The 72,089-nt window shown below is 42.6% G+C and overlaps 1 protein-coding gene across 2 annotated transcripts; it reads right to left on the reverse strand.

Moving 5' to 3' along the window:
- Nucleotides 1-1,255: 1,255 nt before the first annotated feature.
- On the reverse strand, nt 1,256-60,380 carry LOC106582688 (SRSF protein kinase 1). Of its 2 annotated transcripts, XM_014165989.3 has the most exons (16): nt 60,121-60,380; nt 59,417-59,471; nt 32,072-32,193; nt 31,179-31,287; nt 27,781-27,956; nt 18,552-18,658; nt 18,130-18,295; nt 9,423-9,448; nt 9,003-9,210; nt 8,276-8,650; nt 7,725-7,825; nt 7,168-7,275; nt 6,227-6,296; nt 5,941-6,033; nt 3,979-4,204; nt 1,256-3,544 (listed from the first exon to the last, which is right to left on the reverse strand). In XM_014165989.3, the coding sequence occupies exons 1-15, from the start codon at nt 60,131-60,133 to the stop codon at nt 4,020-4,022; spliced, it is 1,914 nt and encodes a 637-aa protein (XP_014021464.2). In that variant the 5' UTR covers nt 60,134-60,380; the 3' UTR covers nt 1,256-3,544; nt 3,979-4,019. The 2 variants fall into 2 exon arrangements, with proteins under 2 accessions (XP_014021464.2, XP_045561768.1); XM_045705812.2 differs by lacking the exons at nt 59,417-59,471; nt 60,121-60,380 and adding an exon at nt 41,787-41,901 and having other exon boundaries at nt 1,256-4,204.
- Between the last annotated feature and the right edge of the window lie 11,709 nt (nt 60,381-72,089).

The following is a 72,089-nucleotide window of genomic DNA, read 5'->3' on the forward strand; positions in this document are numbered from 1 at the left end:
AATATAGTAAGATTAGTGAGGTAAGGCAATAAATAGGCAATAGTGGCAAAATAATTACAATTTAGCTATTAAACACTGGAGTGATGTGTAGAAGATGCATGTGCAAGTAGAGATACTGGTGTGCAAAGGAGCAAAAAAATAAATAACATTATGGGGATGAGGTAGTTGGGTGGGCTATTTACAGATGGGCTGTGTACAAGTGCAATGATCGGTAAGCTGCTCTGACAGCTGGTGCTTAAAGCTAGTGAGGGAGATACGAGTCTCCAGCTTCAGTGATTTTTGCAATTCGTTCCAGTCATTGGCAGCAGAGAACTGGAAGGAAAGGCGGCCAAAGGAGGAGTTGGCTTTGGGGATGACCAGTGAAATATACCTGCTGGAGCGCGTGCTACGGGTGGGTGTTGCGATGGTGAACTGTGAGCTGAGATAAGGCGGGGCTTTACCTAGTAAAGACTTATAGATGACCTGGAGCCAGTGGGTTTGACAACAAATGAAGTGAGGGCCAGCCAATGAGAGCACACAGGTTGCAGTGATGGGTAGTATATGGGGATTTGGTGACAAAACAGATGGCACTGTGATAGACTACCTCAAATTTGCTGAGTAGAATGTTGGAGGCTATTTTGTAAATGACATCGCCAAAGTCAAGGATTGGTAGGATAGTCAGTTTTACGAGGGTATGTTTGGCGGCATGAGTGAAGGAGGCTTTGTTGTGAAATAGGAAGCCGATTCTAGATATAATTTTGGATTGGAGATGCTTAATGTGAGTCTGGAAGGTGAGTTTACAGTCTAGCCAGACACCTAGGTATTTGTAGTTGTCCACATATTCTAAGTCAGAACCAGCCAGAGTAGTGATGCTAGACAGGCGGGCGGGTGCGGGCAGCGATCGGTTGAAGGGCATCCATTTAGTTTGGATAAGTAGGAGTGGCGCCATCTGTTGGAAAATAATGCTCCAATAGTACAACAAGAGTCTTACCTCTTTCTCTCTCTGTTTCAGAGGAAGCCTGAGCTCATTATCAACCACAGAAGACAGACGTACTTCATACAACACGACAGAAGGACCTGTGAGGTGGTGGTGTTGTGGAAATAAAGCCCAGCTAGTTAAAAGGCAATATCAACTCCACTTTAGTGCATCACTTTACAATAATACATGAACGCTGATAATAAGTGATAATAAATGTTCCATATGAATATACCCTGACCTTGCTTTACTGGAGTATAGAATATACTGCACAGCCTCCCAACAAGTACAAGTCAGCCATTTTCAAAATCTAAATGTTTATTCAACTACAGAAAATGCTTAGTTTAGCAGTGGACAATCAAATGCAGAGAGGGAGGTCAGGAGAGGGGGAGGCAGATGAGGATGAAAGGCAAGGAGAGGTCAGGGAAAGAGCGCATTGAGAACGAAGGAGGGAGGAGAGGGGCTTGTAGAAAAAGAGCAACCAATGGGATCGGGGAGGGCACCCTTTCAAAGCATTATAACAGCGGCATCATTCTTTATTACAATCCACGATTATACATTTCTCTCTCTTTGATGCATTTAAAACAGTCGTACCCTGCAAGGGGGGCAATGTCAGTATGAAAATAAGCTTTAAAAACGCAGCAAAAAAACTAGCAAATGCATCTCAAGGCATCAATCGATCTCATAACGACTCATTCAAACATTTGCACCTTAGCAGAGTGTGTATTCCAAAAGGCACCCTATTCCCTATATAGTGCATTACTTTTGACCAGAGCCTAAATGGGCTCTAGTCATAAATAGGGCACTAAATACATAATAGGGTGCCATTTGGGACACAGGCAGAGCTTCCCCTCCTTCATAATATACACAGTTCAAACAGAAGCTCCAAACAGAAGTTCAGAGAGACAAGGCCAACTCTTTGGTACAGATATGTACAAGATAGGGGTTCAGATATGGTGTGCGCCTAAAATGGCACCCTGTTCCAACGCCCTTTTTTTCTAAATCTGTTCTGGAATCAAATACAGAATTATTCTGATTCTGATCATTTTTCTGAAACGGGAAAATTCTCACGATCTTGTATCACACCATCTAGCAAAAAAAAAGAGCATTCTTTTCTCAGAGGCAAACCTTATCTAGAACCTTAAACACCACAGGAGAGGTATGAAACTAGCCAGCAGATTCTGACCCTGTTACGCTTGTTTACACTGAGCTGCACCGGGATCGGAACACAACCATGGTTAGATTAAGACAACAGAGCCGCAGCGAGATATGGGCTGGAAAACTTCTCAATGCAGGGATGGGATGTTCCCAATGATTTATATATACACACACACACTAGATGACTTACAGGGGGCACTGTTTTGAAGCCACCGTGTCATCATCTTAGCCTTCCCTCACCATTGTAAAAAATATTTTGGAAGCTATAAAAATGCCTTTATTAATGTCTACATTGACGTCTGCTTTTACCAAGTTTATTCTGCTAGACACCTTAATGCATACTTTTAAATTGTTACTGTCCCCACTACAAAAATATTTAAATACAGGTCATTTTGTCCTTTAATTTAATTGAAATACTGTGGAAATCCATTAATTCCTATGAAGGACTGCCTCTTCTAGGGAGTGCCAATATGGTCGACCGGTTGCTTCAAAGCCACTCATTGGCCAATACATAGCATCAGCAATCCAGGTTTTATATACACATCCTTGGATGTAACACTGTACTGAAAAGTTTACCTATATCCAAACTGATACAACAAGATTGAAATACTGCTAGTTTTACTAGAAAAATGCCTTTTCATCCTCATGCTAGCGAGCAGTAGCCACCGCCACCATTTTGGAATGGCAGTGTCAGCCAATCAGCCTCTTTGTTGTTCAACGCAACGTGCCATTCCATAATGGCTGCTGTGCCTACTGCTAGCTCGGATGAGGAAGGAAAAGGGCAGTTTGAATTGAAGTACAATTTGGAGTACAGTGGCACATCCCATCGCTGCATTGAGGAACGTTTTAGACGGCGCGCCGGCTCCGCGGTGTCTAAATCTAACCGTGATTGCATTCCGACCCCAGTGCAGCTTAGTGTAAACAAGCGTAATGGTAAGGTCGGAATCTGCTGGCTAGTTTGAAACATGGTTATTCAGTAGCATTGGTCTAGTCATGGTCTGTGGATCAATGCAGGTAACAGAAGGTAATAAATGAAACGCGGGACAGAGTATGATGGTACTATCTCCACACTGTGGTAAGTGCCATTCCAAAACTGCCGCTTGGAATGAGACAAGGAAGGATAGGACAGGGATGATGACACAGAACAAGTTCCATTGCATTCCGTCAGTTCAGGAATACTTCCATGGAGAATCCTTAGAATCTTTTCATTACTTTCTAGGTAGCTACTCTTCCCCACAATCCTACACACATTGTAAATATGCTTTGTTATTGAAGGAAAAGACTCAAACTAACCTCTATCAATACTGTATATAAAATAACAACCATTCGGATGTGCTAGTATAGTGGTACAGTGGGTGTTTTGTAGATATGATTGGATTGGTCTTGAAATTGTCCACTGGAAGTCTGAGGTTTGATCTTAACTCTGCACATCTGCCAAACAAAGAAACAAAAACAAAAGAGAAACTCTGAATGAAACTTGTTAGAGGCGTCATCATTGGCACAGAGAAAAACATGAGTAAATAAAGAAAAAGAGATCAGATACTCAAGTCATATCCAGTCAGTACCAAAAAGAAACAAAGTAAAAGAGAGAGACATAAATAGATATAGTGCTGCTGGATCGGGCTTCCTTGTGTTTATTTATCTGGAACCAGTGTTTTCTATGAAGGCCACCAGTAGGGCTTCAGTAGCCAGTCTAGTGTGGTTTGTGCGTGTGTTGAGCAACTAGGGAGGCAACGCAGGCATGGTGCTGGCAACGGCTTCCTCTTAGTGTGTATTTATATGTGTGTGTGTGAATGCTTGCGAGTACATATGTATGTTTGTGTGTGTATATGTACATATGTTCATGTATGTATGCATGTGTGTACTGTATGAGCTGCTTGTTGTCTGTAGTAGTGCTGTGGCTCCTCTAGGGGGCGATCCATGCGTGTCGGAGGCACTCTGCAGCCGTAGCTCTCTTCTCTGGTACCAGGTCCAACATTGGGAAAAGGAAGCTAGCAAAGGTAGCTGCCTCCTCTTTAGACCACTCATACTTCTCCACCAGCACCTCCAACAGACCCCACGGTTTCAGCTTGGTAATGTGCCTCAGGTCACCTAGGGAGGGAGGGAGGGAGAAAGTTAACTACACACACATTCCCAAGACAGTTTAGTTTACATGTGAAAAAAAAAAAAAAAACACCCACACTTTTAGACAAGGCTCAACTTTAACCTTTTCACACGTGAGTAACAAAAATCTCCAACGGTCACCCCCAGCGTGAGTTGTTTTATGCACGTAATGTCAGAATGCACTCACTTTTCCAAAATGTGATTGTTGCGCAACAAGACAGTTAACGCGTGCTGCCTGCTAAATATCTATAGGCTATGTTTCAACTTGCCAATTTCAAATGATTTTCTAACAGTCTGAATGTAGGTGTGTTCCGCCTCATTAATTCACATAGCCCATTTCAGCATTGCAGACAATTTATGTTTGAGGCTTTACTGAGCCGGACAAACTTCTCTCTTCGAGGAGAGCCCAAGCACTTCCAATGTTTCCGCAGATCAGTATGCAGATATTTGTGCAGTCTTGCACGAATTGGCACATTCAGACTTTGGATATGTGTGCGTTCCCATCAAAGTACTTGCCTTTTTTTCTGTATAGCGTGTTGGCATTTCTAGTGTGGCATGTATGTATGAAACAATGTATTTACAGTTTTACTTGCGTTTTCAAGTACTGGTGACAAATAATGCATTCCGATTATTGCATATATTGTAATGGACACCTATGACGTGTGTAAAATACTTTTTGGAAGGTTGTACTGATTTTAATGAGCTAATGCTAAACTATTTGCCAGCTATGTGTGGCGCCATGTTTGTTGACATTATACAATGCATTCTGGGTGTCACGTTAACACCTGTCAGACCAAAGATGTTATAATGAGGTGAAAGGTAAAATTCCGGAAGTGAATGGTCGTTGACAACACACCCCCTTCAACATGCCTACTGCAAACGGACCAAACTCATCTTGTCTCTTTGATTGAAAAAAAACAAAACATTGCGGCGAGCACAAACTACCCATCTTCGGATTACATTCGATTTCTAGAAAGTGTTTTACTCAAATATGTAGATCAATGATCAGCTCACCCGTGATGACATATAAATAGTAATTGCTATTAGCTAATTCATAGTGTTTTCTGACAGCCGAGAGTTATCTAAATATAACCGCTTGTATTACGTTAGTTAGCGCTAGGACTAATGTAGCCTACATTTTCCGATTTGGATGATTGTGTTATGATGTCTCTACTTCTGTGAATGTCTGAACATTGCATCCAAAAATAAAACTTCACATCCGGGAACTTCACATCATTTCGCAAGGACTTTGTTTGTGCAAAATGTTGGTGAGAAAACAGCGTGGCTAGCTTACAATGCTGACTGTTGTGTCAATAGCAACTGGACGTTCTAAATGAGCTTTCTAATCGCACCGGGTTTGAGCGTACGCTGCAGGGACCACTGTAGAATGATCACAGTTGTTTGTTGGTACGCGTGAAAAGGTTAAACCTGCTATGACACGCACACGAAAACTATGATAACTATGAAAACACACACACAGCAGAGGGATAAACTACAAAGCAGAATCAATGCGTTAGCCAGCTAACTTTGATAAACAACCAGAAATAACTGTTGATTTTGTCATTTATTAACAAAGCTAAACGCTGATATGTTTTTGTTTGTTGAGTTCATTTGACCATTCCCATTTCAAGTATACCCTTCTAAAAAATAAAAAATAAAAAGTTTGCTGGCTAACTTATTGATCCTGGTTTGTAGTATACCACTCTAGTGTGGTGTTTGTTTACCTTTCTTGGTGAAGAACTCCTTGGAGTATTTTCCGGCCAGGATCAGCTTCTTAGGAACTTTACCCAACAACTCAATGATCAACGCTATGTGGTCTACGCAAGAGAGGAAGACGACAAACAAATTAGACGGTGCCAATCTCATTTGTGATGAAGGTCTGCAGAATCCTCACAGACACAGCAGCAGGATCTACACAATAGGATGTGAGTGAGTGTGTCTTGAGGTCTAACATATTTGAGATACTATAAAAAAGGCACAATCTTGTGCCTTACAGGGAGGGGAACATACCTTCATCTCTAGAGTAGTCTTCCCCAGAGTGAGGCTCAAACAGGTAGTCTCCCGTAGCCAGCTCAAAAGCCTAGAAGGGACAGTCACATTTACAGTACCAGACAAACGTTTGGACACAACTAATCATTCAAGGGTTTTTCTTTATTATAACTATTTTCTACATTGTAGAATAATAGTGAAGACATCAAAACTATGAAATAACACATATGGAATCATGTTGTAACCAAAAAAAAGGGTTAAATCAAAATATATTTTATATTTGAGATTCTTGAAAGTAGCCACCCTTTGCCTTGATGACAGCTTTGCACACTCTTGGCACATATGCTGAGCACTTGTTGGCTGCCTTTCCTTCACGCTGCGGTCTAACTCATCCCAAACCATCTCAATTTGAGAAAAAAAAAACAGCGTGGGCAGCTCAATTGAAACTAGACCTTCCAAATAAGCGTTCTAATCGCACCGGGTTTGAGCGTACGCTCCAGGGACCACTGTAGAATGATCACACCCGTTTGTTTGTACGTGTGAAATGCAGAGTTGTACCAGACAGGGGATAGACTGATGACTAGTAAGCCCCGCAGCTTAATACAAATACATATCAGAGCATTGTCTGCTGGGCTAGTTAGTTCAAGATTTTCTGAGGCTAGTTATACATTGACTAAGGTGTTTCACATTCTTGGGGGACCTCCTTGGGAAACTAAACTATTTATTAAACGTGGTTGTACTTGTGAGATGTAACCCACATTTTTCTTTACATGACCAAGTCAACATACAGCCAGACCTGTGGTAGTCGGTAAGTGCAGAGACGTTCCTTGCGTGTTCCTACTGACAGAAACACGGAGGCAGACCGGCGAGGCCATGTTTTGGGTTGATCTGACAAGCGTGAGGAGTGTGTGTCGGGGTGTGTGTGTGTGTGAGAGAGTGTCCTCTATCCTATCTCTACCCACCATTGCGGCAGTGCTCCAGATATCAGCAGGCGTCCCGTAACCGGCTCCCATCAGCACCTCCAGAGAACGGTACTGACGAGTTTGGATGTCATCTGTAAAGTGCTTGTGCTGAGGAGGAGAGGAGGGATGGAGAGAGAGGGATAGAGGGGGGGGTCGAGAGAGAAAGAAAGAGGGAGAAAGAGTGGGATAGATGGAGAGAGAAAGAGAAGGCATCACTGATCTGACATGACTCGTATTGGTGTAAGCCTTTAAGTCAAATCACATTTTATTGGTCACATAGACATGGTTAGCAGAGGTTATTGCGAGTGTAGCGAAATGCTTGTGCTTCTAGTTCCCGACAGTGCAGCAATATCTAACAGACTGTAGTAAAACCCTTGCTGGCTGTCGCATATCTGGTCATATTTATTTAATAATCTGGTCATTTCGAGTCGACGGGATGAGAAGTGGGTCTTCCACAACATCCGGTCCTGATTAACGATCAAGCTAGCGAGCAAGGAAGGATGATTTGGGCCCAAATAAGATTTTCAAAAATTCAAAAATGGCTGTACTATACTCACCACCCAGCAGGCATTCCCCAGGTCAGCTATTTTGATCTGGATCTTGTCTGCATTGAGAGGTTCCAGAGGGTTGACCAACAGACTACCTGCTGCTATTTTATCTAAACAGAGAGAAGAGGGTGGAAAGTGGAGAGAAAAAGAAGAGGAACAAAACAATATTTATCTATAAATGTGAGCGTTGTGTGATGCTGCACCATCCGGAAAAAGTCAGTTCTGCCGAGTCAACTGGAAGAGAAAGAAGACGGAAAAGATTGAAAGAGAAGTACCGAGTTGGTGATATTATAAGGAGCCCTCAGAAAGAGTAGAGAAAGAGAGACATTACAGCTATTTACAAATAACACTTACGCCATCAACGCGAGTGTCTTCAGTGAGGTGAACCGTTCAGAACATTGCAACTAGAAATGTGAGCAATAGAGCTGAAATGATAGTTGAATCTACATTTCAAAGAGACATGTCTGAACTCCGTGATCTTTATTCTATCCAAATATTCGATAAGGTTTCCCCTCCTGATGAAGTGCGCAGCAAAGTGCCACCTCTCCCCCTCCACTAACCGTTCCTCTCGCCCTCCTCCTCTTCATCCTCTCTTACAGGCACCACATCCGTCTCCATCTCCTCGTCTTTTCTCTCCTCCTCATCCTCCTCTGGTTGTTTACACTCCTCAGTCTCGCCCTCCTTTCCTCTCCCTTCTTTATCGTGTGTTCCAGGGTCGCCGGGCCCTCTGCCGTTGCATTCTGGGTAAACTGCGTCGGCCGGCGAGTCCCGTCCCTGGGTACTGGCGCTGTCAGGGGCTACGGCGTCAAGTTTGTTGGAGTTCTGTCGGTCCTCCTCTTCGTTGGTCCTCTGTACCTCATGGCTCTCCGAGAGGGCGTGGCCATTGCAGTTCACCTCCATCCTGCTCTCCTCCTCCGTTTTATCTGGAGCTGGGTCTAGGGGACAGAGGTTAAGTGATGATAGGACAGTCAGTCACATAAACATATGTCAACACACTACTGATCAGCAACCCTGGTCCAATGACATTTGGTCCAAATATTGTTTTAAATCCACTACATGGTAGCCGGGATGCCAGAATCACTGATCTACAAATCACCTTGCATGCCATTATGTAAATCAAGATTAGCGATTCTGCGCCTCCAATTGATCTCCCCAAACACGTGTTTTGCCTTTCCGTTTCTTTTAAAAGGTGAAAAGGAACAAAATCTAAATGGTGGTCCGTAATTTAACACAGGATCATTTTAATCTGGATTAAATGTGTTCTGTAAAACCATGGTGTTTGTTGACCTGCTGTGACACCATTAGCGATGCCCTGTAGCGTGACGGAGGTGGGCGGGGGGGCGTCTGTGGTGGCCCCTTCAGTCTCCTCTTCGCCCTCCTCCTCGCCTCCCTCCGGCGCTCCCTCCATCTCCTGAATCCTCTTCTCTAACATCTCTGCCTGCTTCCGCTGTTTCTTCTTCATCTTCTTCTTCTTGTTCTTTGACATCTTCGCCGTCTGAGGGGAGGGGTAAGGAGAGGGGGGATGAAGAGAGGAGTGAAGAAGGGAAGAGAGTTCAAGGCTTAGACTACTATACCATTTGTAAAACTGCTTTTCCATTGATAAGTGTGAACAGAGAGCCACCCACTCCCCATACAATACCTGGTAGCAGCAACCACATTCAAAAAAAGACATCATGCTTTTATAAATGCATAAAAACAGAGACTTACTGGTTTGGGCGCAGGGGCTGTGCTCACTAGGCAGAGAGAAGAGAAAGAACATTCGACTGTCATATCCTCAGCTAGATAATGACTAAACCAGCATAGGATTATGTCAAATCTGCCTCAGTAATTAGCATACAGTAGCAGTAGCACAGTGTCTGTCTATGGTATTATCCCTAGAACTTCTAAGCAAACAGCTGTATGCAGGGCTTTATAGATCTACATTTTTATGGAATGGTCTGCCTATCCATGTGAGACGCAGACTCTGGCTCAACCTTTAGGTCTTTACTGAAGACTCATCTCTTCAGTAGGTCCTACAATTGAGTGTAGTCTGGCACAAATCAAATTTTATTTGCCACATGCGCCGAATACAACAGGTGTAGACTTTACAGTGAAATGCTTACTTACAAGCCCTTAACCAACAGAGCAGTTAAAAAAAAAGAAAATAAATAAAAGTAACAAATAATTAAAGAGCAGCAGTAAAATAACAAGTGCGAGCCTATATACAGGGGGTACCAGTACAGAGTCAATGTGCGGGGGCACCGGTTAGTCGAGGTAAGATGTACATGTAGGTAGAATTATTAAGGTGACTATACATAGATAACAGAGCAGCAGCAGCATAAAATAGGGGGGCAATGCAAATAGAATGGGTAGCCATTTGATTAGAGGTTCAGGAATCTTATGGCTTGGGGGTAGAAGCTGTTTAGAAGCCTCTTGGACCTAGACTTGGAGCTCCGGTACCGCTTGCCATGCGGTAGCAGAGAGAACAGTCTATGACTAGGGTGGCTGGAGTCCTTGACAATTTTTAGGGCCTTCCTCTGACACCGCCTGGTATAGAGGTCCTGGATGACAGGAAGCTTGGCGCCAGTGACGTACTGGGCCGTACACACTACCCTCTGTGGTGCCTTGCGGTTGGAGGCCAAGCAGTTGCCATACCAGGCATTGATGCAACCAGTCAGGATGCTCTCGATGGTGCAGCTGTAGAACCTTTTGAGGATCTGAGGACCCATGCTAAATCTTTTCAGCCTCCTGAGGGGGAATAGGTTTTGTCGTGCCCTCTTCCCGACTGTCTTGGTGTGCTTGGACCATGTTCATTTGTTGGTGATGCGGACGCCAAGGAACTTGAAGCTCCCACTACAGCCCCGTCGAAGAGAACGGGGGAGTGCTCGGTCCTGCTTTTCCTGTAGTCCACAATAATCTACTTTGTCTTGATCACGTTGAGGGAGAGGTTGTTATCCTGGCACCACATGGTCAGGTCTCTGACCTCCTCCCTATAGGCTGTCTCATCGTTGTTGGTGAACAGGCCTAACACTGTTGTGTCGTCGGCATACTAAATGTTGTTGGAGTCGTGCCTGGCCGTGCAGTCATGACTGAAGAGGGAGTACAGGCGGGGACTGAGCACACACCCGAGGGGCCCCTGTGTTGGATGTGTTGTTACCTACCCTTACCACCTGGGGGTGGTCCGTCAGGAAGTCCAGGATCCAGTTGCAGAGGGAGGTGTTTAGTCCCAGGGTCCTTAGCTTAGTGATGAGATTTGAGGGCACTATGGTCCTCTTCTGTCTCTGCTGCTAAAGCCACTTTCTACCACTCTAAATTCCAAGCATCTGCCTCTAACCCTAGGAAGCTCTTTGCTACCTTCTCCTCCCTCCTAAATCCTCCCCCCCCCCCCCCTCCTCCCTCTCTGCGGATGACTTCGTCAACCATTTTGAAAAGAAGGTTGACGATATCCGATCCTCGTTTGCTAAGTCAAACGACACCGCTGGTCCTGCTCACACTGCCCTACCCTGTGCTTTGACCTCTTTCTCCCCTCTCTCTCCAGATGAAATCTCGCGTCTTGTGACGGCCGGCCGCCCAACAACCTGCCCACTTGACCCTATCCCCTCCTCTCTTCTCCAGACCATTTCCGGAGACCTTCTCCCCTTCCTCACCTCGCTCATCAACTCATCCTTGACCGCTGGCTATGTCCCTTCCGTCTTCAAGAGAGCGAGAGTTGCACCCCTTCTGAAAAAACCTACACTCGATCCCTCCGATGTCAACAACTACAGACCAGTATCCCTTCTTTCTTTTCTCTCCAAAACTCTTGAACGTGCCGTCCTTGGCCAGCTCTCCTGCTATCTCTCTCAGAATGACCTTCTTGATCCTAATCAGTCAGGTTTCAAGACTGGGCATTCAACTGAGACTGCTCTTCTCTGTGTCACGGAGGCTCTCCGCACTGCTAAAGCTAACTCTCTCTCCTCTGCTCTCATCCTTCTAGACCTATCTGCTGCCTTTGATACTGTGAACCATCAGATCCTCCTCTCCACCCTCTCCGAGTTGGGCATCTCCGGCGCGGCCCACGCTTGGATTGCGTCCTACCTGACAGGTCGCTCCTACCAGGTGGCGTGGCGAGAATCTGTCTCCGCACCATGCGCTCTCACCACTGGTGTCCCCCAGGGCTCTGTTCTAGGCCCTCTCCTATTCTCGCTATACACCAAGTCACTTGGCTCTGTCATATCCTCACATGGCCTCTCCTATCATTGCTATGCAGACGACACACAATTAATCTTCTCCTTTCCCCCTTCTGATAACCAGGCGGCTCTGCATGTCTGTCAGACATATCAGTGTGGATGACGGATCACCAGCTCAAGCTGAACCTCGGCAAGACGGAGCTGCTCTTCCTCCCGGGGAAGGACTGCCCGTTCCATGATCTCGCCATCAGGGTTGACAACTCCCTTGTGTCCTCCTCCCAGAGTGCTAAGAACCTTGGCGTGATCCTGGACAACACCCTGTCGTTCTCCACTAACATCAAGGCGGTGACCCGATTATGTAGGTTCATGCTCTACAACATTCGCAGAGTACGACCCTGCCTCACACAGGAAGCGGCGCAGGTCCTAATCCAGGCACTTGTCATCTCCCGTCTGGATTACTGCAACTCGCTGTTGGCTGGGCTCCCTGCCTGTGCCATTAAATCCCTACAACTCATCCAGAACGCCGCAGCCCGTCTGGTGTTCAACCTTCCCAAGTTCTCTCACGTCACCCCGCTCCTCCGCTCTCTCCACTGGCTTCCAGTTGAAGCTCGCATCCGCTACAAGACCATGGTGATTGCCTACGGAGCTGTGAAGGGAACGGCACCTCCATACCTTCAGGCTCTGATCAGGCCCTACACCCAAACAAGGGCACTGCGTTCATCCACCTCTGGCCTGCTGGCCCCCCTACCTCTGAGGAAGCACAGTTCCCGCTCAGCCCAGTCAAAACTGTTCGCTGCTCAGGCACCCCAATGGTGGAACAAGCTCCCTCACGACGCCAGGACAGCGGAGTCAATCACCACCTTCCGGAGACACCTGAAACCCCACCTCTTTAAGGAATACCTAGGATAGGATAAAGTAATCCTTCTAACCCCCCCCCCCCCTTAAAAGATTTAGATGCACTATTGTAAAGTGGTTGTTCCACTGGATATCATAAGGTGAATGCACCAATTTGTAAGTCGCTCTGGATAAGAGCGTCTGCTAAATGACTTAAATGTAATGTAAATGTGTAGAACGCTGAGCTGTAGTCAATGAATAGCATTCTCACATAAGTGTTCCTTTTATCCAGGTGGGAAAGGGCAGTGTGGGGTGCAATAGAGATGGCATCATCTGTGGATCTGTTGGGGTGGTATGCAAATTGGGTGGGTCTAGGGTTTCTGGGATAATGGTGTTGATGTGAGCCACGACCAGCCTTTCAAAGCACTTCATGGCTACAGACGTGAGTGCTACGGGTCAGTAGTGATTCAGGCAGGTTACCTTAGTGTTCTTGGGCACAGGGACTATGGTGGTCTGCTTGAAACATGTTTGTAATTCAGACTCAGACAGGGAAAGGTTGAAAATGTCAGTGAAGTTGGTCAGCGCATGCTCGGAGTACACGTCCTGGTAAACCGTCTGAATGTATTCTGAATGTTGACCTGTTTAAAGGTCTTACTCACATCAGCTGCAGAGAGCGTGATCACACAGTCGTCCGGAACAGCTTAAGCTCTCATGCATGCTTCAGTGTTGCTAGCCTCGAAGCGAGCATAGAAGTAATTTAGCTCGTCTGGTAGACTCGAGTCACTGAGCAGCTCTCGGCTGTGCTTCCCTTTGTAGTCTGTAATGGTTTGCAAGCCCTGCCACATCCGACAAGCGTCGGAGCCGGTGTATTACGATTCGATCTTAGTCCTGTATTGACACTTTGCCTGTTTGATGGTTCGTTGGAGGGCATAGCAGGATGTATTATAAGCGTCCGAAAGTCCCGCTCCTTGAAAGTGTCAGCTCTACCCTTTAGCTCAGTGCGGATGTTGCATGTAATCCATGGCTTCTGGTTGGGGTATGTACGTACAGTCACTGTGGGGACGACGTCATTGATGCACTTGATGTACTCCTCAATGCCATCGGAAGAATCCCGGAACATATTCCAGTCTGTGCAGGCAAAACAGTCCTGTAGCTTAGCATCTGCTTCATCTGACCACGTCAATGGTGCTTCCCGCTTTAGTTTTTGTTTGTAAGCAGGAATCAGGATAGAATTGTAGTCAAATTTGCCAAATGGAGGGCGAGGGAGAGCTTTGTACGCATCTCTGTGTCTGGAGTAAAGGTGGTCTAGAGTTTGTTACCCTCTGGTCACACATTTAACATGCAGGTAGAAATTAGGTAAAACAGATTTAAGTTTGCCTGCATTAAAGTCTCCGGCCACTAAGAGCGCTGCTTCTGGATGAGCGTTTTCCTGTTTGCTTATGGCCGTATACAGCTCACTGAGTGTGGTCTTAGTGCCAGCATCGGTTTGTGGCGGTAAATAGACATCTACGAAGAATATAAACTCTCTTGATAGATAGTGTGGTCTACAGCTTGTCATGAGATACTCTACCTCAGGTGAGCAAAACCTTGAGACATCCTTAGATATCGTGCACCAGTTGTTTGCAGATACACATAGACTGACACCCCTTGTCTTACCAGAGGGCCAGCTGTATGTTATTCATGTCGTCGTTCAGCCACAACTCGGTGAAACATAAGATATTACAGTATTTATTGTCCCGTTGGTAGGATATACGTGCTTGTAGTTCGTCCACTTTATTATCCAACAATGAAACGTTGGCCAATAATACCGATGGCAAAGGCAGATTAGCCACTCGTCGCCGGATCCTTACAAGGCACCTTGATATCTCCGTCTTTCTCCTGCGAATGACGGGGATGAGGGCCTCGTCGGGTGTCTGGACTAAATCCCTCTCGTCCAACTCATTAAAGAAAAATTATTCGTCCCGTTCAAGGTGAGTAACCGCTGTTCTGATTTCCAGAAGCTGTTTTCGGGTCTTAAGAGACAGTAGCAGCAACATTATGTACAAAATAAGTTACAAAAAATGCAAACAAAAACAAAATAGCACGGTTGGTTAAGAGCCCATAAAACGGCAGCCATCCCCTCTGGCGCCATTACTATCGCCCAGGGGTGCGAAGGTGAACAGCAAGGCACTGGAGTGAAGAACCACCATTGCTGTCGCTGCCTGGCCGGCTCCCCTCTCTACTAGGATTCTCTGCCTCTGACCCTATTACGTGGGCTGAGTCACTGTCTTACTAGTGCTCTCCCACGGGCATTAATATTGATTTGGTGCCACCTTTGCTGCTATAACAGCCTCCAATCTTCTGGGACACTTTCCACTAGATATTGGAATATTCCTGCGGGGACCTTCCATTCAGCCACAAGAGCATTTCTGAGGTCGGGTACTGATGTTGGGCAATTAGGCCTGGCTCGCAGTCGGTGTTCCAATTGATCCCAAAGGTGTTCGATGGGGTTGAGCCCAGGTTGAAAGTCACTGAGCTCTTCAGTTTCTGTACAGCACTATGAGATATCAGCTGATGTACGAAGGGCTATATAAATACATTTCATTTGATTCAGTTAGGCCATTCTAATGCCAATGTTTGTCTATGGAGATCGCATGGCTGTGTGCTCGATATTATACACCTGCCAACAATGGGTGTGGCTGAAATAGCCGAATCCACTAATTTGAAGGGGTGTCCAGATACTTTTGTATATAGTGTTAATGTTTGTTTTTGACTTTGTTACACATTTGTTGTTATTTTTGAGGATCCACATGTCATGGAAAATTTTTATTTGAACAACTAATGAGCAACTCCGTTGTAAATCCAGCGCATATTGAATGTTGAGATTGCCGAAAGGCCAGTCTTTTGCAATGACAAGGAGTGGCAAGGAGTGGAATGTTAGCTAAAGAGACTGGTACTCAGACTAGAAGGCAGACGGGAGGAGACAAGATCCAGTGGGACCATTCTAACCAAGGAGAAGGCAGACTCGTTTGTGAACAGGTACAACTCCCGATATACAGTGCATTCGGAAAGGTATCAGACTCCTTGACTTTTTCCACATTGTGTTACATTACAGCCTTATTCTAAAATAGATTAAATATCGTTTTTTTTCTCCACAGCAATCTACACACAATACCCCATAATGACAAAGTGAAAACACGTTTTTTGAATTTTTGCAAATGTATTATAAATAAAAAAAACATACCTTATTTACATAAGTACATAAGTACTTTACATAAGAAATTGAGCTCAGGTGCATCCAACTCCATTGGTCATCCTTGAGATGTTTCTACAACTTGGAGTCCACCTGTGGTAAATTCAATTGATTGGACATGATTTGGTAAGGCTGTCTATATAAAAAGGTCCCCCAGTTGACAGTGCACGTCAGAGCAAAAACCAAGCCATGAGATTGAAGGAATTGTCCATAGAGCTCCGAGACAGGATTGTGTCACAGATCTGGGGGAGGGCACCAAAAAATGTCTGCAACATTGAAGGTTCCCAAGAACACAGTGGCCTCCATCACTCTTAAATGGAAGAAATTTGGAACCACCAAGACTCTTCCTAGAGCTGGCCGCACAGGCCAAAAGGAGCAAACGAGGGAGAAGGGTCTTGATCAGAGAGGTGACCAAGAACCCAATGGTCACTCTGACAGCGCTCCAGAGTTCCTCTGTGGAGATGGGAGAACGTTCCAGAAGGACAACCATCTCTGAAGCCACTCCTCAGTAAAAGGCACATGACTGCCCGCTTGGAGTTTGCCAAAAGGCACTTAAAGACGCTCAGACCATGAGAAAGAAGATTCTCTGGTCTGATAAAACCAAGATCAAACTCTTTGGCCTGAATGCCAAGCATCACATCGGGAGGAAACCTGGTACCATCCCTACAGTGAAGCATGGTGGTGGCAGCATCATACTGTGGGGATGTTTTTCAGCTGCAGAATGCTTATGTAAATAAGGTATCAGTTATTTTTAATACATTAAAGAAATGTCCAAAAACCTGTTTTTGCTTTGTCATTATGGGGTATTGTGTGTAGATTGATGAGGAAATAAACTTAATAACTTAAGGCTGTAATGGAAGGGGTCTGAATATTTTCCGAATTAACTGTATACCCACTGATTGTTGAAGAATATAACTTATGAAAGCCTCATGCGCTTAGTTCAACTGTCGTACTTCATCAGAACTGAAAATGCAAGATCGTTTACAAACATTGGAGTAGAATCATGTAAATTTAAACAAACACTTACATGATTATAATTTTGATATAATGGATAGTCAGTCCTTTAATCCATAGCTGTCTATTAATTTGAGAGTCTACATTTCTCCAGGCCCATCCCTCTGCTTTTTACCAAACACTAACCTAACATGCTGACCAAACAGCCTCTACACGTGTTTGCGTGCAGGTGTTGATTTTGTCTATCCCCACCAGACACGTTCATGACAAGCAGGCTAAAATACTTAAACCAACTGAACCAACTATATTCATTTGGGGACGGGTGGAAAAACACATGAAACATTCATGAACATTTAGCTAGCTTGTTGTTGCTAGCTAATTTGTCCTGGGTTGATATTTACCTGAAATGCATATGGTCCCTCTATTTTTGCTGGATCTTTGTAGAATGTTTGGCCCATGTTGAGTCATGCAAAATCGTGTGTTCTCTACTCTGACAATTAATCCACAGATAAAAAACGGGAAACCTAGTTCGTTTTTCTCCTTGTTCATTCTTCTTCTGTGGAATTTATATGAAAGTTAGAAACTAACTTTAAGGCGCATTACCACCACCAACTGGACTGGAGTGTGGCCCTCGTTTATCTTTCAAATCACCCACGTGGGTATATGCTCCAAAAAAACAAGTTCTATTTTAGCGCCTGGCTACACAGACGTTCGTTGATGCCCGCAAACATTTCTGTATGAATGATTGATGCATGTGCAAATATGTATGTGGCAATGTATTTTTGCAACGCTGGCGCACGCAACGCGAGCGGTATGGTCAGCATGTAACGTAGCAGGCGTAAAAGAAACGTCTGTGCGGGGTTAAAAGAAACCGGAAGCATCTGGTTCAGGCTTTGCCTCATCTGTCTTTTCCCTGAAAACCACATGCCTCGGGTTCTTCCGACCCTCTGAGGGTGCCAAAACAGAGGCAGGGTGACTGCTTTATTGCTTAAAATGAAGGATTCTAGCTTTACAATCCCATTATTCACCATCCCAAGCCCGGATGGTAACGTTATGTTCATGTTGATAAAACCTTCCTTAAACTGTTCACTATGTTAATTCAGTTTGCCAATTGGTTGAGAGAAGTGTCAGTCATCTGTGGATACAAAGGAGGCTGGCACTCCTGTCCTCTGTCACTCTGTAGCCTCATCAGCCATCTTCCTATCGTAGGATGTATACATGTGTCTACTTCTTTGTGGTGTGTATGTACCTGCAGATCCAGAGGGGGGTGGAGCTCCTGTCCTCTGCCACTCTGTAGCTTCAGCAGCCATATTCCTAATGTAGGGCTCGTTAACAGTCAACAAGATATTCTCTGGCTTGATGTCCGTGTGGATGATCTTACACTTTGAGTGGAGGTAGTCCAGCCCCTGGAGAACCTATAGGAGGGTAGAGCATCAGTAAGAACACTGCTGCATAGGGTTTCAACATTAAGGAGAATTCCAGTTGGAGGATTCCAAGAATCAGGGAAACTTTTGGGATAGTGTCCAGAATTTTCAACCCTCTGAAATCCCCCCCCAAAAAACAATTACTGTTTCGACGTAAAAGTTACGTAGAATGTTTGTTTTTGCTAAAAAGAATGCACCCAACCTGGAACACACCCAATGTTGTGTGAGGAATAAGGTGTTGTTTTACCTGTCGAATGATGCTCTTGACACAGGGCAGAGGAAGGCCCTGGTAGTTAGACTTGATGATCCACTTCAGCAGATGATGACCCAGAACCTCAAACACCATACAGACATCTGATGGGGAGCTGGGTCAAGGACTCAAAAAACACAAACATGCCCCCTTGTCATTCACACCTAAGCATTTGGTATACACCTATCCAATATGGAAGTGGGCCAACGAACCCAGAAATCATTACGACCTCTTCAAGAAGCTGGCCATGCTGGGATGGAGGAAGTCTGGGCGCATTGCCCAGACACCCAGCTGTGACGGACAGACAAACTGTCACTACATCTGTGGCGCTGTGCGTGTCATGTAGCTGGAGTGTATTGTGCTGCCAACAGCTGTACAACACCGGCCAAACATCAGTGCAACATCTGTGAACCACTGATAGATAGTGCCAGGACTAGGGCAATAAAGATTTTAAGACTCATCATTTTGACTAATACTAACGCACTGATCTTAGGGAGTACTGAGTAGATGGAATATGCCTGCGTCCTTTGTCTGTTTCAGGGTTATTATAGTGAACTACAACTGAAACTAAAAAACTATTATGTAAACTTTCAGCAAAAAAATAAATCAAATGGGACTTAAGCTTTTTTTTTTTTCTTCTAATGGGGGTTTCAAGCTTCCGAGTCTGGCAGGTAAATGCTGAGAGGAGATAGTGATGTTTCTAATTGGCCTAGCTTGTGCATCATGATAACTAGTTATCAATGTTGAATTGCTGTGGGAGCATCGAGCACTCTTTAAAAAGACCAGCGCAGTCAGAAATTGGATTGTCCTTTACACAGTGTGTGTGTGTGTGTGTGTGTGTGTGTGTGTGTGTGTATGTATGTATGTATGTATGTATGTATATATACACACACATATACATACATATACATATACACACATACTTACATACATACACATACACACAAAAGTATGTGGACACCAATTCAAATTAGTGGATTCGGCTATTTCAGCAGGTTTCCACATATTTTTGGCCATGTAGTATATTTCCACATTGTTTTTACACTGCTGCTACTCGCTGTTTATTATCTATGCATTGTCACTTTACCCCTAACTACATGTACAAATTACCTCGACTAACCTGTACCCCCGCACATTAACTCAGTACCGGTACCCCCTGTAAACAGCCTTGTTATTTTATTGTGTAACTTTTTCTCTCTCGTTTATTTAGCAAATATTTGTCTTTATTTCTTGAACTGCATTGTTGGTTAAGGGCTTGTAAGTGTAAGGTCCGCACCTGTTGTAGTCGGCGTATGTGACAAATAAAATTTGATTTGAGGTTGGAATAATACCGTGAAATGGTGAAATTATGATAATGCCATTTTAATGTAAGAGCTGTTTGAAAGACCACTTGAAATTTCAGCCTGTTTTGGTTGGATGGAGTTTTGGCCTTCCATGGTGACATCACCATGTGGTAAATTAGTTAATTGACCAATAACAGAGTTCCAAACATCTCTGCCAATAACAGCACATTTTCATTTTTCCCCTTCCCACCCAGACCACTTCCATACACTCAGACCAAAATTATTGCTTGAGAAAATGCACTTTGCAAGAATACATTTTTGTTTATTTTTGACCATTTTAATCGAAAACCAGAGTAACACTTCAGCTCCGCTATATGCATCGCGTTGCTTTTCGACCAGCGTTGCGTCAATGTGACATTTTAACTGCTACAGAGCGTGTAGTTTTGACAGCAGAGGGGAAGAGGGTCTTTATTCTATTTTCCTCTACTGTACCATATTCATAAACTACGCGCAAGTACAATAGCGTTGGTCCTGTTTTTCCTAAGAACTCATTAGAATTGTTAGTGGTTGTACTAAACTCATTAGAATTGCTAGTGGTTGAACTCATTAGAATTGCTAGTGGTTGTACTAAATGATCCTCTGATTACAATGTACACACTTTGCTTTTGTGTAAACATAGTCAATGTAGCTAGCTAGAGTTTCTGCTAGCTAGTAGCTTCTTGACTTTAGAAATCTTAGTCAAATAACCAGCGGTGTATAGTCGAGGCCATATGCAACCGAAAAACTCTCATTATTTCAAATTCACAAGACAGAATCAATATGCGCGTCAGCCATCAACAATAGAACCACAGCGACTCTTGAGCTTGTATGCTGCCATTGGACGTGACGCAATGCGAGTGCAACACGGGGAGTATAGTAGCTTGCATTCATTTCAAAGGAAGCATTCCCTCAATGGCTGATGGCAATGCAAGACACTCGATTGCCGTAGTGTAGCAGGGCAGTTAAGTACTTAATTGTTATCCAGAAATGAATTGATAGAGACAAAAATCGGCTTCATCAGACCTTTAAAAGAGACAGGATTCAACCCAACCACAGGAGTTCCACGATTATCTCAAGCAACATTTCAGAATCGGCAACAGAGGTCGTGGAAAGCATATCACCTCCCATAGAAATGGTAGTACGGTCCATGTAAGTAGCCTAATTTGTTCCTCTAACTCCTCTTAATACTTCTATCAAACCAACAGCTATTGTCAGCAGTAATCCTGTGCCTATACAGCTGAATTACATTTAGCACAGACAGTTTTCCCTAGTAGGAAGCCCACTCAACAGTTCGCCATGCAGCTCAAATGTAAATATCACTGTCTACCTCTGATAAACTAAAGCACTAAAAACAAAACGAGCAACCCAGAGAGGTCAAAATAGCCCACAATAACAAATGTAGCCTGAGAAACAAAGCTCATGAAATCGATAACTTTATACAATCAGATAACATTCATATACAGGCCATCTCTGAAACTCACCTAGATAATTCCTTTGATGATACAGATACATGGTCATAACATCTACATAAGAGACAGGAATGCCAATGGGAGATGTGTTGCTGTATATATTCAGTCATATTCCTGTAAAAAGCTTAGAGAGGATCTCATGCCAAATGCTGTTGAAGTAATATTTCTACAGGTTCACAGGCCTCACTCATCAAGCTTTGATTATTTTAAATCAGCTGTGTAGTGCTAGGGCAACAAAAAAAAAGGGGTAGCACCAGGACCGAGTTTGGGAATCCCTGCTATAGACCACCGAGTGTTAACAGTGAGTATTTTGATATGTGCGAAATGCTTAATTGTGTATTTTCTGGTGACCTAAAAATTGACTTGTTTTCATCAAGCTGTTCAGTCAATAAAAAGCTTTGAACTGTAACCAGTGCTTGCAATCTAGTTCAGGTAATCAGTCAACCTACCAGGCTATATACAAACAGCACAGGAAATAAATCAGTGATCACATCTTTACTAATGGTGCAGCAATCTGCATCCACACCCCTCAGATCATAACATAAATCAATTCAATTTTAGTTGTTACGTGTGCCAAATACAAAAAAGGGGTAGACTTTACCGTGAAATGCTTACTTACAAGCCCTTAACCAACAAAGCAGTCCAAGAAAGAGTTAAGAAAATATTCACTAAATAAACTAAAGTAAAAAATAAATCGAAAACGAACAAGAAAACTACATAACAATAACGAGGCTATATACAGGGGGTACCGGGTACCGAGTCAGTGTGCGGGGGAACAGGTTAGTCGAGGTAATTTGTACACGTAGGTAGGGGTAAAGTGACTATGCATAGATAATAAGCAGCGAGAAGCAGCAGTGTAAAAACAAAGGGGCGTCGGGGGTGCAACCAGGTCAGGATGCTCATACCAGGAGGTGGTGATGGTTGTGTAGTCAGCGAATTTAATGACGGTGTTGGAGTGGTACTTGGGTGAACAGGGAGTATAGGAAGGGAACAAGCACGCACACCTGAGGGAACCCAGCGTTGAGGTTCAGCGTGGCAGATGTGTTTTTGCCTACCCTTACTACCTGGGGGCAGCCCGTCAGGAAATCCAGGATCCAGTTGCAGAGGGAGGTGTTTAGACCCAGGGTCCTCAGCTTAGGGATGAGCTTTGAGGGCACTATGGTGCTGAACGCTAAGCTGTAGTCAATGAACAGCATTCTCACATAGGTGTTCCTTTTGTCCAGATGGGAAAGGGCAGTGTGGAGCGCAATATCATCTTTAAAAAAAATGTTTAACCTTTATTTAACTAGGCAAGTCGGTTAAGAACAAATTCTTATTTTCAATGACGGCCTAGGAACAGTGGGTTAAATGCCTGTTTAGGGGCAGAACGACAGATTTGTACCATGTCAGCTCGGGGATTTGAACTTGCAACCTTCCGGTTACTAGTCCATCGCTCTAACCACTAGGCTACCCTGCCACCCCAGATCTGTGGATCTGTTGGGGCAGTATGCGAATTGGAGTGGGTCTAGGGTTTCCTGCATGATGGTGTTGATGTGAGCCATGACCAGCCTTTCAAAGCAATTCATGGATACCGACGTGAGTGCTACGGGGCGGTAGTCATTTAGGCAGGTTACCTTCGCTTAATAATAAGCATGCAGACATTAAAAACGACTAAAACCCTATGGATTGATGAAGAATTGAAAAACTATAGTTGAGGGAGACAAAAGGAATGGCAAATAAGTCTGGCTGCACAGCAGATTTGCAAACGCACTGTAAATGGAGAAATTGTGAATAAACTAAAACAAAAAGAAGCAACAGTACTATGAATCAAATAAAAATTGTTTTGGCAGAAGTAGTACTGAATTTCCATAGAAGCTAATGACCTACCACTAGTAGCCTTCATTCAATGTACGCTGATGACTCAACATTATACAAGTCAGCTACCACAGCAAGTGAAATCACTGCAACACTTAAAGAGCTGCAGTCAGTTTTAGAATGGGTGGCAAGTAATAAGCTAGTCCTAAATATATCCAAAACTAAAATCATTGTATTTGGGACAAATTAACAAAAGCCTAAACCTCATCAAAATCTGGTAATGAATGTGGCAATTGAGCAAGTTGAGAAGACTAAACTGCTTGGTGTAACCCTAGATTGTAAACTGACGTGGTCAAAACATATTGACACAATGGTAGCTAAGATGGGGAGAGGTCTGTCCATGAAAAAGCGCTGCTCTGATTTCTTGATATCACAAATCAACCAAATAAGTCCTACAGGCCCGGGCCTCCTGAGTGGTGCAGTGGTCTAAGGCGCTGTGCCACTAGAGATCCTGGTTCGAGTCCAGGCTGTCGCAGCCGGGAGACCCATGGGGCAGCACACAATTGGCCCAGCATCGTCAGGGTTAGGGGAGGGCTTAGCCGGCAGGAATGTTCTTGTCTCATCGCGCACTAGCGACTCCTGTGACGGGCCGGGCACAGTGCATGCTGACACGGTCGCCAGGTGTACGGTGTTTCCTCCGACACATTGGTGTGGCTGACTTCCGGGTTAAGCGGGCATTGTGTCAAGAAGCGGTGTGGCTTGGCTGGGTTGTGTTTCGGAGGACGCACGGCTCTCGACATTCGCCTCTCCCTAGTCCGTACTGGAGTTGCAGCGATGGGACAAGACTGTAAACTACCAATTGGATACCACACAATTTAAGGGAAAAATGGGTGAAACAATGAAGTCCTATAGGCCCTAGTTTTATCACACCTGGACTACTGCCCAGTTAAAAAAATCAAGTGATACAAAGGAGGATAGGCAAATTACAGTTGGCCCAGAACAGAGCAGCACAGCTGGCCCTTGGATGTACACAGAGCTAACAATAATATGCATGGTCAATGTAGAGGACATATTGACTGCATCAGTACTTGTCTTTGTGAGGGGTATTGACCCGTCTGTTCAAACAGCTAACACACAGCTCAGACACCCATACATACCCATACATAAACTCAGCAAAAAAAGAAAGGTCCTCTCACTGTCAACTGCGTTAATTTTCAGAAAACTTAACATGTGTAAATATTTGTATGAACATAAAAAGATTCAACAACTGAGACATACACTGAACAAGTTCCACAGACATGTGACTAACAGAAATGGAATAGTGTGTCCCTGAACAAAGGGGGGGTCAAAATCAAAAGAAACAGTTTGTATCTGGTGTGGCCACCAGCTGCATTAAGTACTGCAGTGCATCTCCTCCTCATGGACTGCACCAGATTTGCCAGTTCTTGCTGTGAGATGTTACCCCACTCTTCCACTGAGGCACCTGCAAGTTCCCGGACATTTCTGGGGGGAATAGCCCTAGCCCTCACCCTCCGATCCAACAGGTCCCAGACGTGCTCAATGGAATTGAGATCCGGGCTCTTCGCTGGCCAAGGCAGAACACTGACATTCCTGTCCTGCAGGAAATCACACACAGAACGAGCAGTATGGCTGGTGGCATTGTCATGTCAGGATGAGCCTGCAGGAAGGGTACCACATGAGGGGGGAAGATGTCTTCCCTGTAATGCACAGCGTTGAGATTGCCTGCAGCTCAGTCCGATGATGCTGCGACACCCCGCCTCAGACCATGACGGGCCCTTCACCTCCAAATCGATCCCGCTCCAGAGTACAGGCCTCGGTGTAACGTTCATTCCTTCGACAATAAACGCGAATCCGACCATCACCCCGGAAAGAAAAGCGCAACTCGTCAGTGAAGAGCACTTTTTGCCAGTCCTGTCTGGTCCAGCGACAGTGGGTTTGTGCCTATAGGCGACGTTGTTGCCGGTGTGTCTGGTGAGGACCTGCCTTACAGCAAGCCTACAAGCCCTCAGTCCAGCCTCTCTCAGCCTATTGAGGACAGTCTGAGCAATGATGGAGGGATTGTGCGTTCCTGGTGTAACTCGGGCAGTTGTTGCCATCCTGTACCTGTCCCGCAGGTGTGATGTTGTTCGGATATACCGATCCTGTGCAGGTGTTGTTACACATGGTCTGTCACTGCGAGGACGATCAGCTGTCCGTCCTGTCTCCCTGTAGCGCTGTCTTAGGCATCTCACAGTACGGACATTGCAATTTATTGCCCTGGCTCCTTGCAGCATGCTTAAGGCACGTTCACGCAGATGAGCAGGGACCCCGGGCATCTTTCTTTTGGTGTTTTTCAGAGTCAGTAGAAAGGCCTCTTTAGTGTCCTAAGTTTTCATAGCTTTGACCTTAATTGCCTACCGTCTGTAAGCTGTTAATGTCTTAACGACCATTCCACAGGTGCATGTTCATTAATTGGAATGAGTGTTAGCATGGGAAACAGTGTTAACCTGTTAGGGCTAGGGGGCAGTATTTGCACGGCTGGATACATTTTTTTACCCGATTTAATCTGGTTACTAATCCTACCCAGTAACTAGAATATGCATATACTTATTATATATGGATAGAAAACACTCTAAAGTTTCTAAAACTGTTTGAATGGTGTCTGTGAGTATAACAGAACTCATTTGGCAGGCAAAACCCTGAGACATTTTCTGACAGGAAGTGGATACCTGATGTGTTGTATTACCTTTAAACCTATGCCATTGAAAAACACAGGGGCTGAGGAATATTTTGGCACTTCCTATTGCTTCCACTAGATGTCACCAGCCTTTACAAAGTGTTTTGAGTCTTCTGGAGGGAGATCTGACCCGAACAAGAGCCATGGAACGATGATGGCCCATTAGACACCTGGCGCGCCAGTTCATGTTGGGTACCCTCGTTCCAATACGTTATAAAAGAGAATGCATTCATCCACCTTGAATATTATTCATGTTCTGGTTAAAAAAGGCCCTAATGATTTATGCTATACAACGTTTGACATGTTTGAACGAACGTAAATATATATTTTCCCCCTCGTTCATGACGAGAAGTCCGGCTGGCTTAGATCATGTGCTAACAAGACGGAGATTTTTGGACATAAATGATGAGCTTTTTTGAACAAAACTACATTCGTTATGGACCTGTGATACCTGGAAGTGACATCTGATGAAGAGAATCAAAGGTAATGGATTATTTACATAGTATTTTCGATTTTAGATCTCCCCAACATGACGGCTATTCTGTATCGCAACGCGTATTTTTCTGGGCGCAGTGCTCAGATTATTGCAAAGTGTGATTTCCCAGTAAGGTTATTTTTAAATCTGGCAAGTTGATTGCGTTCAAGAGATGTAAATCTATAATTCTTTAAATGACAATATAATATTTTACCAATGTTTTCTAATTTTAATTATTTAATTTGTGGTGCTTACTTGACTGCCGGTTATTGGAGGGAAACGATTTCCTCAACATCAATGCCATAGTAAAACGCTGTTTTTGGATATAAATATGAACTTGATAGAACTAAAAATGCATGCATTGTCTAACATAATGTCCTAGGAGTGTCATCTGATGGAGATTGTAAAAGGTTAGTGCATCATTTTAGCTGGTTTTATGGTTTTGGTGACCCTGTCTTTGAATTGACAAAACATTACACACAACTCTTGTAAATGTACTGTCCTAACATACTCTAAATGTATGCTTTCGCCGTAAAACCTTTTTGAAATCGTAAAACGTGGTTAGATTGGAGATGTTTATCTTTCAAAGGGTGTAAAATAGTTGTATGTTTGAAAAATTTGAATTTTGACATTTATTTGGATTCAAATTTGCCGCTCTTGAAATGCACCTGCTGTTGATGGAGTGCACCACGGGTGGGACGCTTGCGTCCCACCTAGCCCATAGAGGTTAAAACCCTTTACAATGAAGATCTGTGAAGTTATTTACATTTTTAAGAATTATCTTTGAAAGACAGGGTCCTGAAGAAGGGACGTTTCTTTTTGCTGAGTACACACACACGCCACCAGGGATCTCTTCACAGTCCAAGTCCAGAACAGACTGAGAAATGTGCAGTACTCCATAGACCCATGACTACATGGAACTCTTCCACATCAAGTAACTCAAGCGAGCAGTGAAATCAGATTTTAAAAACAGATAAAACACCTTGCGGCACAACACGGACTGTGAAGAGACGCATACGCAAACCCATGCTGGCTGCATCTCCGCTTCATATGGCAACTGCAAGGCGCTATAGAGAGTGGTGAGTACGACCCAGTACATCCATACCATGTTTACAAAGGACTTGACCAAACACTTGATTCTAACAGAAATACAACCTACAAAACATAAATGGCCACTCCCATAGGCTACTTTCTGTCCCTAACACTAAAACTAAATAATATAACAAAATAGAAATGTTTTTATCAAACTGAATAAAAACTAGTAAATCAAGGTCAGAAAACTGAAAATAAACTGATATTTAAAAACAAACCGAAAAACTCTTAAAAACACTAAACTATAATAACCTTGGTCTGTTTTCATACTTTGTTGAACATGGGTGTGTGTATAAAAGTTGATAAAGCACTGTTGTCATTGTTTTACTGAGGATACGACTTCCGTTCATGCCAGAGATCTTGAAGTCGTCTAGTAGCTGAACCACCTTCTCTCTGCTGGGGTCGTTCTGGTCCGTGTTCCTCACTGATCTCAGCAGCTTGATCTCATCCAGGGCTGTCTCAGTGTAGTGCTCTGCACTCTTCACCACCTTCATGGCCACAAAACGCTTCCCCCTGGAAATACAGGACAACTTACGCAGTGTACCAACATTAGGAACACCATACTAATATCAGACCTGCCAACCCTGTCCAACATTTTAGAGTACCAGACGCGCGCGGCAAATTGGAGATTCATGTGCTTTGACAAACATTATGGCTCGCCCTGGGTTCAGTTCAGTCCTCTGAAAAGGTATTTACAAAGCATAATAAAAGATTCCTACTATGTCCAGAACATATATTTAAAAAGATGCTTGGTGGAATTAGCACAGATTGTATGTTTATTCCATTACATGTACAGTGTAGATAATTATAACGTTTTTCTTAGCACATGAACCCCAACTTTAGTCTCTATAGTAGAAGAACACTTGTCGCCTCTCAAAAACAGGGCCAATCACGAGGGCCAGCTCACAAGTATTGGCTTTTTAGAAACGGTTCCTAATCAACACTAAAACCAAAATCATTTAAAACATAAAAACAAAATGATCGCGTCGACAGACCGGAATCTGAACGCTGTTCGCTAGAATAGTCTGGTGTTTCAGCCTATGTAAAAGTGCCCATTGGATTTCTTTGCGGGACATACATCATTTCAGAGTTTCGAAATTGATAAAACCTCAAATCTAGGGCAAAGGCTTTTTCGAAGCATTGCCTCTATTGCTAATACCGGACACGGATTCATTCTTCATTGCACAGTCTTCTAAACTCCCGACTCCATCGACAATATGTTCATATTTATTTTTGGATTATACATTTGTAATGCTTTTTGTGACGTGGATCATAATTACAGTTACAGTCTATCAGGTTGCGTGATCCTCGTAATGTTACGTGGAAAAGACAACTAATGGGACGCAGAATTAAATGTATATCACACTCGCACAAATGCGACCGGTTATTTTTCGTATTTGCGTTTCATTTCTTTCACTAGCAAATGCGAGTGAACAGCTGGCACTTTAGAGCCTACTGAATGTCCATCTTATGTTCGCTAACGTCAGCTTGAAACAATTAGTGTTTACCTTTCCATAACACGCGGAGTTGAATAAGTTTTTGTCCATGTGTTTACGTACAGCTGCCAGTCCGCAAACTCATATCACAACAAACAGGAGGAGTGCAGACACCGGGTAGCTACGTCAAATAATGATGTATTAATCCCCATGTGTGTTGACACAAACTCCATATACGTCTGTGTTGCAGCTCGAGAATTGGGATGTTAGATTTCCTCAGTGGATTTATTTTTATTAAAATTGTAATTAAGTACATACATACCATACATACATAAGTCTGGCCCTATTCATTTCTACATACTTTTACCTCTGATCTCGAACATGAACATGCATACATGGACAGAGATTTGCTTAGTTGGTAAGCAAAATGTGTGCATGTTGGCAGGTCTGTAATATTGAGTTGCACCCCTTTTGTCGAAAGCATTCCACAGGGATGCTGGCCCATGTTTACTCCAATGCATCCCACAGTTGTGTCAAGTTGGCTGGATGTCCTTTGGGTAGTGGACCATTTTTGATACACATGGGAAACTGTTGAACGTGAAAAACCCAACAGCTTTGCAGTTCTTGACACCTTCAAACCTGTGCGCATGGCACCTACTAACATACTATTAGATGCTTCTGATAGGCTAATTGACATCATTTGAGTCAATTGGAGGTGTAGCTGTGGATGTATTTCAAGGTCCACCTTCAAACTCAGTGCCTCTTTGCTTGACATCATGGTAAAAATCAAAAGAAATCAGCCAAGACCTCAAGTTGTAGACCTCCACAAGTCTGGTTCATCCTTGGGAGAAATTTCCAAATGCCTGAAGGTACCGCGTTCATCTGTACAAACAATAGTACGCAAGTATAAACACCATGGGACCACGCAGCCGTCATACCGCTCAGGAAGAAGACGCATTCTGTCTCCTAGAGATGAACTACTTTGGTGCGAGAAGTGAAAATCAATCCCAGAAAAACAGCAAAGGACCTTGTGAAGATGCTGGAGGAAACAGGTACAAAAGTATCTATATCCACAGTAAAACAAGTCCTATATCGACATAACCTGAAAGGGCGCTCAGCAAGGAAGAAGCCACTGCTCAAAAACCGCCATAAAAAAGCCAGACTGCGGTTTGCAACTGCACATGGGGACAAAGATCATACTTTTTGGAGAAATGTTCTCTGGTCTGATGAAACAAAAATAGAACTGTTTGGCCATAATGACCATCGTTATGTTTGGAGGAAAAAGGGGGATGCTTGCAAGCCGAAGAACACCATCCCAACCGTGAAGCACAGGGGTGGCAGCATCATGTTGTGGGGGTGCTTTGCTGCAGGATGGACTGGTTTACTTCACAAAATAGATGGCATCATGAGGGAGGAAAATTATGGGGATATATTGAAGCAACATCTCAAGACATCATTCAGGAAATTAAAGCTTGGTCGCAAACGGGTCTTCCAAATGGACAATGATCCCAAGCGTGCTTCCAAAGTTGTGGCAAAATGGCGTCAGGACAACAAAGTCAAGGAATTGGAGTGGCCATCACAAAGCACTGACCTCAATCCTATAGAAAGTTTGTGGCAGAACTGAAAAAGCATGTGCTAGCAAGGAGGCCTACAAACCTGACTCAGTTACACCAGCTCTGTCAGGAGGAATGGGCCAAAATTCACCCAACTTACTGCAGGAAGCTACCCAAAATGTTTGACCCAAGTTAAACAATTTCAAGGCAATGCTACCAAATACTAATTGAATGTATGTAAACTTCTGACCCACTGGGAATGTGATGAAAGAAATAAAAGCTGAAATAAATCACTCTACTATTATTCTGATATTTCACATTCTTAAAATAAAGTGGTGATCCTAACTGACCTAAGACAGGGAACTTTTACTAGGATTAAATGTCAGGAATTGTGAAAAACTGAGTTTAAATGTATTTGGCTAAAGTGTATGTAAACTTCCGACTTCAACTGTATATACACAAAAGTATGTGGACACCCCTTCAAATTAGTGGATTCTGCTATTTCAGCCACACCCGTTACCGATACGTACATAAAATCGAGCACACAGCCATGCAATCTCCATAGACAAACATTGGCAAACAAACGTATAATTGTTTGTGTTATTAGTTTAAGCAGACGTCTATTGTTGTGACTTAGATGAAGCTCAGATCAAAATTCATATTCAATTTATGCAGATATCCAGGTAATTCTAAAGGGTCCACTGTATGTCAGACAGATATTATAGATACTGTACGTCAACACTTACTGTATGTCCCAGGCCAGCCATACAGTGGAGAAATGTCCCCAGCCCAGCTTCCTGATCACATGGTATCTCCCATTGAACAGGTCTCCTATCTTCACATGGTGGTAACCTCCTGCAATAGTAACATATGGTAGTTGGTGTGTGTGTATGGACGTGTTTAACTATAACCAGAAGTCACCACAAGAATAGTAAACAAAAATTTCACCAACTGGGAACACTGACCTGTTCACCGGATGTGCTACCTTGTCCGGGACCTGCTGTTTTCGACTCTCTCGCTCTCTCTCTAACGCACCTGCTGTCTCTAACTCTGAATGATTGGCTATGAAAAGCCAACTGACTTTTACTCCTGAGGTTCTGACCTGTTGCACCCTCTACAACCCCTGTGAGTATTATTATTTGATCTTGCTGGTCATCTACGAATGTTTGAACATCTTGGCCACGTACTGTTTAAATCTCCAGCCGGCACAGCCAGAAGAGGACTGGCCACCCCTCAGAGCCTGGTTCCTCTCTAGGTTTCTTCCCGGGTTCCTGCCTTTCTAGGGAGTTTTTCCTCGCCACCATGCTTCTACATCTGCATTGCTTGCTGTTTGGGGTTTTAGGCTGGGTTTCTGTATAGCACTTTGTCACATCGGCTGATGTAAAAAGGGCTTCATAAACACATTTGATTGATAGATTGTTAGTCCCCACGAGGTCAAATGCTATTTTTAGGGGGTTAATGTTAGAATTAGGTTAAGGGTTAGGGGTAGGAGCTAGGGTTAGTTTAAGGTTAGGTATTTGGGTTAAGGTTAGGGTAAGCGTACAGGTTAGGGAAAATATGATTTTGAATGGGACTGAATTGTGTATCCCCCACAAGGTTAGCTGTACAAGAGTGTGTGTGTGTACACAGTGTATCATACCTCTACAGTAGTCGTTGGGATCCTCCTGCTCCTCGTCATCAGAGCCCAGTATCTCCTCATCCTGGTCTGGGATAGGAGAGTCATTCTGCTTGGACGCACCTCCCCGCGGCGCAGGGTCTGGTCTGGAGAGAGAGAGAGAGGGCAGGGTTATTGTAAATTAGCCTTTTCCATTAACTTGGGATTGAGGCGTACAGCTGCTGGATCTACACAACCGATGTCATGGGACGTGGTTTCATCTTGAAATTATTCTACTTTTAAGGTCGGAAAATGTTTGACATACTTATATGTCCCTTTGGTGCTCCCTGAAGCTGGGAGGTCAGGCCTCTAAATAGTACCCCATCGACAGCTGTGATGCCTTTTTACATTCAATCAAATCGGCCTCAATGGCAATAGGCCAAAGTGATATTGAGGAATCTGTGTTTGCATCCCAAATGGCACCCTATTTCCTTTATATTAAATATCTTTTGACCAGGGCCCATATGCAGTACCAGTCTAAAGTTTGGACACACCTACTCATTTCAGGGTTTTCCTAAAATGTTTTACAATTTTCTACATTGAAATAACACACATGGATTGATGAAGTAACCAAAAAAGTGATAAAACAAATCTAAATATTTTATATTTGAGATTCTTCAAAGTAGCCACCCTTTGCCTTGACAGCTTTGCACAATTTATTTTCTTCTTAATGCGTTTGAGCCAATCAGTTGTGTTGTGACATGGTAGGGGTGGTATACAGAAGATAGCCCTATTTGGTAAAAGACCAAGTCCATATTATGGCAAGAACAGCTCAAATAAGCAAAGAGAAAGGACAGTCCATCATTACTTTAAGACATGAAGGTCAGTCAATTTCAAGAACTTTGAAAGTTTCTTCAAGTGCAGTCGCAAAAACCATCAAGCGCTATGATGACGCTGGCTATCATGAGGACTGCCACAGGAAAGGAAGACCCAGAGTTACCTCTGCTGCAGAGGATAAGTTCATTAGTTACCAGCCTCAGAAATTGCAGCCCAAATAAATGCTTCAGAGTTCAAGTAACAGACACATCTCAACATCAACTGTTCAGAGGAGACTGCGTGAATCAGGCCTTCATGGTCAAATTGTTGCAAAGAAACCACTACTAAAGGACACCAATAAGAAGAAGAGACTTGCTTGGGCCAAGAAACACAACCAATGGACATTAGATCGGTGGAAATCTGGTCTGATGAGTCCAGGATGATCTCCACATGTGTGGTTCCCACCGTGAAGCATGGAGGTGGTAGTGTGATTTAAGTCATTTAGCAGACGCTCTTATCCAGAGCGACTTACAAATTGGGCTTTTCTGGTGACACTGTCAGTAATTTATTTACAATTCAAGGCACACTTAACCAGCATGGCTACCACAGTATTCTGCAGCGACACGCCACCTATCGAGTTTGCTCTTATTGGGACTATCATTTGTTTTTCAACAGGACATTGACCCAACACACCTCCAGGCTGTGTAAGGGCTATTTGACCAGGAAGGAGAGTGCTGCATCAGATGACCTGGCCTCCACAATCACCCGACCTCAACCCAATTGAAACGGTTTGGGATGAGTTGGACTGCAGAGTGAAGGAAAAGCAGCCAACAAGTGCTCAGCATATGTGGGAACTCCTTCAAGACCGTTGGAAAAGCCTTCCAGGTGAAGCTGGTTGAGAGAACGCAAGAGTGTGCAAAGCTGTCATCATGGCAAAGAGTCGCTAGTTTGAAGAATCGAAAATATATTTCGATTTTGTTTAACACTTTGGTTACAACACGATTACTACACTACTAGAAAATTGTAAAATTAAAGAAAAACCCTTGAATGAGTAGGTGTGTCCAAACTTTTGACTGGTTCTCTATGTTTGGTGTTGTCGATGTTTGATGCTGTAAAACTTGGGGAATTGCTCTCAGATTATCAAGTCCTGTCATGATAACTTGGTTGGTACAGGCGAGCACATCAGCAGTGGAGCTCAAATGATTGCTCTCTGTCTCATGGAAGTAGTTGGTTTTTAGCTGTATATAGTCAACTAACTAGTTGTTTTGTCTTGTTCCTACCGAGTTAATTCATATGTTAACGACCCAAGCAAAAACAGTTGCGAGTAGCGGTAAATTTGGGCTGCGCTCACGAAGCGTCAACTTCAGCTGTCACTTTCACTAGCTAGCCATACAGACAAGTCTCAAGTTTTAATGTCATATGCACAAGTACAGTGAAATGCCATTCTTGCAAACTCAAAACCCAACAATGCAATAATCAATAACAATGTATTACAAAAAAAAAGAAAAGAAAAATAAGAATAAGGAAAATGAAATGCATAAAGTAAGCAAGCATACTCTATACAGGAACTGCGATGGTCATTGTGGGCATTCTACTTATTCCTGTCTTCGGGCCGTAGCACGAGGGTTGTCTACGATAGCTCTGTGAGTGGGAGCCCTGCTCTTCAGTTTAGCGCCAACCTGTATGTTAATCCAGAGCTTTTGATTGGGGAAACAGTGAACCCAGACCATGGGTACCACATCGCCGATGCATTTTCTAATGAAGCCGCTGACGGAGGTGGTTAGCTCGTCAATGTTATTGGTGGAGTCTCTAAACATATTCTAAATCAGAGCTAGCAAAGCAGTCCTGTAATACCCTCTGATTCTGGTGACCATTTCTCAACATAGAAAATTGCAGGTACTTCCTGTTTCAGCTTCTGCTTGTAAACAGGAAGCATGAGTACGTAGTCATGATCTGATTTGCCAAATGGCGGACGAGGGAAGGTCTTGTATGCATGCTTGAGGGTAGAATAGCAGTGGTCTAGGACTTTATCGCCCTTAGTGGCGTTGGAGACGTGTTGATTGAAGTTGGGCATCATGTGTCTTAAAATCGTGTGCAACCGGAAAAGCAGCCTCCACATGTAGGGTTTCCTGCTTGTTTATAGCCTTGTACAATTTGTTAAGCGCCAGCTTGCTATTTTTATTGTCCTGAGGTAAAAGTATACAGCAGTCACAATAACAGTTGAAAACTCCCTCGGGAGATAGAAGGGTCGACATTTGACCATCAGGTATTCCAAGACAGAATAACAGAATTAGCACACCGGTTGGTGTAGATGAAGAGGCAAACACCCCCCCCCCCCTTTAATTTCCCTGACTCCATTGTACTGTCCACCCATCTAGTTGGATAGCCGTGGGGGGTATCTTGTCCGAGAGCAATGTTTCTGAAAAGCAAAGAATATTGCAGTCCCCCCCCCGTTGGTAGCAAATCCTGGATCGGAGGTCATTCCTCTTATTATCAAGTGACTGTACATTAGCCAGTAGAATGGAGGGAAGAGGTGGCCAGTTTTCCCTTCGCATTAATCTCATCATTATCCCCATCGCTTGCCTCTGTAACGTCGGCATTTCCGCTTGGCCAGCCCCAAAAGAATCGGTCAGAATTAGAGCCCAGGGAAGATGAGGAGTAGAAGCCGGAATTCGGGTAAGTAACTGCCGATCTGATGTTCAAAAGAAACAACGGATATATTGTGAAAATAGAGTGAAATAAACAACAAAATAGCAATGTTGGGTCGGAGCTTGCAAAACGGCGGCCATCCAGTATGGCGTCATCTTCGACTTCTAACCACTGAAATCAAGGCTAGAGTAATTTGTGTTTATCTGTTTGGCATAAATTATGGTTTGTCATGTTTGCTATGTGCAGAAATGCATAGGCTATACATTGCCTCGTTTTCACATTATTTTACAGCTTAGCTGTGTAGGGTAGATGCCCGTGCAGTGGAGCTCATAGCCACCGTGCTTCCACACCTGCATTGCTTGCTGTTTGGGGTTTTAGGCTGGGTTTCTGTACAGCACTTTGAGATATCAGCTGATGTAAGAAGGGCTTTATAAATTCATTTGATGATGAGTTGGATATTTGTTTACATAGCCAGCTAACAAGTTGCTTGTTTTGTCATGTTTCAACCGATGCAATTCATTTGGAAACTGTCCCAGCTTCTTAACTAATCAGCTAACATTGGCAAACTCTGTAGTTAGTTTGTCAGGCAAGAAAGCAAGAGTTCATTGGCGAGAGAGCGAGGTTTTGGAGTTTTTAAACTTGTTAGGAACTTTTATTGTAATGGAATAGCTTGTAATGGAATACAACAAGAGAATAGGCGGGGTTGACCATCTTGACCAACCGAGGTGTTATTACAATGTTGGATGCAATGGTCACCTCTTGAAGGCAAAAAAGTAGTGGCTTGTTTTAAATCGCATTGCCTACAGTTGGAAGGAAAGGCAGCGCACGCAGTTTTGGACAGATTATTGTTGAGTTGGGATTGTCAGTGAAAAGTAACTTTTTCCACATTTTATTACTTTACAGCCTTGTTCTAAAATTGATCAATCCATACAGAACATCCCAATGACAAAGCAAAAACAGGTTTTTATACATTTTGGTCAAATGTATGTGTATATATAAAAAGGAAATATCATTAACATAAGTACTCAGACCCTTTACTTAGTCCTTTGTTGAAGCACCTTTGGCAGCGATTACAGCCTCGAGTCTTCTTAGGTATGACGCTACAATCTTGGCACACCTGAATTTGGGGGGATTCTCCCATTCTTCTCTGCAGATCCTCTCAAGTTCCGTCAGGTTGGATAGGGAGCAACGCTGCACAGTTATTTTCAGGTCTCTCCAGAGATATTCGAACGGTTCAAGTCCAGGGTCTGGCTAGGCCACTCAGACATTGAGACTTGTCCCAAAGCCACTCCTGCGTTGTCTTGGCTTTGTGCTTTGGGTCGTTGTCCTGTTGGAAGGTGAACTTTTGCCCCAGTCTGAGGTTCTGAATACTCTGGAGCAGGTTTTCATCAAGGATCTCTCTGTACTTTGCTCCGTTCACCTATCCCTCGATCCCGACTAGACTCCCAGTCGCTGCCGCTGAAAAACTACCCCACAGCAGGATACTGCCACCACCATGTTTCACCGTAGGGATGTTTCCTCCAGATGTGACGCTTCGCATTCAGGCCAAAGAGTTCAATCTTCATTTCATCAGTGCAGAGAATCTTGTTTCTCATGGTCTGAGTCCTTTAAGTGCCTTTTGGCGAACTCCAAGCAGGCTGTCAAGTGCCTTTTACTGGGGAGTGGCTTCCATTTGGCCACTCTACCATAAAGGCCTGATTGTTGGAGTGCTGCAGAGATGGTTGTCCTTCCGGAAGGTTCTCCCATCTCCACAGAAGAACTCTGGAGCTCTGTCAGAGTGACCATCGAGTTCTTGGTTACCTCCTTGACCAAGGCCCTTCTCCCCTGATTGCGCAGTTTTGGCCGGGCGGCCAGCTCTAGGAAGAGTCTTGGTGGTTCCAAACTTCTTCCATTTAAGAATTATGGAGGCCACTGTGTTCTTGGGAACCTTCAATGCTGCAGACATTTTTTGGTACCTTTCTACAGATCTGTGACTCGACACAATCCTGTCTGGGAGCTCTACTGACAATTCCTTCAACCTCTTGGGTTGGTTTTTGCTCTGATGTGGACCTTATATAGACAGCTGTGTGCTTTTCCAAATCATGTCCAATCAATTTAATTTACCACAGGTGGACTCCAAGTTGTACAAAACATCAAGGATGATCAATGGGAACAGGATGCACCTGAACTCAATTTCGATTCTCATAGCGCAGGGTCTGAATACTTAAGTAAATAAGGTATTAAAACCGCATGGTTGGTTAAGGGCTTGTAAGCAAGCATTTTGTTGGCGCATGTGACAAAATGTGATTTGATTTATTTATGTTTAAACCCGTTTTCTCTTTGTCATTATGGAGTATTGTGTGTAGATTGATGTGGGAAAAAATGTATTTAATCCATTTTAGAATAAGGCTGTAACGCAACAAATGTGGAAAAAGTCAATGGGTCTGAATACTTTCCGAATGCACTGTATCTCGACGTATCGAATCGTCTTGGAAGGGAAACGTGCAAACCTGCCCAGAAAAATATAGCATGATTCTGACCTGATTGTGCCACCAGCTGCATTTACTATATATCGTTACACGTTCAATACGATTTGGCTTGACCGAATAGTTAAAATGTGATTAGTTCTCTGGTTAGAGCCTATAGACTGGGTCAAAAATTGTGTAGTGTACTTCCGCCTTCAGACGCATGGGACCTCAGCCCATAGAACTATAATTCATTTTATATCTACGCCACAGCGTGTGTGCAAGTTCTCCAGTCAGCTTGAGAGGCTGATGTTTGCCATGGGGTAATCAGAGGGTGAAAAACAGAGCAGCACGTCCCATTTTTTTTAGACTAAGACACTGTCTGGTGTTTTTCTGTTCAACACTGGAAGTCCACTGAGGAAAACTGGATTGTGGATCAAAATTAGTATTGACTTGCTCTCTCCCCGTTTCCTTCTTCGAGCGCGCGCACACACACACACACACACACACAGACCACAAACCCACCAACCCATGTCAGCTGACTGGGATCAACTATAGCGACACTATTCTGAACCTCAGGGACTACAAATTCATCCGTTCCTTGATTCCCATCTCATAGCGTTTTGAAAAGGAGGTGAAGGGGATACAAGGAATCAAGGAAAGATTAACAGAGAAAGAGCCAAGGTCCTCATCCACAACAGCTGTAGGCTACAGGGATCCATCATCCTCCACACCAAACCAGGAATAAACAAGCAACATTCTCACATAGTCACTGTAAATTAAATCCACCTTACAAGGTGTGCATTTATTTAACCACCACCTCATTTAACTTCTCAAAATATTGCCTTAGAGGACTTGGCTGCAGTCGCTTCCGTCTCACCGTCTGACATTCTCCCAACTGTTAACGCGGAGTGCTTTATATCCACGGCAAATCATTTCAAAGATGCACATCTCCTCCTACTAACGTCATAGTGTTGCGTTAAAATGCCTAACAAATGAAAATGTTCCCTTTATGATGATCAGTTCCTTTTAGTGGTAGTTGTGTGATAACTACACAGATTTTAATTTGGTAAAAAAAAAAGACATATTTTTTTAGGGATTGTCTCAACGTTAACAATCCCCATGTCGTTTAAAAGTTCACAACCCTAGTGGGGAGAGAGCGGCGGAGAATGAGGTGGATCGAGAGAGGGTGCCAGACAATTATGAAAGGGAAGGACGTGTAGAAGATGTCACCGACATTTTCCCGTCTCCATTGATGAGCAACCGTCACAGCTGCTGTTGCCTTCATTCCTGACACAAATGCACACATTCGACATTACGGCTCGACATTAATGTTTGTCCTCTTGTCCGAGACAAGTTAAAAAAAAATATATATATAAATCAGACAAGAAGAATATAGATTTAAGTTGTCTGAATGGAGAAGAAATATATATTACAAAAAATGTAATCACAATATCAATGACTTCGATCAGAAGAGGCCAACATTGGAACAATATTCAAATCTATTTTTTCATCGACATAAATAAAAAGCCAACATGTCAAATTATAGGTGATATGCATATTGGCTACAGCCTCGTGTTCAAACCGATGCTGACACGAGGCAGTAACCAGAAAATGTAGCCAGACTTTAACCCATTACAGCCAAAGCCCTGTCTAAGCCGGGAGAGGGGTTTCTACTAAGCTATATGGAATTGTTTTAAGGTCATACAGAGGATCATTTAGCTATTTGATTTGAAATTTTAAAAAAGACCCCTTGAAGTATCAAATACATTTTATTTTTTTATTTGAAAATCTATATTAATTGATGAAAAATTGTATTTGGCCTTACTGCTATTAGCCCATACAAACACATTGAATAACAGAGTCACTACAAGGTACAACAGATAGTTGTCACCCCCCCCCCCAAAAAAGGAAGTTCGTTCTGAAGTGTCTGTCCTATATCTGAGAGATAAGAAAGATCAGGAAACTTACCCTATATGACCAAAGGTATGTGGACACCTGCTCATCGAACATTCCAAAATCATGGGCATTAATATGGAGTAGGTCCCTCCTTTGCTGCTATAACAGCCTCCACTCTTCTGGGAAGGCTTTCCACTAGATGTTGGAACATTGGAAGCAAGTCCCCACAGCATTAGCCACGAGAGCATTAGTGAAGTCGGGCAATGATGTTGGGCGATTATGCCTGGCTCGCAGTCCGCGTTTCAATGAATCCCAAAGGTGTTCAATGGGGTTGAGGTCAGGGCTCTGTGCAGGCCAGTCAAGTTCTTCCACACCGATCTCGACAAACCATTTCTGTATGGACCTCGCTTTGTGCGCAGGGGCATTGTCATGCTGAAACAGGAAAGGGCCTTCCCCAAACGGTTGCACAAAGTTGAAAACGCATGATAATCTAGAACGTCATTGTATGCTTTAGCATTAAGATTTCCCTTCACTGGAATTAAAGGGCCTAGCCCAAACCATGAAAAACAGCCCCAGACCATTATTCCTCATCCACCAAACTTTACAGTTGGCACTACACACCGAGTCCGGTAGCGTTCACCTGGAATCCACCAAACCCAGATTTGTCCGTCGGACCGCCATATGGTGAAGCGTAATTCATCACTCCAGAGAAGGCGTTTCCACTGCTCCAGAGATCAAGGGCGGTGAGCTTTACACCACTCCAGCCGATACTTGGCATTGCGCATGGTGATCTCAGGCTTGGTCAAGGAAACCCATTTCATGAAGCTCCAGATGAACAGTTGTTGTGCTGACGTTGCTTCCAGAGGCAGTGTGAGCGTTGCAGAGGACAGAAGATTTTTACGCCCTACACGCTTCAGCGGTCCCCTTTCTGTGAGGTCTTCAATATGGCCATTCAACTGCCAATGTTTGTCTATGGAGATTGCATGGCGGTGTGTTCGACTTTATATACCGGTCAGCAACGGGTGTGGCTGAAATAGCCAAATCCACTAACTTGAAGGGTTGTCCACACACACAAATGTATTTAACCGCTTATTTGTGTCACTAAACAGTTTCCATATATACTTCCTAGAGCAAAACAACAGACATAAACGTGTTCGTGAGAATCGCCTTTCCATAGAAGGGTCAAAAATGTTTGCAGGCCAAATCGGTCGGACACTACAGACGATTTTGGTCTTATGGTCTGTCAAACACCGCTCTAACTCCTCACCTTTCACCACAGGTGCAATGTTTCTATCTTAAACTGACCCATTTTTTTTTTTATGGGGATTGCTTTATTATGCCAATTCTATTCATTTTATAAAGACAAAGTATTTGTTTGTATGCAAAGAAGCTAATAGGCAGAGTGTAGCCTACATTTTCTCAGATTTTCTATAGTCAAAAAATAGTAATGCAAATAGTAATGCATTATATTATACAATGATGTAAAATGGTGTTAGACCATTTTATATATTTCTTTGACAAGTAAATCAATCTGTCCCACTTGTCCAAAAGGACACGTGGCTAAAGAAAGTTAATGTCACGTCCTGACACACACACACACACTTCCTTTCTCCATTAACCCTCTTCTCCTTCGGTCACTACTTTGCTAATCTAATACCCTGACCAGGGTCAAACATTAGAGACAGAATAGACTCGCAGACCTCCCTGACCACTGTTGAATTCTCAGTTAGGCAGAAAGACCAGTGTTTTCAGTCAGACTCTTCTCCCTAAATATCACTGAAGTGTCTTTTCTGCTTCCTCAAATCCTCAGGACCACTGCAGCTGTCCAGCTGTTACAGCTCACACACACACACACACGCAGGCAGGCGCACATATCAGGGGTACTTCAAGGACATGCAAGTGCAGAGATCCTGAGACACACACACACACACCTCCTCTCCCCCTGCTCTTACCTGCAGGATGCTCGGATGCCCATGGAGGGAAGTGTAGAGAGGATGGGTGCAGGCGGGACCGGAGATCCTCACTCCATACACCACAATACGACAGGATGAGGAGATGAGTGAAGGAGGAGGAGATGGGATCAGCGTGGAGATGAACAGAGTCCAGAAAACGTAGGGGAAAAGTACAAAGGGAGGAAGAGAACGGGAGAGAGCAGTGCAGAGAAGGAGAGGAGGATAAGAATGAAGAGGGGAAATCTGTGAGCCCCAGTCTCGCTGCAGTCTCAGGCAAAGGAGCTAGACACTGCTGTTACTGCCCCTCTCTCCCACCCTCTCTCCCCCGCTCATTCACTCTCACCCTTTCTCTGACCGAGAACTCTCCTTGGCTGTCGTCAGCGCCTGGCCCAACCTCCTCCCCTCTCTGCTCGGCTACGATTGGCTGACTCAGCCCAGCACTGCATTGCAGGTGAAGAATGATTACACTTCCTCCACCTCAGACCAAAACAACCTCCCCCCTCTCATCCAGTCTTTCTTCTCTTTCCCTCCCTCTGCTTCCTTCTCTCATTATCATTACAATGCATCACAATCTGCACCTGTGCCATATTCACTCTGTGTTCACTACTCTTAGCAATGCTGCACAACGTGGCTGTCTGTCTCTGTGTCCATGTGCATCTCCCTCTCTTTATGTAAAGTGAAAGAGAGTTAATTCATAAATTACTCAGCCCATTACTCTACATTACCGTGTGGCTCTCAATGTTTCCCCACTTATTACTGTTACTATGGAGCCAGGGGTAAATCTGCACACACTGAACACTGTCCTGTCACCTCAAAACATGTACAGCATAGTCTCCAAGAACCTAGGCTAAACAAAAATGGTATTTGACCGTGATATATTTGCTTTTATTTTACTCAGATGGCTGTTAGCAATGACTTGAGCAACAGACAGAGTAATGTAAGTGTTTTCATCCTCAGCACCATGCATCCCACTGTTGCCATCGGCTGTGACCAAAAGAAAGAAACCAGAGACGGTGACAGACTACAATCGCACAAAGGTATGAAGCTGTGTGCGGACTGTGGACCCGAAGCATAAAGAAAAGACCCGATTGATTCATGTGTAAAGGAATGGCTATAAGGGCACAACACACTGTCAAATGCAATCAAGAAATGACTCTTTTCATATATTGTCATGGATATAAAGTGCCTTCAGAAAGTACCCCTTTTTACACATTGTGTTCTTTTACAGCCTGAATTTAAAAATGGATTAAATTGAGATTGTGTCACTGATCTACACATAATACCCCCTAACATCTTTAATGATCAGTAAAAACTCTGAACTGAGAAGTCATGATAAAAACAATACACAGGCACTCTATTCCAAAACAGGTCTATAACCTTGTAGTTCACATTCATACGACTCGTCATGTCATCGATTCAAACTTTGTTTTAAGTGCATTTAACAAAAAACACTTCATTTTTGTTTTAAGAAAATACTTACGTAAATGTGACATTTCATTTAATAAAAAGAGATGAATCAAATAACAAAGCAAAGTCCTCATTGATTGAAGGCCAAGCTAAAAAGGCAGGTAGTCAAATGGGATTTAAAACACCTCATATTTCAAAACCCTCATAATAAGAAAGGGAAAAGGGGGGTTACCTAGTCAGTTGTACAATGCCTTCAACTGAAATGTGTATTCCGCGTTTAACCCCTCTGAATAATAGACTAACGTTATTGGGGTCTATTCATATGATTTCCTGACGTCTCGAACTCCATTTAGCACAGACATTTCTTTTTTTAATAAATGAAATATCACATTTACATAAGTATTCGGATCCTTTATTCTGTACTTTCTTGAAGCACCTTTGGCAGTGATTACAGCCTCAATTCAACTTGGGTATGACGCTACAAGCTTGGCACACCTGTATTTGGAGAGTTTATCCCATTCTTCTCTGCAGATCCTCTCAAGCTCTGTCAGGTTGGATGGGGAGCTGCACAGCCATTCTCAGGTCTCTCCAGAGACGTTCAAAAACTTTTAAGTACGGAGTCTGGCTAGGCCAGAGACTTGTTCCGAAGCCACTCCTGCGTTGCCTTGGCTGTGTGCTTTGGGTTGCTGTCCTGTTGGAAGGTGAACCTTTGCCCCAGTCTGAGGTCCTGAGCACTCTGGAGAAGGTTTTCATCAAGGATCTCTCTGTACTTTGCTCCGTTCATCTTTCCCTCAATCCTGACTAGTCTTTCATTCCCTGCTGCTGAAAAACACCCCAACAGCATGAAGTCGCCACCACCATGCTTCACCGTAGGGATGGAGCCAGGTTTCCTCCAGACGTGACGCTTGGCATTCAGGCCAAAGAGTTCAATCTTGGTTTTTCAGACCAGAGAATCTAATTCCTTTGGGCAAACTCCAAGCAGGCTGTCATGTGCCTTTTACTGCGGAGTGGCTTTCGGCTCACCACTCTACCATAAAAGGCCTTATTGGTGGAGTGCTGCAGAGATGGTTGTCCTTCTGGAAGGTTCTCTCATCTCCACAGAGTGACTCTGTCAGAGAGTGACTCTGTCAGAGAGTGACTCTGTCAGAGAGTGACTCTGTCAGAGAGTGACTCTGTCAGAGAGTGACTCTGTCAGAGAGTGACTCTGTCAGAGAGTGACTCTGTCAGAGAGTGACTCTGTCAGAGTGACTCTGTCAGAGTGACTCTGTCAGAGTGACTCTGTCAGAGTGACTATCGGGTTCTTGGTCACCTCCCTGACCAAGGCCCATCTCCCCCGATTGAGCAGTTTGGCCGGGCTGCCAGCTCTAGGAAGAGTCTTGGTGGTTCCAAACTTTTTCCATTTAAGAATGGAGGCCACTGTGCTCTTGGGGACTTTTAATGCAGCAGACATTTTTGGGTACCCTTACCAAGATCTGTTCCTCGACACAATCCTGTCTCGGAGCTCTACAGACAATTCCGTCGACCTCATTGGTTTTTGCTCTGACATGCACGGTGGACCTTATTTGGACAGGTGTGTGCCTTTCCAAATCATGTCCAGTCAATTGAATTATTCACTGGTGGACTCCAATCAAGTTGTAGAAACATCTCAGGGATGATCAATGGAAACAGGATGCACCTCAGCTCAGTCTCATAGCAAAGGGTCTGAATACTTAAGGAAATAAGATTTCTGTTAATCTTTTTAATAAATTTGCTCAGATTTTGAAAAACCTGTTTTCACTTTGTCATAATTGGGTTCTGAATACTTTCCGAATGCACTGTATAAACACAATAGTAGTGGATTTGGCAACACACCCGTTGCTGATAGGTGTATAAAATCGAGCACACAGCTATGCAATTTCCAGAGACAAACATAGTCAGTAGAATGGCCTTACTGAAGAGCTCAGTGACTTTCAATGTGGCACCATCATAGGATACCACCTTTCCAACAAGTCTGTTCATAAAATGTCTGCCCTGCTAGAGCTGCCCCGGTCAACTGAGTGCTGTTGTGAAGTGAAAACATCTAGGAGCAACAACAGCTCAGCCGCGAAGTGGTAGGCCACACAAGCTCACAGAAAGGGACCACCGGGTGCTCAAGCATGTAAAATGTATCTGTCCACGGTTGCGACACTCACTATCGAGTTCCAAACTCCCTCTGGAAGCAATGTCACCACAATAGCTGTTCATCGGGAGCTTCATGAAATGGGTTTACATGGCTGAGTAGCTGCACACAAGCCTAAGATCACCATGGGCAATGCCAAGTGTCGGCTGGAATGGATTGAGTCACACTTCACCATCTGGCAGTACAACGGACAAATCTGGGTTTGGCGGATGCTAGGAGAATGCTGTATATGTATAGCGCCAACTGTAAAGTTTGGTGGAGGAGGAATAATGGTCTGGGCCTGTTTTACATGCTCCCTTAGTTCCACTGAACATAAATCTTAATGCTACAGCATACAATGACATTTTAGATGATTCTGTGCTTCCAACTTTGTGGAAGGCCCTTTCCTGTTTCAGCATGACAATGCCCCCATGCACGAACCGAGGTCCATACAGAAATGGTTTGCCGAGATTGGTGTGGAAGAAATAGACTGGCCTGCACAGGCCCTGACCTCAACCCATCAAACACCTTTGGGATGAACTGGAACATTGACTGCGAGCCAGGCCTAATTGCCCAACATCAGTGCCCAACCTCACAAAGGCTCGAGGCTGAATGGAAGCAAGTCCCCACAGCAATGTTACAACATCTAGTGGAAAGCCTTCCCAGAAGAGTGGAGGCTGTTATAGCAGCAAAGGAAGGACCTACTCCATATTAATGCCCATGATTTTGGAATGAGATGTTCGACGAGCAGGTGTCCACATACACTACATGACCAAAAGTATTTCCACACTATGAAGTTGGAATAAGTGTGAAATTATGAAAATGATAATGCCCTTTTAGTGTAAGAGTCGTTTGAAAAGACAGCTTGAAATTTCAGCCTGCTTTGATGGGATGGAGTTGTAGCCTGCCTGGTGACATCACCAGGTGGTAAATTAGTTAATACACCAATAAGAGAGAGTTCCAAACCTTTCTGCCAATAACAGCAAGTTTTCAGATTTCCCCTCCTCACACAGACAACTCCCAGACAGTCCTAGCATACTTCTTGCTTAAGAAATTACGTAAAGCTAAAGAAGCCATTTTTGTTTTCAATTTAAATTGTCGAAAAGAAACAATCACAGTATGTTACTTAATTGTAAAAACAGCTACATTGGACCTTTAACTTCAGGCAGGAAAAACACCAGAACGTGACTTGCCAACTAGACTAAGAGGAGGCCTTTTCTTAATTTCCTACGTCTGCCTAGTCCACTCACAATCAGCTAGTTAGTCAGTCAGTGAGAGACAAATCAGCCAGTCAGGGGAGTGTCAATCAGTGAGGCAGTCGGACAAAACAGTCATTTTACAACAGTAGTTCTGTAACCTATCTGCACACACACATACAGTCTGCAGTGCTCCTTCCCCACCCCCTACCGCCCCTTCTCCTCATGTCCTAACTAACTCAGTCTCACTGCTGGGGGGCTCTCTGCAGTCCAACACACACAGACTCACTGCAGGAAGAAATGGGTTACATAAAGAGCAGGAACAACGGCTATGCAGACAGAGCGAGATCAAGGATGAAAATGTTGCAGAGAATTACAGTGTGTTAGAAAAAAACACTACAGTAACATAAAGTCCATTGCCCTCGATAATATTTTTGGCCAATACCGATATCCACTATTTTCCTTGCAACAAAAAAAAAACGATACGGGAAAAAAAATTGCGGCCTTTTAAGCATTCCAGTACAGTTAAATATTTAACACACACACACACACACGTAGCAGTCTAAGGCACTGCATCTCAGTGCAAGAGGCATCACTTCAGTCCCTGGTTCGAATCCAGGCTGTATCACATCCGGCCGTGATTGGGAGTCCTATAGGGCGGTGCACAATTGGACCAGCATAGTCCAGGTTTGTCCGGGGTAGGCTGTCATTGTAAATAAGAATTTGTTCTTAACCTGTTAGGGCTAGGGGGCAGTATTTGCACAGCTGGATAAAAAATAAGTACCCGATTTAATCTGGTTACTAATCCTACCCAGTAACTAGAATATGCATATACTTATTATATATGGATAGAAAACACTCTAAAGTTTCTAAAACTGTTTGAATGGTGTCTGTGAGTATAACAGAACTCATTTGGCAGGCAAAACCCTGAGACATTTTCTGACAGGAAGTGGATACCTGATGTGTTGTATTACCTTTAAACCTATGCCATTGAAAAACACAAGGGCTGAGGAATATTTTGGCACTTCCTATTGCTTCCACTAGATGTCACCAGCCTTTACAAAGTGTTTTGAGTCTTCTGGAGGGAGATCTGACCGAACAAGAGCCATGGAACGATGATGGCCCATTAGACACCTGGCGCGCGAGTTCATGTTGGCTACCCTCGTTCCAATACGTTATAAAAGAGTATGCATTCGTCCACCTTGAATATTATTCATGTTCTGGTTAAAAAAGGCCCTAATGATTTATGCTATACAACGTTTGACATTTTTGAACGAACGTAAATATATTTTTTCCCCTCGTTCATGAAGTGAAGTCCGGCGGGCTTAGATCATGTGCTAACAAGACGGAGATTTTTGGACATAAATGATGAGCTTTTTTGAACAAAACTACATTCGTTATGGACCTGTGATACCTGGAAGTGACATCTGATGAAGAGAATCAAAGGTAATGGATTATTTACATAGTATTTTCGATTTTAGATCTCCCCAACATGACGACTAGTCTGTATCGCAACGCGTATTTTTCTGGGCGCAGTGCTCAGATTATTGCAAAGTGTGATTTCCCAGTAAGGTTATTTTTAAATCTGGCAAGTTGATTGCGTTCAAGAGATGTAAATCTATAATTCTTTAAATGACAATATAATATTTTACCAATGTTTTCTAATTTTAATTATTTAATTTGTGATGCTGACTTGACTGCCGGTTATTGGATATAAATATGAACTTGATAGAACTAAAAATGCATGCATTGTCTAACATAATGTCCTAGGAGTGTCATCTGATGGAGATTGTAAAAGGTTAGTGCATCATTTTAGCTGGTTTTATGGTTTTGGTGACCCTGTCTTTGAATTGACAAAACATTACACACAACTCTTGTAAATGTACTGTCCTAACATACTCTAAATGTATGCTTTCGCCGTAAAACCTTTTTGAAATCGTAAAACGTGGTTAGATTAAGGAGATGTTTATCTTTCAAAGGGTGTAAAATAGTTGTATGTTTGAAAAATTTGAATTTTGACATTTATTTGGATTCAAATTTGCCGCTCTTGAAATGCACCTGCTGTTGATGGAGTGCACCACGGGGGGGACGCTAGCGTCCCACCTAGCCCATAGAGGTTAACCGACTTGCCAGGTTACACACACACACACACACACACACACACCAAAAAGTTATTTTGTTGGCACTTACGTATGTCCTCATTACCAGTAAAACATAATCAAAACGTATTTCTTTCACTTACTTGCTGTGCTGTTTCATTGTTCAGTCGTTTCATTCTCAACCAGGATTTCTATGGAACGCTGTTTGGGTCTTTGCGTGTCAAAAAAGATACACGTCAAATAACACTACTTGACGTGTCAAATAAGCTTGTCTACCAATCAGGAACCTGAAATGACTGTACGTCACATAATAATTTAACTCTTTAATACATTTTTTACATAGTTATTACACATTGATTACACTATTACTCGTATTTCATATGTAACAACGATTCATCGATACGTATGCTATGATGCTGGTAAAGTTGTCTCGCGCACCTACAGTGCTGGTCCTAAAAAAAGCTAGCTAGCTCATGGATGCAAACAATGTTCTTCCCCAAAAACATAGCAAAACGACAATCTGTTTCAGTAGCTATAGCTAGCTAGCTAACTATATAGCTAGCTAACTATATAGCTAGGTGTCATCTAAAATAACCTTAATTTATAAGACAGTTCTAATTTGATTAATGGTGGTCGGACCCATCTATGTGAAGCTAGCCACAATAAGCATTAGCCACAATAGTGGACTTTGCGGTTAGCTTTCAAAATAAAATGTATGGCATACATTCTACTATTTGTATTCATTTGCGTCACTGTTATTATGCCATACTTTTATTTTGAAGGCAAACTACAAATTCCACTAGTTTTGGGCAACAGGGTTAACCTGTTGGGGATAGGGGGCAGTATTTGCACGGCCGGATAAAAAACATACCCGATTTAATCTGGTTACTACTCCTGCCCAGTAACTAGAATATGCATATAATTGTTTGATTTGGATAGAAAACACCCTAAAGTTTCTAAAACTGTTTGAATGGTGTCTGTGAGTATAACAGAAGTCATTTGGCAGGCCAAAACCTCAGAAGATTCCAAACAGAAAGCGCCCTCTCTGACCATTTCTTGGCCTTCTTTGCCATCTCTATCCAAAACAGGGGATCTCTGCTGTAACGTGACATTTTCTAACGCTCCCATAGGCTCTCAGAAGGCGCCAGAACGTTGAATGATGACTTTGCAGGCCATGGCTGAAAAACAGTAGCGCATTTGGTAAGTGGTCGATCTGAGAACAATGAGACTGGGGCGGGCGTGCACGAGACGACTCCATGTTTACATTTTCAGTCTTTGAACGAAAACAACGACTCCCGGTCGGAATATTATCGCTTTTTTACGAGAAAAATCGCATAAAAATTGATTTTAAAACAGCGGTTGACATGCTTCGAAGTACGGTAATGGAATATTTCAAAAAAAATTGTCACGAAACGCGCATCACCCTTCTTTACCCTTCGGATAGTGTCTTGAACGCATGAACAAAACGCCGCTATTTGGATATATCTATGGATTATTTTGAACCAAACCAACATTTGTTATTGAAGTAGAAGTCCTGGGAGTGCATTCTGACGAAGAACAGCAAAGGTAATCCAATTTTTCTTATAGTAAATCTGAGTTTGGTGAGTACCAAACTTGGTGGGTGTCAAAATAGCTAGCCTGTGATGGCCGGGCTATCTACTCAGAATATTGCAAAATGTGCTTTCACCGAAAAGCTATTTTAAAATCGGACACCGCGATTGCATAAAGGAGTTCTGTATCTATAATTGTTATGTTTTTTATGAACGTTTATCGTGAGTAATTTAGTAAATTCACCAGAAGTGTTCGGCGGGAATGCTAGTCACATGCTAATGTAAAAAGCTGGTTTTTGATATAAATATGAACTTGATTGAACAAAACATGCATGTATTGTATAACATAATGTCCTAGGAGTGTCATCTGATGAAGATCATCAAAGGTTAGTGCTGCATTTAGCTGTGGTTTTGGTTTTTGTGACATTATATGCTAGCTTGAAAAATGGGTGTCTGATTATTTCTGGCTGGGTACTCTGCTGACATAATGTAATGTTTTGCTTTCGTTGTAAAGACTCTTCACGTACACGCGCGAGCGCCCGTTTCATTGTTCTCAGATCGACCACTATCCAAATGCGCTACTGTTTTTCAGCCAGGGACTGCAGAGTCATCATTCAACGTTCTGGCGCCTTCTGAGAGCCTATGGGAATCTTAGAAAATGTCACGTTACAGCAGAGATCCTGTATTTTCGATAAAGAGGCTATAGAAGGCCAAGAAATGGTCAGAGAGGGCACTTCCTGTATAGAATCTCCTCAGGTTTTGGCCTGCCATATGAGTTCTGTTATACTCACAGACACCATTCAAACAGTTTTAGAAACTTTAGGGTGTTTTCTATCCAAATCAAACAATGATATGCATATTCTAGTTTCTGGGCAGGAGTAATAACCAGATTAAATCCGGTACGTTTTTTATCCGGCCGTGAAAATACTGCCCCCCATCCTAAACAGGTTAACCAGCATGGCTACCACAGCATTCTGCAGCAATACGCCATCGCATCTGGTTTGCACTTAGTGGGACTATCATTTGTTTTTCAACAGGACAATGACCCAACGCCAAGAGTGTGCAAAGCTGTCATCAAGGCAAAGGGTGGCTATTTGAAGAATCTCAAATATAAAATATATTTTGTTTTACACTTTTTTGGTTACTACATGATTCCATATGTGTTATTTCATAGTTTTGATGTCTTCACTATTATTCTACAATGTAGAACATTTAAAAAAAAAAAGAAAAACACTTGAATGAGTAGGTGTTCTAAAACTTTTGACCGGTAGTGTATATAAATAAAGAACTTTCGGTACAATAAACACTTGTTTTACCTATCTAAAATTACAAATAAATCCACAGTGCTTTAGGCTAGAAATTAGAGGTAAAATGCTAGAGGAAGACGCGACTGATGCACATTGGTTTGTCTCCATGACAAAGAAATTGTATCAGATTACTTCCCAAGCAATGTCCAATGTGACTCTGTCACTATCAATTGATCTATTCACTTTCTGTAAGAGAATATGTATAATTCAATAGAAAACATAAAACATTTGGTGAAATCAGGTCTAGAATTTATTTTCCTTATCCATTATTATTATTATTAAAGGTGCACTATGCAGAAATCGCTACTCCATTTCCTGGTTGCTAAAATTGTAATAATTGCCTAAATTCAGTTTGTGACAAAAGACACATTGTGGAGAATCATTGTACCATCTAAACCACTGTGAAATATCTTTTCAATAACAAAAAACATTGTATTTTAAAGCCGTTTGAAGCTGGTGTACAAAACCATACTTAAAAGACGCAAAAACCAAACTTCAGAATGGGAACCATAGAAATAGCACATATCTACTGCTTGCTGATGTTTCTGTAGCGCTCATGTTATTGTAGTTTGCGAAAGAAATTGCCTCTGAATTGATGCAAATAATCATGATATCATTCAGCCAAGGAAAGATTCACCCATTTAATGATGCAAAACGCATCATACCGGCTTTATTTCTGTGTAGACGTACCCCCGCATCTCTCTCTCTCACACACACACACACAGGGGCATTCCTGTTTCCTTTCAAAAAGTCCCAGGAAAATATGAATCACTGATGCATTTTATTAAAGTCTAACCTTTGGGCAAATTAAGGAAATCCTAAATTCAATACATTTAGTTGATTTCCTACTGTTCAATACATTTTTGAATATTGTTGAATTCCGTTTATAATGTCTGGATTCCGTGATTCGGTCCGGGTTCTCCGCAACGCAGATTTTATAGGGCCCTAGGATGGGCCAATAAAGGCTTGCTTAAATGAGAACAGAGCAGCAGGATACAGTCACCAGGGGCTATAGCCAGGGACGCTGAGACATCAATCTGACACATACACTAGGGTTGGGCGATATTTCAATAGCATCAGATATCGAAGATGACTGACCTCCATTGTCGATGGTGACGACACTGTGATGTGACAGACACTACGCAGTAGAGCTGACCGGGCAGCCCACGGCAAGTGGCCTATTTCTTCGCTATAGTCTGCATAACCTATTTTAATTGATATGTTATAAAACAGAATGCAAGAGAACAATGTAGACAGAGCTAATATTTTCACCAAAAATGTCAAGTCAAAAAAATATGCATCTCTCCCACCGCGCGACTTCATGGTAAAACAATGAATTTATACAGAATCTTTTTTTTTTTTTTTTTTTTTAATGAAAGTTTTGAACATTCGCAGCAGTAGAGCTGAAGGACGATGGCCAGAGCTTACCCATGATGCTGCACAACGATTTAAGTCAATAAGTCATTGTTTTATTCAAAGCATGATATATTTGGGCTTGAAGTGACAAATCCAACCTGCCTGCATCAATGCTTTGTCTATGTGTTGACGTGGAAATAATTTTTTGCCTGTTTCGCTTCATGGCTAGGTTTTATTTGAACCTTACCACCCACCAGCATGGCATTGTTTATTAAATCAAACTCCTGCGAAGTTGTTCCTCTTCGAGTCATGACTGAGCCAAACAGCTTTTTGCCGTAACCATGGAGCAAATTAAAAAAGGGTCGCAAATTTATGCTTTATCCTCCCCTCTTTTTTTAGCAGAAAATTAACAATCTGTTGGATAGTTTATACATTTTCTATATCTTTTTTTGCTAATCTGTATGGAAAAAAAATGACAATTTTACAACTGGTATAATTGCATTGTATGACTAACAGTATAGCTTCCGTCCCTCTCCTCGCCCCTACCTGGGCTCGAACCAGGGACCCTCTGCACACATTGACAACAGCCACCCTCGAAGCATCGTTACTCATCGCTCCACAAAAGCCGTGGCCCTTGCAGAGCAAGGGGAACAACTACTTCAAGGTCTCAGAGTGAGTGACGTCACCGATTGAAACGCTATTAGCGCGCACCCCGCTAACTAGCTAGCCATTTCACATCGGTTACACTTGCATACCCTGCTCCCCCCGTCAACCCAAGATGAATGGTTTTGACCGCTTTACTGCTTTGATTGGTGCAGCCCCTGTGAGAACCATGAGCAAGGGCTGACTTGGCTTTGCTGTACCCCAGCCTCCCAGTAGCCTACCTACAAAAAGATTGCACCATGTCCATTACAATGTAGAAAAAGTGCATGTCTCTGGTGGAAGTTGCCAAAACTTTGGAGATAACGAAGTCAAAGAAACCGATTTACATCTGTGGCAACGTTTTCCTTATTATGTGAATGACAAACCCAGCTCCAGAACTATTAACCAGCTGGCTAATATTTTGAGAACGATGTAGTTAAATGTTTTTAGTTTTTTTAATCAGCAACAGATAACATTAGCTAGCTAGATAAGGTTAGCAAGATACACTAACAGACGTAATTTCCCTATTTGTTGGCATTCATTTTAAGCCCGAGGCCAAGCCGCAACGTTCAGGCCCTACTTTACCCAGAACTGATTGCGTCTGCCAAAATGAAGGCCCGGCCCAAAATAACTTACTCCATTAGTAAATCCATTAGCGGGTCCTCTCTGTCTGTCACTTTCTCCCTGCATGAAGCGCACGCAGCATGAGCTCTGCTCTTGGCAGCTCAGTCTGAGTATCCATAGCAACGGCTCTGCTTGGGCTGCTCTGCTCAACAAAGACACACGAGAACAGTTAGCCGTTAGCTACTTTTTTGTCACACTAGACTGCGACAAAACTCAAGGGACATTATTTTCTGTGAAATAATCTCTCCCGTCTTAAAACAGGCCCTACCCGACCCTAACCCATATGTCGGGGCCCGTCCGTCTCGGGTAGCAGAGCTCTAACGTGGATATCACCAGGAGATTCTTTCCCACCCCAAATTCGTGAATATACTAGCCTGTGTCAGTAGCTTGCAGGAACTTTCACTACATTTTGCAACCCTACTCACATGTCTCCATACACACAATTCTGCATACACCTCATGTACACATGTAATACACCATGCACTCACCACTCCTCCTAAACTCGTCATTCTCACCTAATCAGGTGCCCAGTGGAGTGATGTCAGTCAACATCTGCTGCGTAGTAAAAAAATGGGTCGAGCCACCAATAAGTCAGGTGTGCTGCACACACACACACACACACAGATCAGGGATTTACATTCACTTTTTTGACCAGACAGATTTTTTACTTGTCCAAAAGCTTAAGCCACTTGTGGTCTAACACCTTCGGCCAATAGGGAGCTTGCTCATTGACAATGTTATCGCCCCCTAGCAGCCATCCCCAAACAGTTTTTAAAAGACAAAAAAAAATGGAAGACTGCTACGCATTTGGCTCGAAAGAGGAGACGAGAGGAATCATGACATTGACAAAATATATTTAGTGGAGCCAGATCTTTTCAAATAGCCCATTCCACTCTGGTGGAGCTGTTTGACACGAAAGAGATGTGTAGTAGCCTAACCCTATCTGGCTATCTGTGTGTGCCGAAGCGCACAGATGGAGTGAGTGACAGTCAACAAGCCTTGCTGGCTGTGTGTCTGTGATGGGTTGTAAATCATCATGGGCTGCAGAGCAAATCTGCTGTCCTCACAACTGGATAAATAAACTGATTTGCTTTTTTTTTTTTTTACCTCATCCTCCTCTGTTATTAGACCTAGGCTACTATATGTGTTGTAGGTAGGTTGCACATTGCTAGAATAATATGGCAATATGCATCATTTCTTTCATAAGTTTTCCTCAGCTGTAGCATAAGTTCTTTTGACTCATTAGATTTGACCACCTGAGGATCGTTTGCGCCTTACTCATTGTGGCCTAAAATGTCATTAGAAATACATCTGTGAATGAGAATAGAATAGACTCCTACTTTCATAATGAATTCCAATTTAAAAGCTGTAACTTTAGGACAATAAACACTATTGGAATAAACACTATTGGAATTTGTCTTCATGCTTTAATGAAATTTCAGTTGGTATGATTAGGCTTCGGTCTTTTGGTGCGCAATGACAAGGAGGGATTTTTCCCCTTCTGTCTTAAAAATGCTTTGCTCAACTGTAAGGTTTGTTGAAATGTATCATTGGATTTGTACATCCTACTATTGTTTTTTCAAATCGTTCTCACTATTACCTTAGGCCTCCCATGTTTTTGGGTTATTCAAAAACAACTTAACTGAGGTAGCCGAGAACACCGTTCGATTCATTCATCGTTTGATCATGAAATAGCGCGCGGCAAAAGAAATCTAGCATGCATGAAACTGAAGGAGTGGCTTAATAGGGACATCACATTCATACCAAGTGGAGAGAACATTGAACATTTGGCCTTCTTTAACAATAAGACACATGAGTGTCTATTGGCCTAGATCATCTGACATTGAGAGAGAAAAAAATATATATATATTTTGCACTGCTTTGGTGAAATTCTTAGCTCGGTCTACATTGTTCTCTTGCTTTGTGTAAATATAACATTTATTGAAGTAGGCTTTAGGAATATAGGCAATTTACTCAATGTCAACCATGCACTGCCTGATCCAAATCTGATTGGATAGAGATTTTTTTTACTTGTTCATAAGGACGACTGAAATCTATATTCTGTTTGTCTGATCAATTAATTTTTTCTACTTGCCCGGACAAGCAGACAAACCTTAATGTTGAGCCCCACACACACACACAGCATCCGATCTGCCACTCACGGGCACCTTAGGCCGGTGGCCCGCTTGACAACGGCGGTGTTGAGAGAAACAATCCAGTCGAGAAGCCACATGGCCCAGAGGCAGGGGAAGGCTCGGCGAGGCTAACCCAGGAACGGTGCTCTGATCTGGGGCTCGCTCGCAACACCGCTCCCCAGCTCTCCTCTGTACCACACCAGAACTGAACACACTGCGCAACTAATGCTAGTGAGCTACTGAGGCGAGAGAGAAAGAGGAAGTAAAAGAAGAAGGAGAGAAGAGAGCAGGACTGTGAGACAGGAGAATGGAAGGAAAGTGCGTGAGAGCGCTGCAGCGGAATACAAAAACTGGAAAATTCTTCCCCGGTGTTGTGTAGATTGAGACTGGCATTGTTAGGCCATTTTAGGACAACCAGAGACAGAGCCGGAGGACTGGAGATGTGTGTGTGTCTGGGTTTCCTTTAGCCGGTAATTTAAACACCGACAAACAAAATTGCAACCAGGCCAATTGTCCAGGAGAAGAAATAAAATCCCATTGCGAAATAATGCTTTTGTGCCTATTCATTGATGGAAATACCAGTCAAATCAAATGTTATTGGTCACACACACACGGTTAGCAGATGTTAATGCGAGTATAGCGAAATGCTTGTGCTTCTAGTTCCGACCGTGCAGTAATATCTAACAAGTAATCTAACAATTTCACAACAACTACCTTATACACACACAAGTGTAAAGGAATGAATAAGAATATGTACATAGAAATATATGGATGAGCAAATCTGATGAGCAAATATATGGATGAGCAATTCATTTATTACATCCAATTATTAAAGTGGCAAGAGATTTGAGTCTGTATGTTGGCAGCAGCCACTCAATAGAAGCTGTTTTTCAGTCTCTTGGTCTCAGCTTTGATGCACCTGTAATGACCTCGCCTTCTGGATGATAGCGGGGTGAACAGGTGGTGGCTCGGTGGTTGTTGTCCTTGATGATCTTTTTGGCCTTCCTGTGACATCGGGTGGTGTAGGTGTCCTGGAGTGCAGGTAGTTTGCCCCCGGTGATGGGTTGTGCAGACCTCACTACCCTCTGGAGAGCCTTGCGGTTGTGGGTGGAGCGGTTGCCATACCAGGCGGTGATACAGCCCGACAGGATGCTCTCGATTGTGCATCTGTAAAAGTTTGAGTGTTTTTGGTGACAAGACAAATTTCTTCAGCCTCCTGAGGTTGAAGAGGCGCTGTTGCATCTTCTTCACCACACTGTCTGTATGGGTGGACCATTTCAGTTTGTCTGTGATGTGTACGCTGAGGAACTTAAACTTTCCACCTTCTCCACTACTGTCCCGTCGATGTGGATAGGGGGGTGTTCCCTCTGCTGTTTCCATAAGTCCACGATCATCTCCATTGTTTTGTTGACGTTGGGTGTGAGTTTATTTTCCTGACACCACACTCCGAGGGCCCTCACCTCCTCCCTGTAGGCCGTCTCGTCGTTGTTGGTAATCAAGCCTACCACCGCAGTCAATGTAATTCATTTGACCAGTCATGCTTATCGGTCTATTCGGTTAATTTGCATAATTTTGTGGAATTAAATTGGCACGTGTATATTCGTTCTGGTCTTACACAGCATTTTCAGCCTTTGAGCAGGAAATCTGTCAGACAGCACGAGAGCTGATGCTACAGCTCCTCAAACAGCTCTTTCGTTGCTGCTGGAGTGAAACCTGCTTTTATTAGCCCAATCATCGCGCAACAATTCTAAATGTAATTGTGTGATAAAACAGTTTTGATGACCACGATTAAAAAGAGCAACTATTTTTATTTCTCAACTGGTAATTGAAGTGCGCTTCCCATTCACCATTCAAATGCATAGGCAACAGAAGGCAGGCTTCACTTTGCAATGAGCTGGAGGCAGTATGCATTTTGAAAACATATACTTAATTTGAAACCTTAACGTTTTACTACGTATTATGAGGCAAGTCTTAGCTTGCTTCAAAGTAGCCTAGCCAAAATCAGACCATATCCGGATGTCATTTTTCAGTAAAGACTTCCATATTGGTTTTCAAATCCACTTTCTTTCATTGTCCAGTATATTGATGAGGAAAAACATTTTATCAGTTTTAGAATAAGGCTGTACTGTAACAAAATGTGGAAAAAGTGAAGGGGTCTGAATACTTTCCTAATGCACTGTATATGGTCGGCATTTTCTGAAATTGCAATGCAAAAAATCTTGTGTAGCACCTTGACTATTTTTATAAAAGTATTAGTGGGACTTATGGTTGTGCAAGGCTTATATTTAGCCTAGGTATCATTTTACATGCCCTGAAATCATTATGATTTTGTGTAAAAAAAATGTACTCAAAAGTAATCAAATACTAATGTCCATTCGGATATTTAAATAACCTTGCCCGTCCTCATCTAGGACCACAAAATTCCCTTCCGACGTGTGATACTCCAAGCACTATATCTAATGATTCCTGCAGGGCAGACACAATCTATCTCCCTCAGTCAGTATACATGCAACAACCCTACAGGCATTCGGCCCTACGAGCACTGCTATGTTAGCATAGCAGTGCTATGTTAGCACTTACAGCCCAAAACATGAGAGCAGCAGATGAGTGTGTGTGTGTGTGTGTGAGTGTCAGTGTTTGTGTGCTCCACACACACACACACACACACACACACACACACACACACACACACACACACACACAGTGAAAGCATAAAATGGACCATACTGTCATAGGAGCACCACTGTCAACAGGAATAATGTCAAATGTCCTTTCATTTATTTGTTCAGTCATTCATTCACGAGTAGTAACAGCACATGTTCCTTCTCCATTAAACCCTGAGGTAGTGAAGGAGGGGAGGAACCCCATTTACACGATTGAGATTCAGCCCTGGACACAACAATGGCATCAGGGCAACTTTCACTTCACATGTCAGTTCAGTGAATGAGTCAACCACACAAACCAGGATAAGGAATGCGAAATTAGGATTGTGGCATAATGAAAACCAAATACAAACAGAAAGATTCCAATCAGACATATCTAACTGATAACCTGGATCTAATGTTAACGGCAGCGTACGACTGCACGTGCTGCCCAGTCAATTAGGTCATGCAGAGGAGCGCTCTCTCGACAGTCCAAATTACTAACTAATTTAAAAAAAAGTTACTAGGTACTCACTTTTTGCCGGGTTTTTTCGTCTTTGTCCTTTTCTTCCTCGCCTGGAGTGCAAGAACTGTCACGGGGCAGATGACAAAATAACGTTACCATCGTTTCATTTGGCAGACCTTTCACTTCCATAACAGTACGTATTAACGTTAGTTTGATACACAACCCGGTAGCTAACGTTAGCTAGTTAATTAGAATATCGGTCGCTAGTTATAACGTAGACACCATAGTGTTACACAGTGATAAGGAGGGCTAAAGTATATGCGCACAAAGTTGCAATATGGAACTAACGTTACCTAGCCAGATAACGTTAGCTGCTAAGATAGCTAGCGAGCAGGTGTTAGCTGCTGAAATGGCCAGACTTAGTTAAGTTAGCTAGCTACAAAATACAGGCGTTTCCCACACGTGGGTTTCGTTTATTCAGTTGCACAAACGAGTTTAATAAATGTTTATCAAATAATATCGGGATTGTGCAGCTGGGAAAATCTGCACCGCTAACTAGTGCCGTTAGCTAACTAGCTTTACAGCTCATGCTAGCTAGCTACAACGCGTGGTTCGCTATTGTCTAGTTCCACACAACAACAAAATCCACGGCCTTGACAATTCCTTCAATAACAGTCATATGTCCAAAATCAACGGCCTCGGCTTGTTGGATCATTTATGTGCGCGTTCACCGATACTGTTCATTTATCATCCTTATTCTTTAAGCAGATTACCTTTCCTTTCCATGCTGTAAACGGGCCGGGGATGGGGTTCAAGCTGGAGTTGAGTGATACGTTTTCAGTGTAGTAGTCAGAGCGCAGGCGTCCCTTTTTCATTGCAATCTGGAATTCTTGGGACGTCCATAACCCGAACCTGTACCAGAGTGTGTGAACGGAGTTGAGCGCTCATCGATCCATTGTCGTTTCCTACCGCTTCACGCTGACGGGAAAAAAAAACGGCCGCTCCAAATTCGCTCCATTCATTAAAATCACAATTTAACCAACTACCATCTATTTTTGTGACTACTAGGCCCTCCTTGGGGGGACGTCCCAACGATCCCAGATAGCACCGACCGGCGTCCCCTTACAGACACAACTTCACAAACGTTCCCTCTTGACCACGGCCACTTATTAACGTTACTGTCTGTGTCCCTTGGCTAGGCCTACATGAAAAAAAATGATCATTTTTGCTACATGTCCTCTTAGAAAACAAATATGTTTACGGATCATATTGATATGATTATATCGAATCGTTTTAACTGAATAAACAGTAGTCCTGGTTCACTTGCCCCAAAATCTATCGTCATGCAGATGTGGCCCAGGCCAAATCTAGGCCCACTTTATTGATAATAGGAGTTTGCCATGCATTTAATCGATTACTACCTTTTCCAGAACTTCATGCAGGTTGGATGGATGCTGCACTGTCAAGAGCCAACGTGTTCAACCCAACACCAGTGTAGTAGTTCCACCTAGTGGTAGCAGTATGCACAACACCATACCTGGGGCGAATTCATTGCGCCGATTCTGTTGCAAACGTTTCTTAAACGGAAGCAAACGAAACGGGGAGTGACCTACCCGAATTTGTAAAATAGAAACTCTCGTTTTAGTTGGAAAACGAAACGTTTTGCAACTGTTTTGACTAATGATTATACCCCTGATCATAGGTACAGTACAATCAAATAAAAGTGTATTGGTTGTGTACACAGTTTTTCAGATGTTATCACAGGTGCAGCAAAATGCTTGTGTTTGTATTTCCAACAATGCAGCAATATTTATCAATACAATAACAATACACACATAATAACAAGAAAAAATAACAAGAAATGAATGTGCAGTATGCAGAAATCGCTCCGCCACCTGGTTGCTAAAATTAGAATAGTTCGCCTAATTTCAGTTTATGTGACAACACAAGGAAGTGTAGGGAATCATTTTACATTTTACACAATCATTTAGCAGACACTCTTATCCAGAGCAATTTACAGGAGTAATTAGGGTTAAGTGCCTTGCTCAAGGGCACATAGACAGATTTTTCACCCAGTTGCCTCAGGGATTCGAAACCAGCGACCTTTCAGTAATAAGCTATAGGACTGTTTCGCTAGCACAGACTGGAATATGTTCCAGGATCAATCTGATGGGATTGAGTACGTAAGTACATATCCCAACCAGAAGGCATGGATTACAGGCAACATCTACATTGAGCAAAAGACTAGAGCTGCTACTTTCAATGAGCGGAAACACTAATCCGGAAGATTATAAGAAATCCCCGCTACGCCCTCTGACGAACCATCAAACAGGCAAAGTGTCAATACTGGACCAAGATTGAATCCTACTACACCGTCTCTGATGCTCGTCGGATGTGTCAGGGCTTGCAAACTATCACTGATTACAAAGGGAAACCTAGCCGTGAGCTGTCCAGTGACGCGAGCCTACCAGACGAGCTAAATACCTTCTATGCACGCTGCGATACTGGCAGCACTGAACTATGCATGAGAGCACCAGCTGTTCCGGACGACTGTGTGATCATGCTCTCCGTAGCCGATGTAAAACCATTAAACCGGTTAACATTTACAAGGCCGCAGGGTCAGACTGATTACCAGGACGCGTACTCAGCGCATTCAGTGACCAGCTGGCAAGTGTCTTTACTGACATTTTCAACCTCTCCCTGACCCAGTCTGTAATACCTACATGTTCCAAGCAGACCACCATAGTCTCTGTGCCCAAGAATGCCAAGTTAACCTGTCTAACTGACTATCGTACCGTAGCACTCACATCTGTAACCATGAAATACTTTGAAAGGGTGGTCATGGCTCACATCAACATCATCATCCCAGATACCCTGGACCCACTCCAATTCTTGTACCGCCCCAACAGATCCAGAGATGATGCCATCTCTATTGCACTCCACACTGCCCTTCCCACCTGGACAAAAGGAACACCTATGTGAGAATACTGTTCATTGACTACAGCTCAGCGTTCAACACCAATGTGCCCACAAAGCTCATCACTAAGCTGAGGACCCTTGAATTAAACACCTCCCACTGCAACTGGATTCTGGACTTCCTGACATGCCGTAGAGAGGGTAGGCAACAACACATCCCCCACGCTGATCCTCAACACGGCGGCCCCTCAGGGGTGCCTGCTTAGTCCCCTCCTGTACACCCTGTTCACTCACGACTGCGTGGCCACACACGACTCCAACAACATCATTAAGTTTGCAGACAACACGATGGTGGTAGACCTAATCACCAACGACGATGTGACAGCCTACAGGGAAGAGGCCTGAGTCCTGGCAGTGAGGTGCCAGGACAACAACCTCTCCCTCAACATCAGCAAGTTGAAGGAGCTGATCATGTATTACAGGAAATGTAGGGCCGAGCACGCCCCCATCCACATAGACGGGGCCGTTGTGGAACAGGTCGGGAGCTTCAAGTTTTTTGGTGTCCACATCACTATGGAACTATCATGGTCCACACACATCAACACAGTCGTGAAGAGGGCACGACAATGCCTCTTCCCTCTCAGGAGGCTGTAAAGATTCGGCATGGGCCCTCAGATCCTCAAAACGTTCAACAGCTGCACTATTGAGAGCATCTTGACTGGCTGCATCACCGCTTGGCATGGCAACTGTTTGGCATCCGACTGCAAGGTGCTACTGATGGTAGTGCGTATGGCCCAGTACATCACTTGGGCTGAGCTACCTGCCATCCAGGACCTCTATACCAGGCGGTGTCAGAGGAAGTTGTTCAAAACTCCAGCCACTCAAGTCATAGACTGTCCTCTCTGCTACCGCACGGCAAGTTTGGAACCAACAGGACCCTGAACAGCTTCTACCCCCAAGCTATAAGACTGCTAAATGGTTAGTTAAATAGTTAACCAATAGCTACCCTGAATATCCGCTTTGACCCTTTTTGCACTAATCTCTTTTGACTCATCACATACTGTATGCTGCTGTTACTGTTTATTATCTATCCTGTTGCCTAGTCACTTTATCCCTACCTAAATGTACATACCTATCTCAACTACCTTGTAACCCTGCACATCAACTCAGTACTGGTACCTGGTGTATATAGCCAAGTTATCGTTATTCATTGTGTATTTATTCCTTGTGTTATTATTTTTCTGTTTGTTTCTGGTGTTATTATTTTTCTGTTTGTTCCTCGTGTTATTATTTTTCTGTTTGTTTCTGGTGTTATTATTTTTCTATTTGTTCCTGGTGTTATTATTTTTCTGTTTGTTTCTGGTGTTATTATTTTTATTTTTGTTTCTGGTGTTATTATTTTTCTGTTTGTTCCTCGTGTTATTATTTTTCTGTTTGTTCCTCGTGTTATTATTTTTCTATTTGTTTCTGGTGTTATTATTTTTCTGTTTGTTTCTGGTGTTATTATTTTTCTGTTTGTTTCTGGTGTTATTATTTTTCTGTTTGTTCCTCGTGTTATTATTTTTCTGTTTGTTTCTGGTGTTATTATTTTTCTGTTTGTTTCTGGTGTTATTATTTTTCTGTTTGTTTCTGGTGTTATTATTTTTCTGTTTGTTCCTCGTGTTATTATTTTTCTGTTTGTTCCTCGTGTTATTATTTTTCTATTTGTTTCTGGTGTTATTATTTTTCTGTTTGTTTCTGGTGTTATTATTTTTATTTTTGTTCCTCATGTTATTATTTTTCTGTTTGTTTCTGGTGTTATTATTTTTCTGTTTGTTCCTCGTGTTATTATTTTTCTGTTTGTTCCTCGTGTTATTATTTTTCTATTTGTTTCTGGTGTTATTATTTTTCTGTTTGTTTCTGGTGTTATTATTTTTATTTTTGTTCCTCATGTTATTATTTTTCTGTTTGTTTCTGGTGTTATTATTTTTCTGTTTGTTTCTGGTGTTATTATTTTTATTTTTGTTCCTCATGTTATTATTTTTCTGTTTGTTCCTCGTGTTATTATTTTTCTGTTTGTTCCTCGTGTTATTATTTTTCTATTTGTTTCTGGTGTTATTATTTTTATTTTTGTTCCTCATGTTATTATTTTTCTGTTTGTTTCTGGTGTTATTATTTTTCTGTTTGTTCCTCGTGTTATTATTTTTCTGTTTGTTCCTCGTGTTATTATTTTTCTGTTTGTTCCTCATGCTATTATTTTTCTGTTTGTTCCTCGTGTTATTATTTGTCTGTTTGTTCCTGGTGTTATTATTTTTCTGTTTGTTCCTCGTGTTGTTATTTTTCTGTTTGTTTCTGGTGTTATTATTTTTCTGTTTGTTCCTCGTGTTATTATTTTTCTGTTTGTTTCTGGTGTTATTATTTTTCTGTTTGTTTCTGGTGTTATTATTTTTCTGTTTGTTTCTGGTGTTATTATTTTTCTGTTTGTTTCTGGTGTTATTATTTTTCTGTTTGTTCTGGTGTTATTATTTTTCTGTTTGTTCCTCGTGTTATTATTTTTCTGTTTGTTTCTGGTGTTATTATTTTTCTGTTTGTTCCTCGTGTTATTATTTTTCTGTTTGTTCCTCGTTATTATTTTTCTGTTTGTTCCTCGTGTTATTATTTTTCTGTTTGTTCCTCGTGCTATTATTTTTCTGTTTGTTCCTCATGTTATTATTTTTCTGTTTGTTCCTCGTGTTATTATTTTTCTGTTTGTTTCTGGTGTTATTATTTTTCTGTTTGTTCCTCGTGTTATTATTTTTCTGTTTGTTCCTGGTGTTATTATTTTTCTGTTTGTTTCTGGTGTTATTATTTTTCTGTTTGTTCCTCGTGTTATTATTTTTCTGTTTGTTCCTCGTGTTATTATTTTTCTATTTGTTTCTGGTGTTATTATTTTTCTGTTTGTTTCTGGTGTTATTATTTTTATTTTTGTTCCTCATGTTATTATTTTTCTGTTTGTTTCTGGTGTTATTATTTTTCTGTTTGTTCCTCGTGTTATTATTTTTCTGTTTGTTCCTCGTGTTATTATTTTTCTGTTTGTTCCTCGTGTTATTATTTTTCTATTTGTTTCTGGTGTTATTATTTTTATTTTTGTTCCTCATGTTATTATTTTTCTGTTTGTTTCTGGTGTTATTATTTTTCTGTTTGTTCCTCGTGTTATTATTTTTCTGTTTGTTCCTCGTGTTATTATTTTTCTGTTTGTTCCTCATGCTATTATTTTTCTGTTTGTTCCTCGTGTTATTATTTGTCTGTTTGTTCCTGGTGTTATTATTTTTCTGTTTGTTCCTCGTGTTGTTATTTTTCTGTTTGTTTCTGGTGTTATTATTTTTCTGTTTGTTCCTCGTGTTATTATTTTTCTGTTTGTTTCTGGTGTTATTATTTTTCTGTTTGTTTCTGGTGTTATTATTTTTCTGTTCCTCGTGTTATTATTTTTCTGTTTGTTCCTGGTGTTATTATTTTTCTGTTTGTTTCTGGTGTTATTATTTTTCTGTTTGTTTCTGGTGTTATTATTTTTCTGTTTGTTCCTGGTGTTATTATTTTTCTGTTTGTTTCTGGTGTTATTATTTTTCTGTTTGTTCCTCGTGTTATTATTTTTCTGTTTGTTCCTGGTGTTATTATTTTTCTGTTTGTTCCTGGTGTTATTATTTTTCTGTTTGTTTCTGGTGTTATTATTTTTCTGTTTGTTCCTCGTGTTATTATTTTTCTGTTTGTTCCTCGTGTTATTATTTTTCTGTTTGTTCCTCGTGTTATTATTTTTCTGTTTGTTCCTCGTGTTATTATTTTTCTGTTTGTTCCTCGTGTTATTATTTTTCTGTTTGTTCCTCGTGTTATTATTTTTCTGTTTGTTCCTCGTGTTATTATTTTTCTGTTTGTTTCTCGTGTTATTATTTTTCTGTTTGTTCCTCGTGTTATTATTTTTCTGTTTGTTCCTCGTGTTATTATTTTTCTGTTTGTTCCTCGTGTTATTATTTTTCTGTTTGTTCTGGTGTTATTATTTTTCTGTTTGTTCCTCGTGTTATTATTTTTCTGTTTGTTTCTGGTGTTATTATTTTTCTGTTTGTTCCTCGTGTTATTATTTTTCTGTTTGTTCCTGGTGTTATTATTTTTCTGTTTGTTCCTCGTGTTATTATTTTTCTGTTTGTTTCTGGTGTTATTATTTTTCTGTTTGTTCCTCATGTTATTATTTTTCTGTTTGTTTCTGGTGTTATTATTTTTCTGTTTGTTTCTGGTGTTATTATTTTTCTGTTTGTTTCTGGTGTTATTATTTTTCTGTTTGTTCCTCATGTTATTATTTTTCTGTTTGTTTCTGGTGTTATTATTTTTCTGTTTGTTCCTCGTGTTATTATTTTTCTGTTTGTTTCTGGTGTTATTATTTTTCTGTTTGTTCCTCGTGTTATTATTTTTCTGTTTGTTCCTCGTGTTATTATTTTTCTGTTTGTTCCTCGTGTTATTATTTTTCTGTTTGTTCCTCGTGTTATTATTTTTCTGTTTGTTTCTGGTGTTATTATTTTTCTGTTTGTTCCCCGTGTTATTTTTCTCAGTTTGAGATTATTTTTCTACTATTTAAAAAAAAAATATCTTAGCATTTTTGGGAAGGGCCCGTATGTAAGTATTTCCCTGTTAATCTACACCTGTTGTTTGCGAAGAATGTGACAAATAAAATTTGATTAGATTATAGGAGTGTAGGCCTAATATCAATGCAATTCACAGTGCGTAGATGTGTTGATTGCTTTAGTACATTCACTTAAAGTGTGTTTAGTGCACTGTGAATGCATTGTATTGATAGGCCAGTAGGCCTACAACATGCAAGATCTGCATGTTTGGCATGGATGGCATGCCAAATTTTATGACTGATTTAGCTAATAGCCCTCCCGCGTGGAAACTTCACATTTATCAATAGAAAAAAAATCACCAGGATGTGACTTGTATTTACACTTTTTTTCCAATGTTCAACATTGTGTTAACACCATTTTACAATAATGTTTGCTGATTAAATAATTGTGTGATGAACCAACAACAAATGACGTAAATGTAAATGTAAAGGGAGAAACGCAGACAACAAGGTAAAGAAATTTTACGTGTTGTATTTCAAATCAAATTTTATTGGTCACATACAAATGGTTAGCAGATGTTAATGCGAGTGTAGCAAAATGCTTGTGCTTCTAGTTCCGACAGTGCATTAATATCTAACAAGTAATCTAACAATTTCACAACAACTACCTTATACACACAAGTGTAAAGGGATGAATAAGAATATGTACATGTAAATATATGGATCAGCGACGGCCGTGCGGCATAGGCAAGATGCAGTAGATGGTATAGAGTACAGTATATACATATGAGATGAGTAATGTAGGGTATGTAAACATATAAAGTGGCATTGTTTAAAGTGATACATTTATTACATCCAATTATTAATTATTAAAGTGGCATGAGATTTGAGTCTGTATGTTGGCAGCAGCCACTCAATAGAAGCTGTTTTTCAGTCTCTTGGTCTCAGCTTTGATGCACCTGTACTGACCTCGCCTTCTGGATGATAGCGGGGTGAACAGGTGGTTGTTGTCCTTGATGATCTTTTTGGCCTTCCTGTGACATCGGGTGATGTAGGTGTCCAGGAGGGCAGGTAGTTTGCCCCCGGTGATGCGTTGTGCAGACCGCACTACCCTCTGGAGAGCCTTCCGATTGTGGGCAGAGCAGTTGCCGTACCAGGCTGTGACACAGCCCGACAGGATGCTCTCGATTGTGCATCTGTAAAGTTTGAGTGTGTTTTGGGTGACAAGCCAAATTTCTTCAGCCTCCTGAGGTTGAAGAGGCGCTGTTGCACCTTCTTCACCACGCTGTCTGTATGGGTGGACCATTTCAGTTTGTCTGTGATGTGTACGCTGAGGAACTTAAACTTTCCACATTCTCCACTACTGTCCTGTCAATGTGGAAAGGGGGGTGCTCCCTCTGCTGTTTCCTGAAGTCCACGATCATCTCCTTTGTTTTGTTGATATTGAGTGTGAGGTTATTTTCCTGACACCACACTCCGAGGGCCCTCACCTCCTCCCTGTAGGTTGTCTCGTCGTTGTTGGTAAACAAGCCTACCACTAGTGTCGTCTGCAAACTTGATGATTTAGACTGTCATTATAGAGACACATATTGGATAAATGTGGCAACTCCTCTCGCTGCAATATTTTTGTTGTTGCCTACCTTCACCAACCCCAGGTGGTGAAGGTAGGCGACAACACCTCCGCTACGCTTATCCTCAACATGGGGGCCCTACAAAGGTGCGTGCTAAGCCCCCTCCTATACTCCCAGTTCATCCATGACTGCGTGGCCATGTACATCTCCAACTCAATCATCAAGTTTGCAGAAGACGCAACGGTGGTAGGCCTGATTACCAACAACAACAAGACAGCCTACAGGGAGGAGGTGAGGGCCCTGGCAGAGTGTTGCCAGGAAAATAACCTCTTATGAACGAGCTAATCGTGGAATTCAGGAGTGCAGTGGAGAGGGTGAAATGCGTTACGTTTCTCGGCGTACACATCACTGACAACCTGAAATGGTCCATCCACACAAACAGTTGTGAGGAATGCACAACAGCGCCTCTTCAAACTCAGAAGGCTGATTAAATAATTTGGTGTGATCAACCAACATAGGGAGAGAACGCGTTTCCACTGCTACAATGGCGGCGAGCTTTACACCACTCCAGCCGACGCTTGGCATTGCGCATGGTGATCTTAGGCTTGTGTGTGACTGCTCGGCCATGGAAACCCATTTCATGAAGTTCCCGACTAACAGTTCTTGTGCTGACATTGCTTCCAGAGGCAGTTTGGAACTCAGTAGTGAGTATTGCAACCCAGGACAAATGATTTTTACGCGCTACGCACTTCAACACTCGGCAGTCCCGTTCTGTGAGCTTGGCCTACCACTTTGGGGCTGAGCCGTTGTTGCTCCTAGATGTTTCCATTTCACAATAACAGCAGGGCAGAAATTTGACGAACTGACTTGACAAACATACTTGACGGTAATGACGGTGCCACATTAAAAGTCACTGAGCTCTTCAGTAAGGCCATTCTACCGCCAATGTTTGTCTATGGAGATTGCATGGCTGTGTGCTCGCTTTTAAACACCTGTCAGCAATGAGTGTGGCTGAAATAGCAGAATGCACTAATTTGAAGGGGTGTCCATATGCTTTTGTGGATATAGTATAAATGATATAAAGAATTATAGTAAAAAGCTCTGGAGTACTTTAAATGAAATGAAAAAAATGAACGGTACTAAAATAACAGATGTGGTGTTTTTTGCTCCTGCACATAATTACATAACCCGACCTTCCCCAGTAAAATGAATCCAGTCCGAATAGGCCTCTTCCTCAATTAAGGCTTTGTTTTGTCTGCCCAATGCAATTGCAAAGTAGCCAAGATTGTCGATAAAGGGTTTGGTTCCTGAGACCAATTGGAAATAAATCTTAATCACCAAAGCTTTATTAAAATATAAAAAGTTTGAGAGGAGTAAAACAGTGAGCTGATGTTTCCTTTTTATATATGCATTGTAGGCAGGCCCACATTATTTTACCCATGCAGGTCCCGTTTTGGATATGGGTAAACCCTCCATATATAGCCCTATACAGACAGGATTAGTTTTACTGGGGGAGGTCGGGTAATGTAATTATGTGCACGAGCACAAAACACCACATCTGTGGTGCCGTCGCCGAGGGAACCGGGGGTGCCTCAGCTAGCTCATTGGGCTTCCACGCCTTAGCTGGCTCGATAGGTCTTCTTGCCTCAGTGGGCTTGGCAGGTGCCCACCCCACATCATGCTTCAGCCGGTCCATCAGGCTCCTACGCCTCAGCCGGTTCGTCGGGCTCCCATGCCTCAGCGGGATCGTTGGGCTTTCACGGCTCGCCAGGCTCCCACGCCTCTGCCGGTTCGTCGGGTTTCTATGCCCCAGCCGGCTTTTCCAGCGCCCATGCCTCGGCCTGCCTGTCAGGCTCACCCAGGTGGGACGCCAGGTGGCACCCCTAGAAGGGGGGTACTGTCACGCCTGCTCCCACTCTCCCTCTCTGGCACTCGAGGGCCCCAGGCTGCCTTTCATTACGCACACGTGTCACCATCATTACGTGCATCAGAGCTCATTGGACTCACCTGGACTCCTTCACTTTGTTGATTGCCCCGTCTATAACTGTCTGCTCCCCCGTTTGTTGCTGGTGTCTGCATTAATGTTGTTATGTATTCTTGTCCAGACGCTGTCTTGTCCTGTGCTGTTCCATGTCTGTTGATAATTAAATGTTTACTCGCTGTACCTGCTTCTCGTCTCTACCAGAGTCGGTCCTTACTCTCTTACAATATTTGATGATTACATTTCTCTAAAACAGCCTACATGTGCACCACAGTCAGAACAGTAGGCTAAGGTATGAGGGGGAAAGGGACCACATTATTAGGATGAGGCACATGGGCTACTAATAAATTACTACACAACATACTACTATTACTTTCTTAGCAACAGTATACATATCTCCCTGGCATATCACATAATTTATGTAGTAGCATACAATACATTTTGGGACTCACAGAAGGATCAACAAGGTTTAATATAGAACAAGTGTGGTATTTTAGGGTCCTCCCAAGGTGACAATAACACCAACTAACACAACTTGGCCCACGAGTCCCTACCATTCTCGGAACTCTGAAAAAAACAAGGTTGAATTATGACGTCAGTGATCTTCAGGTCGGAGCTCTAGGAAGAGGCCTGAGTTTCCGAACTTGGAATTTCGAGTTGGATGACCGTTCAAAACGTGTTTTTTCCCCAAAATATATTTTGGAGTTACCAGTTGTCTTGAACTCACTGAAGTCTGAGATTTCCGAGTTTCCAGTTGTTTTGAACGCGGCAGAAGTCATGCTGGATTGACAGCACGGCCAATGTGTTCAACCTTTTCTGGCCCATGGTGTTGCATGTGAATGTTTATAATTTTAAGCTTGGAAAGAGACCCTTAAACCCAGACTTGGACCACACACCCTCTCCACTGAACAGCATCACTGATTCCTTCCAAACCACTCATTGTTTAAATTTCCAATTTGTGTGTAATGTTCATGTCCAACGGCTGATGAGCACCGATACGTTTTATCTAGAATTTGTCTTCATATGACAAGGATTGAAAAGGATTTGCTAGCTAAGATTTTGAAAGTACTGTATGATGTTGACATGATATGCCCAATTAAAGCTACGGTAGATTTAACATGATTTGACATCATTTTATTTGTGTCCAATGATCTTGAGGCTTCTTGGATGGGCACTTATAAGGAAAATATATGGCAGCACCCAAGGGTCTTGAATTTTCAAGCTCTCCCTGTAGATTTTGCGGTGATATCGTGTCCCCATGAGTGACAGAACACTGAGACAATCACAGCGCAACTAGAGAACATTACCAACCCTTATGCTCTGTATATACCTGGATTTTGGAGCTGCCTTACTCAAGAAAGCATTGTTTGCAAACTGATATATGACACGTATTAATGCAAAAATAACATGCAAAAACAGGCAATAAAAAAAAACATAAAATATATTTTTTAAGCTAAACAGGTGTTGCCCCACCTGCCCTGAATGAAGGGTCGCCACTGGTGTTTAGAGAGAGTTTGGCAGGTTTTTTGCGTTTTGCGCAAAAAAAGCAATGTGATTCGATAAATTGAACCAAGTGCTGTGCATAGTCTATATATGAAGGGTCTACATGTATCAATTTTCACAGTGAATGCTTTTACTTGTAAGTTTTGTGCGAATGAATTGAACATCGCCAAATACATAATAAAAAAATAGTGTGCCTATTTAATG

Source organism: Salmo salar, chromosome 22 (genome assembly GCF_965601325.2).
Source record: "Salmo salar chromosome 22, fSalSal1, whole genome shotgun sequence".
Taxonomy (NCBI): Eukaryota; Metazoa; Chordata; class Actinopteri; order Salmoniformes; family Salmonidae; genus Salmo; species Salmo salar.

Coding starts and splice junctions, on each gene's coding strand:
- LOC106582688 (XM_014165989.3), bottom strand. Junction 31,288..32,071: donor TCCCAACGACTACTGTAGAG/GTATGATACACT, acceptor TTACTATTGCAG/GAGGTTACCACCATGTGAAG. Junction 9,449..18,129: donor ACCCCCCTCTGGATCTGCAG/GTACATACACAC, acceptor CTCTCTGCCTAG/TGAGCACAGCCCCTGCGCCC.